Raw genomic sequence first — 72,089 nt, 5'->3', positions numbered from 1 at the left:
TATTTTGGCCACCTCATGCAAAGAGTTGACTCATTGGAAAAGACTCTGATGCTGGGAGGGATTGGGGGCAGGAGGAGAAGGGGACGACAGAGGATGAGATGGCTGGATGGCATCACGGACTTGATGGACGTGAGTCTGAGTGAACTCCGGGAGTTGGTGATGGACAAGAGAGGCCTGGCGTGCGGCGATTCACGGGGTCGCAAAGAGTCGGACACGACTGAGCAACTGAACTGAACTGACTGATTCCTTGGTTTATGCAGAAAGCCAATAAAGCCCCTGCACGGGGCTTGCTCTGTTCACAAAGGCCTCAGGCGCCTTCTCGATGGGGTGAAAGTGCAGAGCACCTTCTCGAGAGAGTTTTGGAAGCCCGGGCAGGAAAGTGAACACAGAGGACCTCTGTGCTCCAAAGAAATAGCCTGAGAGAGAGAGAGAAAGAAAGCAAGACACAGGGACCAAAGCTCTGATGGAGCAAAGGTGTTTTAATCAACATGGTGTGGGCATATATACTGTAGTTATTCTCTGCAAACATAAAGATTAAAATTGCAGACTTACAAAACATAGGCGATTCATATTAAAGAGAGAGCGTGTTGTAACTAATCACTTTTACCATATGGTTCATAAAAAGGAAGAGGATACTTATCACCGTATGAAAAAACTAATGAAGGAAATGCCTGGATTCCTCAGCCCCCAGGAGAGGCTTGCCTCTCCTCTTAATTCCTGAATATTCAGGAATTAATAAGGAACAGAGAATTCCTGACAGTTCCAAAACAGCACACAGGAAGCCTCCTGTTAAATGCTTCCTGACAGACATATATACACTACTATGTATAAAATAAAATAACTAACGAGAACCTACTGTATGGCACAGGGAACTCAGTGCCTGGTGGTAACCTAAATGGGATTTCCTAATCCAAAAAAGAGGGGATATATATATATATATATATATATATATATATATAGCTGATTGAACGTGATTCACTTTGCTGTACAGTAGAAACTAACACAACTTTGTAAAGCAACTATATGCCAATAACATTTTTTTAATGGCCTTGGGAATCAGTACGCTCAGTTCTGTTTTCAGCCAGAGCAAATCCCTTCTCTCCCTTCCTGGGCCTCATTTTTTTCCATGTAAAAGAAGAAGTTAGACCAGCCCCAAGATGAAAAGTAGGTTTTGGGTAGCTGCCAAGTCTGGTTGCTCTGCAGGAGCTGCTGGAGCAGAGCTATGAGCAGAATGCTGGAGCTACAACTGGGTGCTGGCCATGGGTCGGGTGAGTGGTAGGGTGAAGAGCCATTTTGGTTTGCCCAGTATTTTCCTGGTTTTAGCAGTTAAAGTCCTGAGACAGTTGGTCATCCTAGTGATGGCTTACATGGATTAGATAAAGTCCCAACTAGAGCTATTAAGAATATGATTTTCCCCTACCCCAGTACCTGTGTCTCTACATTCTGCTGGGTTTACTCTCCCTTTTTAGAATGTTTTTCACTTGTGATGGGCTAATTTCTAGCAATAGGATACTAATGCAAGTGTGACCTAAATTGAAAATGTGAACTACCCCCAGTAGTTCGTATGGCATCTAACAGATGACGCTAACTTTCCCTTGAAAATTTAAAATATCCCCAAGTGCCCTATAAGTGTGCAGTGCCTCCACGCATCTCAGTATATTTTGGGATCTGTGACTCTGAGACATGAAGCATTTCTAGAGACAAGAAGGGACGTTAAGTAATGTCAAAAGAGTACATCTCCTAGGAAAATTTATCAGTTCTAAATTTGTAAGTACCCACTCCAGTGTTCTTGCCTGGAGAATCCCAGGGACGGGGGAGCCTGGTGGGCTGCCATCTATGGGGTCGCACAGAGTCGGACACAACTGAAGCGACTTAGCAGCAGCAGCAGCAATATTAATACCATAGTGCCAAAATATATAAAACAAAAATTTGTGCTACAAATTAATACGTGATACAGAAGGTGTGGAGAAAAGGGAACCCTCCTACACTGTTGGTGGGAATGTAAATTGGTGCAGCCACTATGGAAAACAGCATAGAGGTTCCTTAAAAAACGAAAAATTCCATATGATCCAGCAATCCCACTGACAAAAATTAGAACTGATTCTTGCAGACAGCAGAATAAAAATAACATCAGTAATAATAGTAACATCAATAATAAAAAAAATGTTTCCTCCTCACTACATGCAGCCAGCAGAATAAAAATAACATCAGTAATAATAATAACATCAATAATAATAAAAATGTTTCCTCATCACTACATGCCAGGCATTATGTAGTGCTTTATAAACTCATCTCATTTAACCTTTATGACACCATCACCCATTTTACAGATTGGGAAATGGAGGCTTGAAGAGTTTATAATTTCTCTAAGGCCACACAGTAAATCAAGTAGTGGAGATAAGACTAAAATCCAAGTCTGTTACCTTCCAAAGCCCACATTCTTAACCACTATAATTACTGCCTGGCAGGAATTATGTCTAAAAGAAAATTATGCCACTTTTAAATCAATATGAACATGGAAGTATTTAGAGCCCACTATTAATGTTAATTGTGTTCCTTTATAATTGAATTCCATGAACTTCCCCCGTTTTAAACAATCTAAAAGAAAGAATCCATTTCCATGAGTATAGTCCTTGCAAATTGAAATTTTCTGCTCTGATTCTCCACTCTCATTTTAAGATTAGTGAAGTACTTTATGATTTTCAGAGAAGATGTGCAGCAATATTTGCTCATTTTTAGTGAGGAAAGTGTGATCTCCTCCTTAAAAAGATATCTGTGTGTTGGGTTTCAGGGCAAGTTACAGTTTCAGAATCCAGGTGGAATCTAACACTATGAAACAATGCCAAGAGAAAAGCAAGAAAAACGAAAAACTAAAGGACCACCCCTGCCCATTGTTTCCACTCTTCAAAAGTTTCTGAAAACATATGAGAAGCGTTGTGTACAGACTCGGACGTCTGTGTGTCCAGCCATCAAAAGGGACTTGAAAGCCAGCATCAACCATGAACGGATTCTCAGGAAGGTGAGTGTATCCTCTCAGGGAACCAAGCAACATGGGTCCTCAATCTCTTCAAGCCCAGAATTGGTGGGTTCGCCTGCTCTGCGTTCCTGCCTGCATGCCATCCAGAGCCTGACCCTGGCACCAAAGTCTGCTTGGCGCTCCTCCTACCTTCCCACCCCTCCCTCCCAGTCTGCCCCATTCCCGTCCTTCATCCTGAGCAGCTCTGCCTGTTCTCACCCCGCTTCATCTCTGGAACAGCCAGCCTGCCCCTCCTCCCACTTTATGTCTGGAGAGTCCAGCTCGAAAGCATCCCCTTTGTCATCATTGCAGAACCTCCCTCCCCGGCACTCCCGACCCTCCAAAAGAATGTCTCCTTGTCTTGACATCAGATGCGTCCAAGCCATCAGGCCAGACCTGCAAATACCCACAACCCCTCCCATCTCACTTGGAGTAAGAGAGCATATCATTTGGATTTCAGGGGGAAAAAACCTGATGTCACATCTTTTCTGAGATTAAATCTACTAGTTGAATGTCAGCGGGGAGGAAGAGAGGCCAGCATAACTGGTCAGCTCAGGAAGGGGCTCCTGAGAGACCAGAAGGGGGAGCCTGGCACCCAAAGACGGACGATCCAGCTTCGCAGTTTCTCTATCACCAGCCCAGAAAGACAGTCTGTGTTTTAATAACCACATACCTACTGATTTCATAAAATGCTGAGTGTTAAGCAAGACAACAAATTAAACAAAATAATTAGATAGAGATGGGTACTTTAAATATCATTACTTAAGACTTTGACACAAATCCATTCCACCCATATTTTTCCTGAATGTTGCTGGAGTTGGGAGGGTGATTACATTGCACCCTCCACAGAGAGACCCTCCCACAGTTGCTGTCTAAATCTCTCTCTTTCTGAACTCCCATTCTCAGGGCAGCTGCACGCCCCCACTATGTTCCTTCAGGCTTTCACTCTCCGCTTCTCTTCTTCCCGACCTGCGCTCATGCGCATGCTCAGTCGCTTTAGTCGTGTCCGACTCGGCAATTACATGGACTGTAGCCCACCAGGCTCCTCTGTCCATGGGATTCTCCAGGCAGGAATACTGGAATGGGTTACAGTGCCCTCCTCTGGGGGATCTTCCTGACCCAGGGATCAAACCCAAGTCTCCTGTGTCTCCTGCATTGGCCTAATTCATTTTTTCCTGTTGTAGTTTTATAATTAGGCTGCACTACTTAATCATAGGGTTAATCATAAATTTTATTCAAATGTATAATCATGTCAGCAGTATTTTCCAAATATTTTTAATTGCAATCACCATCAGAAATATAATTAACATTATGACCCAGTATATAAGTACTGGAATCAGTATGACCCTAAGAGCTGTTTATGTTGGGTTGCTTTGGTTGGGTCTCCATTTTGATTTTGAACGTCACTAAAATAAAAGTGTCATGAGACAGTTATTCCTTACTGCATACTCAGATCCTTATATACTCAGATAATTTCCCTTCTTTTCTGTTTCATTAAAGAAATAAGGAAAAAGCTGGTAACAACCCACTAAATTGATTTCCTGACCAGTTATGGACAGTAACCTGCTGGAAAAATCTCTGCCTTGAGGGACTTTTCATGAAGCTTAGGCAGGAACTCCCTAAGTTTGTGTTGAACTATCACCCCAATGCACACTTGATCCAAAGTTAATAAGTAATATCCTTCTAATGTTGTCTAATGATGATATTCTTCCTCTACATATTTGGATACATGAACCTCTAGTTCTGATACATCTGATTTGCCCTTGCCAGAAGTGAAGTCCTATATATAACTTATGACTCACTATAAAGGAAGTTCAATATAAAAAGTAATAATATTTAATCTATAAGTGTGTTTTCAGCAAACTATCATTCAAGAATGAAGGCTATGTGTTATACAATAGCAGTCAAAATTAATAAACATGGAGAAATCTTGACAACAAAATGTGAGTAAAAGAGGAAGTCAGATACATGATGCCCACCTCTAGTTTTTTTTAACATTCTAGTTTGTGCTGGTAAGACCTGATGACTCCCCGCCAGACATCCTACCAATTTCCTTGGAACCTTTGCTCATGACTGTTCAGGACGAGTGTTACATGCTGGGGAGAGAAATCTGCATCTGGGGCTTTCAACTGAGCAACCAAGAGATGGCCAGACTTGTGAGTCATGCATTTTAAAAATAGCTCTCCATTTAACCTTAAAATTGAATGTAAGCATATTATCATGTGTTCCAGCTATAGTTTATTTGGTTGTTGACTGATATGCTCCAAAGTATTCTTTTTTTAAAGTATTTTTAGTGAAATATTTCAGACATATAAAAGTGCAAAAAATAATAGAACTGACATCTATGTACTCATCGTTGCATAATATACTTTTTAAGGAATGGATATTGAAGATATTTACAAATACAAGAGCTAAAGTGCCATCTTTCTTCTTCTCCCCCATCTACTTCCCAGAGGTACCACTAGCCTAGAGTTGATGTGTATCAACCCCATGCATGTTTTTATGCTTTTATTACATATGCATGTATGTTTTTACTTACCTACGTGAATTGTACTTTGTGTGTGGTTTTATGACTTCCTCTTTTACTCACATTTTGTTGTCAAGATTTCTCCATGTTTATTAATTTTGACTGCTATTGTATAACACATAGCCTTCATTCTTGAATGATGGTTTGCTGAAAACACACTTATAGATTAAATATTATTACTTTTTATATTGAACTTCCTTTATAGTGAGTCATAAGTTGTATATAGGACTTCACTTCTGGCAAGGGCAAATCAGGTAATTCAGGTAAATCCTTTCACTGAGGACAAAAAGACAAGCTAAAATACACAATATGGGAGATAAAGAAGCTTGATTTCTACTTCACATCATACCCCAGAATCAATTCAGATGGATTATATATTATTTAAGGCAAAACAATAAGGTTTCTAGAAGATAGTATGGGACAACACCAGAATCATGATTCTGGAATGGAGAAAAACTCAAACAGAACATAAAAAACACTAATTTTTCCAGTTTCTAGCCTTTTTGAAAGTCCCTTATTTCTCTGAATGTTTAAACTTATAATCTGTGTCTAATAATTCCAATTATCTGAATTATTTTGGAGTCTGACATTTCTGACTCTTGCTTCTACTGGTTCGTACTTATGAGGACATTCCTTTATATGTTTTTGTGATTTCTTTTTTATTTTTTTTACTGTAAATTCATATTTTGTGGGGACAAAAATAGTTATGGCAATTCCTTGAGCTCTGATTTGCAGATAGCTCTCTCCAGAGAAGATTCACAGTTTTTTCTGCCACACACTCAGAGCTGTTAAATTCGTCTTTTTCTTCCCCTTTGGTATTTTTTTTTGGCTGTACCACATGGCATTCGGGATTAGTTTCCCAACCAAGGATTGAACTTGTGTCCCCTGCAGTGGAAATGCAGTCTTAACTACTGTACTGCCAGGGAAGTCCCGAAATTAAGTTCTTAATCTAAGGTTTCTTTGGGGCTTCCCTGGTGGCTCAGATGGAAAAGAATCTGCCTGCAATGCAGGAGACCTAGGTTCAGTCTCTGGGTTGGGAAGATCCCCTGGAGAAAAGAATGACGACCCACTCCAGTATTCTAACCTGGAGAATTCCATGGATAGAGAAGCCTGGCAGGCTACAGTCCATGGGATGGAAAGAATCAGACGTTACTAAGTGACTAACACTTTCACTTTCAAGGTTTCTTTGAACCGTTCTGGTGATGTTAATTCAAGTTTCAGACCTGTGCTTAGGCTAGTTTTGTGAGTTCTCAGGGGATGTATTTTTTTCCATATACTCAGTTTGAGATGGGCCATTTTCCCTGGGATCCTTTGGGGAAGGGAAGAGTTGGGTTTATTTCTAGTTCTTTGTTACTCTAGGGACATAGCACTACAATCCACTTTATGTTTTGAGCCACACCTCTATTCAGGATTTCCTGTTGGACTGCTCACCTTGTCCCCTGGACTGTATGATCCATTAATATCAAAGCTCAAATATACCACTTTAATGATGCTGTCAAAGGGAAAGCTGGCTTCAGTGCCCTGCATACCTCTCTGGGTCATTTTCTTCTCATTCATTGACCTTTGGGTATTCCTCCCTAACCTACCTGCCAATCAACACATTTTAAAAAGATATGTTTAAAACTCTTAGAAAAATGCATGGAAAAAGCTTCAAAATGTTAGATTTGGCAATGATTTCTTAGATATACACTGAAAGCACAAGCAACACACACACTCGTTAAGTGAATTGGACCTCATAAAAATGAAAAACTTCTGTGCTTCAAAGGACACAATTAACCGAGTGAAAAGGGAGAAAATAACTGCAAAGCATATATCTGATAAGGGGTTAATATCCAGAATGTATAAAGAACTCATATAACTCAACAACAAAAAATAAGCAAACTGATTTTAAAATGGTCAAAGGACTTGAATAGACATTCTCTGAAGAAGATATACAAATGACCAAGAAGAACCTGAAAAGATTTTCAACACCATCAATCATTGCTACTGCTGCTGCTAAGTCACTTCAGTCGTGTCCGACTGTGCAACCCCATAGACGGCAGCCCACCAGGCTCCCCTGTCCCTGGGATTCTCCAGGCAAGAACACTGGAGTGGGTTGCCATTTCCTTCTCCAATGCATGAGAGTAAGTGAAAGTGAAGTCGCTCAGTCGTGTCCGACTCTTAACGACCCAATGGACTGCAGCCCACCAGGCTCCTCCGTCCGTGGAATTTTCCAGACAAGAGTACTGGAGTGGGGTGTCATCGCCTTCTCCAATCAATCATTAGAGAAATGCAAATCAAAACCACCATGAGATACCACTCCATGTCAACTAGGATGGTTACTATTCAAAAAAGCAGAAAATAAAGTGTTGATGAGGATGCAGAGAAATTGAAACCCTTATGTACTATTGGTGGAAATGTAAAATGGTGCCACTATGGAAAATAGTATGGCGGCTCCTCCAAAAATTAAAAATAGAACTACTATGTCATCCAGCAATTCCACTTCTGAGTACGTACCCAAGGGAATTGAAAGAAGGGTCTCAGAGATATTGATACATTCATATTCATAGCAGCATTATTCACAATAGCCAAAGATGGAAGCAAACTGAGTATCTACCGACAGACCAATGGGTAAACAAAATATGGTATATACATACAGTGGGATATTATCCAGCCTTAAACAGGAAGGAAATTCTGACACATGCTACAACATGGATGGACCTTGAAGTGAGTGAAATAAGTCAGAAACAAAAGGATAGTGTTTCACTTATATGAGGTACCTAGAGTAGTCAAATTCATAGAGCAGACAGTAGAATTGGCAGTTGCCAGGGGCTGGGGGCTGGGGACAATGGGAGCTTTTGTTGAATGGGTACAGAGTTTCAGTTTTGACAGATGGATAACATTCAGGAGAGGAATGGTGATGGGGCTTGCACAACAGTGTGAATACACTTAAAGCCACGGAGTTGTACACTTAAAAGTTATTAAAATGGTAAATTTTATGTTTTTGACTATACTTTTAAAATGAACTTTTAAAAAGATATTTTAAATATATAAACAGAATTTTTAGTTTTTTTTATTCAGAGGCTCAGTCCATTCAAATTGGAAAGAGAATGCTATTCATGCATGTTAAAAGTGACCCTTAGCAGTTCCTTAAAATGTAGCCCTCTTGGTAATCTACAGGCTTCCCTGGTGGCTCAGACAGTAAAGAATTTGCCTACGATGCAGGAGATTCCTGAGTTTGATGCCTGAGTGGGGAAGATCCCCTGGAGAAGAGAATGGCTGCCCATTCCAGTATTCTTGCCTGGAGAATCCCATGGACAGAGGAGCCTGGTGGGCTATAGTCCATGGGATCACAAAGAATTGAACACAGCTGAGCAACTAACACTTTACTTTTTCACTTTCTTGGTCAGCTGAAGGCTGCTGAGAAATTCTATCAGACAGCCATGGTCTTGCCCACAGCAGGGTGGGTGACCCTGCAAACCACTGGTTGAGATCTGTAGGACCTCGTCCAGAGTTTATTTTGCACAGACCAACGTTGACATCAGCAGGGATGTGCCACATGGCCTCCTCTGTCAGAAATACAGCTTGAGAAATCTGATCCAGCGCTCAAACTAGACTTTCTCTCATTAAAGAAGCCTCAGGCACCAGCTCTGTAGTTAAGATCGCAAGGGCTCTTTTATTCTCAACCAAGCTGTAATTTGGAATCCTGTCTCTGACCCACGTGTCATTACCTCACAAAACCCTACATGCTCCAAACCTTACCAAAGTCACTTTCAGGCTTAAATTCTGAATTGAGGGAATCCTCAGGTCATGGTGATTCTAATTGCTAAAAAGGCAGCTTTCATGTTTTTTAGTTTTAAATACTTTTTCCTATCAGTTTGGAATTTCACTATCATTGGGATCCTTTGTTACAGCAAGAAATGACCTTGCCTTAGACTTGTGCTTATATTGTACTACCGTATATTTTCTCTCATCATAAAGCTTGATGTTTCCTGTGCAATTCTTCAATGAGTCTTCATTTTATCTTTCATTTTAAATATTTATTTATTTATTTATTTTGCCATGCCAAGCAGCTTGTGGGATCTTAGTCCCCCAACCAGGGATTGAAAGCTTGGCAGCGAAAGCATGGAGTCCTAACCACTGGACAGCCAGGGAATTCCTAGTGAGTCTTCATTTTAAACGGAAATTATTTTGTTTTCATGCCACTTTCTCTTTGGGTAACTAGAAAGTTATCTTAGAGGCCAAAATATTGAATAATTAACATAAGTGACTTTGAAGTAATTTATAAAAACACAGATCATATTCAACCATAGTAGTGTTTAAAAGTTAAATGAAGAATAAACTCGAATATAAAAGAACAAACACAGATCATGTTTGTTTTCATTGTGTCTGCACTTTTAACCTTGCATTCCCAGGCTTTGCTTCTAGAATCGAAGGGGCACACCCGCTGCCCGTTTACCACCCTGGAACTCGTTAACTGCAAGATGGATCCATGGTCTCCGGGGAGGCTTGGGCAGGCTTTGCGTCTCAGCAGTCTGCATGTTCTCGTCCTCGACTACTGCAAGTAAGGCTGGAATGCAGATCCTGCAAAGTTCCCCACGCCTTCCCCCGACCCCGCTGGCAGCTGGGGGAGGCAAAGGCAGGGGAGGGAAATGTCCTACTTCCTTGTGTCTAATCAAGTCATTGCTGCAAAGGACACCCTAAAACTTCCTTAGAGTTCATGTTCCTAGTAAATGTTAGGGTTCTCAAAAAGAGTCTCTAGTCATTTGTTTATTCTTTCAACAAATATTTGTCGAAGGCTAGTTTGTACAAGGCATGGTGCTTGTTGCTAAGGAAGATATAAGTGTACTTAAGGCACTGCCACTGTCCAAGGGAGTCCTCAGTGTATAGAGGAAGGGAACATGCTCTTGATTATGTAAAGCACAAGGCAGAAAGTCTGAATATCACAGAAGTTGTTGATATACCTTTTAGCAGTAGTTTGGATAAGGGAAACTGCAGTTGCATAGAGATGGTCAGTGCTCACTAGGAGAGAAGGTGGGAGGAAAGGTATGGTGCCAGACAAGAGCAGAGCAAGTCCTTCAGAGGGCTGGGCTCCGAGTGGTCAGGGGAGGTCAAGGTCAATAATACGAATAATAACAATACCTGCTAATGGTTATTACTGCATGCCAAGCACAGTACATGGATTTTCTCATTTTTTTCTCCCAACAGTAGATATGTATAAATATATACCATTACATAGAGACGTATGATGTATAATGATAGATATATACTGTTTCTAACCCTTGACTATAGGTAAGGAAAAACTCAGGGGGATTAACTGGCTTGTTCTAGGCCATTTGGTTCTTAGGGATGGAGACTAGATGTAAATTCAGGTGTCTGATTCAGAGTCCACCTTTGATCAATGATACTAGATTGCTGGGGTCTTAATTTACAATCCATAAAAGATTTCAAACTGCTTATGTGATCTGGGGTTGGTCGTGCCATCTCTCTGACCTATGAGCTGATCTCTTCCACTTCCCAAGTCTATGATTCTGTGACTCTTGCCATGGAGCCAGGTGGTTCCCTGTACTCAAAAGGCCAGTTGGGCTGCGAAGTCATGCCTGAGAAGTGGTACCTCAGTGATGCAAAGACCCCATTAAAGGACTGGGATCTTACTAGGGCCCTGGTGGTGACAGAGAACAAGTCCATCAGCACAAGCTGGGGAAAGTCAGTATTCTGTGGAGATTCTCCACATTTCTGAAATGCTGGGAGGGGCCTTGTGCTGTCAATTCAGTCACGTCTGACTCTGCAAACCTACAGACTGTAGCCTGCCAAGGCTTCTCTGCCCTTGGGATTCTCCAGGCAAGAATACTGGAGTGGGCTACCATCCCCTCCTCCAGGGGACCTTCCTGACCCAGGGATCGAACCTGTATCTCTTATGTCTCCTGCATTGTAGGCAGATTCTTTACCACTGAGCCACCAGGAGCCTTAGGGTCTCCTAATTCAGGGCAGCAGAAGGACAGGGTCCTCGGGACACCATGCAGTGATTCAGGAGCAGCCACAGAGTTCCCAAAATGGACCAAGGAGAACCAACCCCACTGCTAGGAGACCCTCTAGACTCCAGTTGCTGTGCTGGACCCAGAGACCTGCACTGCAGGGAAGGAAGAAGGAACTCCCATCTTTAAAAAACAGCTTGTTTTAATTGTCAGTGGAAATACTGCTGCTGCTAAGACACCTGGAGCGGTCAGGGCTGGATAGCTGGGAGTCTGCACCGAGACCTCAACATGGACAGATTGCAGGTCACTGCCCTCTGAGGACTGGAGCTCCGTCCTCAGCGTCTTCCCTGATAGACTATGAAGTCCAACAGGCAGGATGCCCCTCTTTCTCATACACAGCGCATCCCCTCAGCCACTGTGGTCCTCAATAATTATTTGTTGAATACGTTTATAAATTTTCAAGTTATTTCTGTCAGTACTGTTCACTTCATTTTTTTAAATTTTTATTTATTTTTATTTTTGGCTGTGCTAGGTCTTCATTTCTTTTGTGAGGGCTTTCTGTAGTTGGGGAGAGCAAGGGCTACTCTTCATTGATGGGCATGGGCTTCTCATCACGGTGGCCGCAGAGCATGGGCTCTGGGCGTGTGGGCTTCACTAGCTGTTCTGTGGCATGCGGGATCTTTTTGGACCAGGGATTGAACTCGTGTCCCCTGCATTGGCAGGTGGATTCTTATCCACTGTGCCACCAGGGAGTATGTATGAGTTTAGTCGTTCAGTCATGTCTGACTCTGTGACTACATGGACTGTAGCCTGCCAGGCTCCTCTGTCCATGGGATACTCCAGGCAAGAATACTGGAGTGGGTTGCCATACTCTCCACCAGGGCATCTTCCCAGCCCAGGGATCCACCCCAGGTCTCCCATGTTGCAGGCAGATTCTTAACCATCTGAGCCACCTGGCAAGCCCTGTGCCACCAGGCAAGTTCTCACTATATTTTAAAGTTCAAGCCTTGACTTTGCAAATTCCCCAAACGCATTGCTGGGCCTCAGTTTCTTGACCTAATCCCTACCTACCTGCAGAGGCTGTTGCTGGCATGAATGAGGTGATGGGTGTGATTTCACTTTGAAACTCTAGAGATTGTGCAGATTAAGGCAAGAGGACCTCAGGGCCAAGGAAGGCTGAGAGGTTGAACTTTCCTGAACCTGCTGTGGACATGGCTTAAGATGATTCTCCTTACAGAGTCCTGGTACCACTGAGTCTTCCCAGATTGCCAACTGGGCCACTTATCTCATCTTCAGGATTCACAACTTGCTCTCCATCTGCTCCCTTGAATGGGTACTTCAAACGGTCCTCTGCTCTCTTTGCCCAGGAGGCACACTCTGGGTCCCCTTTCCTCCACATGCAGGCTGCCCCCATCAATCATCCCAGCCCTCCCCCCCCCCCACAGCCAGCCCTAGCCCAGGAAGCCTAAACTGAGGACCAGCAAAAGTGCTGCTCACTGCCTTGGAAGTACTTAACATTAACATAAATTTTAAAGTTCCTATCATTTCTTTTTAGATTTACACATGAAGAAATTGAGAGTATTCTCTCAGGCCTGGAGAACAACCAAAGGCTTCAAAGCCTCAGTCTGCGCTACTGTGGTCTGGGGCCACAGAATGGACCGAGGCTGGGCTCCATCGTATGCCACAGTGCCATTCGGTGAGAGGGTCCCCTGCTCCCCGCCACCCCCGCCCAGTCACATCTTGCCACTGTTGCGTCTTGAGTTATATAAACACTTACTTACAGAGCCTGCTAACCCATGAGGTCTTAGATTTTTTATTATGTTTTTCATCATGTTTTTCTCCTCAGTTATTTTGTTTTTCTTTTCTTAATTATAATAGAAAGATCCTTTAGTTATGTTTGAGAATCAAGGGTGTAGTGCTAAATGCACGTTTTGGCCGGCTGATGCGGTTACTAGGTCTATTTTTTATGACATGGTCTATTATTAGTTATTATGATTATTTATGTATTATTTTGTAACTAGGTCTATTATTTTATGAGGTGAAAACCTCAAATCTAAATTTGACAGAGCGGAAAAAATATCTAATGAACGGTGTATTTTGCTCCTTCCCCAGTGAGCTGCACCTCGGTGGCAATTACCTGCAATGTTCTGGAGCTCTGGGTCTCCTCAGACCCCTGGCAGAGTATGCAGAGATGCAGGGGAAAGACCAACTGGCTACTTCCTCACCAGACACCAGGAACCCCCCTCAACTGTTCCAAGGTAAGCTGTGGGAAACTTGGTCCTAGGTTCATTTGGGGCTGGGAGGGATTGGGGGCAGGAGGAGAAGAGGATGACAGAGGATGAGATAGCTGGATGGCATCACTGACTCGATGGACGTGAGTCTGAGTAAACTCCGGGAGTTGGTGATGGACAGGGAGGCCTGGTGTGCTGCAATTCATGGGGTCGCAAAGAGTCAGACACGACTGAGCAACTGAACTGAACTGAAAAGATGGAACCTTTGTTTTGCAATTAAAGGTGACCTTCGCAGTGATCCATGGAGATTCTTCTTCCTTAGAATGTGTGGGGACAGAATAACAGATCCCCAAAGATGTCTTTGTCCTAATCTTCAGAGCCTGTGACTATGTTTGCTCACATGGCAAAAAGATCGTTGTAAGAGGGGCAGGCAGTTAGAGAGAAGGAAGTGTGACAATGGAAGGAAAGGTTGGCGTGACGTGAGGTAGGGTTCATAAGCCCTGGTGGCCTGTAGGAGCTAGAAGGGACAAGGAAATGAGTTCTTTTCAGAGCCTCCAAAAGGAATGCAGGTCCACTGACACCTTGACTTTGCCTATAGGAGCCATTTTGGACTCTGATCCCCAGAACTGTAAAATGATACACATGTACTATTTTAAGCCACTAAGTTTGTGGTCATCTGTTACAACTGCTTTGGTTCCAGATAAGAGCTCTCTTCCTGGCCAGCTGATGGCCCCCCTCTTGCTTTGTCCTCACAGGGCCTTTCCTAGGTGTGTGAAGGCAGACAGAGCAAGCTCTCTGGTTTCTGACAAGCACACTAATCGTGGGCTTCGCTGGTGGCCCAGTGGTTAAAAATCCACCTGCCAATGCAGGAGACATGGAAAGATTCCACATGCTGCAGGGCAACTGAGCCCATGAGCTGCAACTGATGAAGCCCGTGTGCTCTAGAGTCTATGCTCCACAACAAGAGAAGCCACCACGATGAGAAGCAAAAGCATTGCAACTAGAGAGTAGCCCCTCCCTGCTCTCTGCAACTAGAGAAAACCTGTGCACAGACCCCCTGGACTGTACAGTCCATGGAATTCTCCAGGCCAGAATACTGGACTGGGTAGCCTTTCCCTTCTCCAGGGGATCTTCCCAACCCAAGGATCGAATGCAGGTCTTCCACATTGCAGGCAGATTCTTTACCAGCTGAGCCATAAGGGACGCCCACTGAAGACCCAGCGCAGCCAAAAATAAAGAGAGAGACCCCAGAGTTCCCTTACTGTTTCACCTGGTGGGATTATGGCAAGAAGACAGCCATCTGTGAACCAGGACGCAGGCTCTCACCAGACACTGAATCTACTGGTATCTGGATCTTGGACTTCCCAGCCTCTTCCGAACTGTGAAAAATAATTATTGTTTATAAGCCACCCAGTCTATGGTATTCTGTTATAACAGGCCAAACACATTAAGACAAAGAGTATACACAAAGTTCCCAGTAGCAACGTTTGTGGGAATGTGGATGGTTTCTTAAAATGTCCAGATTCTCACCTTTCATAATGACCCAGTACCTGTGGTTGGTATCACTGGTCACAGTCATCATTCTACTTTGTGAAAGAAAGGCACACCTATCCCCCATCAAGTATCTGAGCAGAACATCTCCCCTAGGGTTCAGAAACAGAGATAGTTCAAAATATGAGTGTAAGTGTTTCTTTTTTTTAAATGAATGACTCTAATAACTCAGCAATAAATCATGTTTTACAAGTCACATGGCTTCCAATTTTTGCTTTTAACAAAATTGAAGGAAGACTTCAGTTTTAAAATTTTTTTTGGTCAATCACTATATAGTTTTTAGCCTATCAGGAGTTCAAGGGCTTCCCTGATGGCTCAGCAGGTAAAGAATCCCCCTGCAATGCAGGAGACACAGGGGACGTAGGTTCCATCCTTTGGTCAAGAACATCACCTGGAGGAGGAAATGGCAACCCACTCCAGTATTCTTGCCTGCAAAACCCTGTGGACAGAGGAGCCTGGTGGGCTACATTCCATGGGGCTGCAAAGAGTCAGAAGTGACTGAGCGATTGACACACACACAGGAGTTCAAAGAATTGAATAATACTGCTGTGATAAAACTCTTGGGATTTATTTCAATTTTAGATGGAAATAATTAACTATAAGTATGTTCCATGCAATGTTTGGGATACACTTAAAATGATTATTCTTTGTTTATCTAACATTTAAATTGAACTGGGTGTCCTGTATTTGGAGGACAAGAGAGAGTAAACCTGGCAATCCTATTATTCCATTCCCATCCATATGAATAAGATTTCTCAGCAGTTACAACTACAGCAATAAAAAGGAGAAAAAGCACTGATGCTGAAGTCTACTTCATTTTAGCAGTGATATTCTTTAACAAATACATGTGTTAATTATAAAAATAAATAAAACAGCACCATCCATCTCTTTGAGAGAAGTGGCCAGTAAAATTTTATTTTTAGGATTGATCAAAATAAATAAATACATTGTATTCATCAATTGCATACTGCGTGCATCACAATAAACTGTGGAAAATTCTGAAAGAGATGGGAATACCAGACCACCTGACCTGCCTCTTGAGAAACCTATATGCAGGTCAGGAAGCAACAGTTAGAACTGGACATGGAACAGACTGGTTCCAAATAGGAAAAGGAGTACGTCAAGGCTGTATATTGTCACCCTGCTTATTTAACTTAGATGCAGAGTACATCATGAGAAACGCTGGACTGGAAGAAGCACAAGCTGGAATCAAGATTGCCGGGAGAAATATCAATCACCTCAGATATGCAGATGACACCACCCTTATGGCAGAAAGTGAAGAGGAACTAAAAAGCCTCTTGATGAAAGTTAAAGAGGAGAGTGAAAAGGTTGGCTTAAAGCTCAACATTCAGAAAACGAAGATCATGGCATCTGGTCCCATCACTTCATGGGAAATAGATGGGGAAACAGTGGAAACAGTGTCAGACTTTATTTTGGGGGGCTCCAAAATCACTGTAGATGGTGACTGCAGTCATGAAATTAAAAGATGCTTACTCCTTGGAAGGAAAATTATGACCAACCTAGATAGCATATTGAAAAGCAGAGATATTAGTTTGCCAACAAAGGTCCGTCTAGTCAAGGCTATGGTTTTTCCAGTAGTCATGTATGGATGTGAGAGTTGGACTGTGAAGAAGGCTGAGCGCTGAAGAATTGATGCTTTTGAAGTGTGGTGTTGGAGAAGACACTTGAGAGTCCCTTGGACTGCAAGGAGATCCAACTAGTCCATCCTAAAGGAGATCAGCCCTGGGTGTTCTTTGGAAGGAATGATGCTGAAGCTGAAACTCCAGTACTTTGGCCACCTCACGCGAAGAGTTGACTCATTGGAAAAGACTCTGATGCTGGGAGGGTTTGGGGGCAGGAGGAGAAGGGGACAACAGAGGATGAGATGGCTGGATGGCATCACCGACTTGATGGACGTGAGTTTCAGTGAACTCCGGGAGTTGGTGATGGACAGGGAGGCCTGGCGTGCTGCGATTCACGGAGTCACAAAGATTCTGACACGACTGAGTGACTGAACTGAACTGAAACATTGAGTAATAACTACAGAAGACTTTTTAACACTTTAGAGGCTTATGATCACAACAAACTTTTAAAATTTAAATATTTGTAAATGAAGCTTTTTTTTTTTACAAAGAAGTATTATAGGATGACCAATAAATGACTTTCAAATATAAAATTCTATAGAATTATTAAAATGAAAATACCAGTAAAAACACAGGAAAAAATGGAATCCTGTAAAGTGATTCAGTTACATATACATATATAACTTTTTTCAGATTTTTTTCCTTTATAGGTTATTACAAAATATTTATTATAGTTTCCTATACTATACAGGAGGTTCTTGGTTATCTATTTTATATATAGTAGTATGTATATATTAATCCCAAACTCCTAATTTATCTCTCTCCTCACCCTAGATTTTATTTTTAAATGTCAATATTTTCTATATGTTAGAAATTCATCCTTTGAAATTTTAAAGCTTATGATGAACAAGTGTAGATACCAAACTAAAAAGTTACAAGATTGTTTATAACTTTTCCATTTCCGTCTAGGATGTTACTGAAGGCAAAAATGTCTTGAGGCCAATGCTTTGTAAGGCCCAAATGTTTGATTTCCTTTCCTGCTCTGTGAGCTACTCCCAGGCTCCTAGTAGCTTCTTGCCAGAGGTGGGCACAGAAGCTTTCTGCTGCCGACCACCAAGGAGGCATGACTGCCTCACTATCCAATGACAAGTTTGCTTTCTTAATCACTTGTTATAATGTATAAAATGTAATTTTAGGAATAACGCTCCTTCCTTCATCATATGTGTGTGTGTGTGTGTGTGTGTGTGTGTGTGTTCACCTGTGTCTTTTCTCACACACATTAGAGCATAAAACAAAGATCCCTGCCCCTGAGCAGAGGGCTGGGAACACAGTGTGCTTGTGTACATGTGTGTGTATGAGGGGTGGGGGGACTCAGACAACTCTTAAAAAGCATAACAAATGTATACCAGCTATAGTTTACTATAAGATGATAACTGCTGTGGAAAAAAGGGAAAAAACAATCAAGGTAAGTAAGTTTGGGAACCTGGGGAAGGAAAAAATGATTGGGGTGTGATTTTATTTTATTTTTATCCTCAAATGCAAATAGCTTTATAGTTTGCTAACACACACACACACACAGTTTCAGGTGCAAATATAGCAATATGGAAAATTCTTAGAAGTGGAATTATAGGGCCGAAAGGCATGTGAATTTAGTGACTTTATTTTTATCTTAGCATTTATTTATTTGGCTATGTTGGATCTTAGTTGCAGAACTCAGGATCTTTGTTGTGTGATCTTTCATTGTGTCACGTGAGCTTCAGAGTGTGTGGATTCAGTAGTTGTAACGCAGGAGCTTAGTTAACCCCTGGCATGTGGGATCTTAATCTCCCGACCAGGGATCGAACCTGCATCACCTGCATTGCAAGGCAGATTCTTAACCCCTGGACCACCGGGGAAGTCCCTAGAGTGACTTTAAACAGACGGTTGAGTACAGGCTTCCTTGAAGAGGTGCCATTTGTGAACAGACACAGGAGGGGAGGAAGCAAGCCTGCAGATAAATGAGGAGTGTTCCAGGAACACCCCAAGGCCTGCACACAAGGAGCAGCAGGTGCCTGGGAAGTCCCAGGGGCCAGGAGTCACGTGCCTTCCTTGTTAGCTAGGAAAGCACAGAGGAATCAGGACTGAGTCGGGACTTAGGTTGGAGAAGGACCACTCAGTCTGTGTGGCAAACAGACTTGGTGTGGGTGGGGGCACAGAGACCTTCTGGGAGGCTGTTGTCACTCAGATGAGCGGCGGGGGTGAGAGGCGAGAGGGTTCCACCCAGGTGAGACGAGGACGGCAGCAGACGATGCTCTATGCCTACACTGCTTCTGGTGGATGGGATGTGGGGTGAGAGAGAGAGGGAAAGAAGGGTCAGAATGACCCTAGGATGATAATACATCAGAATGTATACTTATTTATTTTATAATTGTATCCATTTATTTATTTTTATTTTTGACTGTGCCGGGTCTCTGTTGCTGTGTGTAGGCTTTCTCTAGCTGCAGCAGGCGGTGGTTACTCTCTAGTTGCAGTGTGAGGGCATCTCATTGCAGTGGCTTCCCTTGAGAAATTGTGGAGCTCTAGGGTGCTCAGGCTCACTAGTTGTAGTGAATGGGCTTAGTTTCTCCATGGCATGTGGAATCTTTCTGGACCAGGAATCGAACCTGTGTCCCTGGCTTTGGAAATTGGATTCTTAACCACTGGGCCACTAGGGTTGTCTCCAGTATATGTATTTAAATATGCCAAAAATGTGTTCTCTGCTACGTTCTTACTAATTCCTGAGAATGGAGCCACTGGTATAGAGGGCAACTGTGGAACTGAAAGAAGGATTTACACACGGCCCTCAGGTTGGTTCTTCAGGTGCTGCCTGGTTGCATGCTTTCTTCAAGCCTTTGAGGGGAGAAACATCAAAAAGATAGGACAGAAGTGAAGTCAGTGGGTAAGATAATTCTCTTTTATGACTGCCCAAAGTATACATAAAACGCAAGGCAATAAATGATATTAAAAAGGGTCAAAAATCCATGCATGCAACACTGAATTATTATTTTTTAATCTTTTAATTCTTTTCATACAGCCAGCCAGAGAGGAAGTTCACCTTTGAACCAGATTACAGAGTCATCCAGGGCTTTAACAGTGAAACCTACCTCAGGGAAGAAGAGAAAAAAAGGTATTTTTGGTTGTTTAAACTGTTCCTCTTACTTCCTTCAACTTGTAAATCACTTCCTCCTTTCATAGGCTGTGTGTAATTACTAAAGTAATTACCCCAGAGAGAAAAACTCAAGTAGAGAAAAAGTGTCTGATGGCTTCATATAAACCTAGTACTGAACAGCTTAGCCATACCCACCAGAACTATAACCACCAGAGGAATCTGACTCTGCCACATTCAACAAGTCAAAAAAAAAAACCACAAAACAATGGGAATACTCTGCAATAAACAGCAGGCCTGATAAATTCAGCTTGGAAACTCTTTTCCTATGCTCATTCCTTAGAGGTAGAAATGGAGCATATACCTTGAGAAAACCGCAATCCAAAATGACACATGCACCCCAATGTTTATTGCAGTGCTATTCGCAATAGCCAGGACATGGAAGCAGCCTAGATGTCCATCGACAGATGAATGGATAAAGAGGCTGTCGTACATATATATGATGGAATATTACTCGGCCATAAAAAGGAACAAATTTGAGTCAGTTGTAGTGAGGTGGATGAACCTAGAGCCTGTTATCCAGAGTGAAGTAAGTCAGAAAGAGAAAAACGAATATTGTATATTAATACACACGCACACACATATATATATGGAATCTAGAAAAACAATCTGCTGGACATAGCAGGGGAAGGCATGGACAGGGCAAATTGAGAGTAGCATTGACATATGTATACTATCATGTGAAGAATAGACAACTAGCAGGAAGCTGCTGATTAACACAGGGAGCCCAGCCTGGCACTCTGTGACAGCCTAGAGGGATGGGATATATAATTTAGTGATCTAAAAAAGCCAGATGAAAAGGTAAAGTGAGAACATTTATCAGGCCCTGGCTCTGTTGTCTGATGTGAATACAGTCTCTGCTGAACAGTGACTCAACTCAAGTCCTATCCCCTCAGATGTCATCCAGCCCAGTGTGAGGACTGTCCTCTGGACGGCAACCTGGCTTGGACACACTGACCCTCCTCATCCCCAGAGGAACCCCAGCCAACTCCTCTGAGAGCATTCTTGGTTGAAAATATTCCCAAATGGCAACTGTCTAAAGCAAATGATAACTGAGTATGGTGTTCCTCCTCCTCTTCCTCCTTCCTCTTTCCCCGTTTAATAGATTTTCCAAAATCCACTAGCACTATTTAAAAAATTTTAAACTAAAAAACAATGCAGGACTTCCCTGGCAACTCACAGGGGTAAAGAATCCACCTGCCGATGCAGGAGACATGGGTTCAATCCCTGATCCGGGAAGATCCCATATTCGGAGAAAGAACTAAACCTGTGCACCACAGCTACTGAGCCTGTGCTTTGGGGCCCGGGAACCACAGCTGAAGCCCTCGCGCTCCACGGCCGTGCTCTGCAGCAAGAGAAGCTAAGGCAGTGAGAAGCCCAGGCGCCGAAACTAGGGAGGAGCCCCCGCTCACCACAACTAGAGAAGAGCCCATACAGCGGTGATGAAGGCTCAGCACACACACAAATAAATAAATTTTAAAAGTGAAAAAAAAAAGCAATGCAAGCTACAAGCCTATAATCTTAGCTGGAACAAGAGTACATGGGAGGGTAGACATGGCAAGAGGGGTGGGTCACATTAGGAGGATTGCATGCCAGGCCAAGAGTTTGGACTTAATCCAATAGGCAATGGGAACCATTAAAGTCTTTTGTCTCCCAAGGAATTCTGTGCCTGGAATCAATAGAAACCACTTTGTATCTAATATTTACTTACTTTCTAGCCTCTTGTCAAAGTAGAGCATTTCCATGCTATCCAGACTTCACAAAGCAAATTAAAAAACAGCTTCCTATACTGGACAATTACTTTCACAGTCATAAGGTGTTTATTTGTCTGAGGATGAGTTTGGTCTTTGGTAGAAGAGTTCTACATGTTTCAAAATAAGAGTCAGATTGAGCTGATTTACATCAACCTCCTGGGTGAGGAGTCCAGATGGTTTCCATTTGGTCCCAATTGGAAACAGCCAAACTATTTTTATGCTCGGCCCTTTGTGGACAAGAGGCTTTTGGTCTGCTGCTTGGAAAGTTGAACTCTACTATACGAGTCAATACCCCATTCAGAAGCCTGACACCCTTTCTATTCCTTCCAAATGAATGATTACAGGAACTTGACAACACCAGCACTCACGTGGGTGAGGTCTAGCTTGGCCCACCCTAGTCACACACTTGTCAGGTCCATAAGGAGCCAGAGGATGGCTGAACACTGAAAATCACTGAGAGGTCATCAGAAACAGCCATCTGCAGATAAGACAGCTTCCCTGTGCCCCATTCAGCTTGACTTGTCATGTCACCTCAAGGCCCTCAAAGTTCAGAAGACCCAGCAAGGACTTAGGAGTGCTCTGTCCCCTGGGTCTGCTCTATTTCCCAGCCCAAGCCCCACACCATAGTTTCCAGGATTGTCTTAACTCTCAAGGATTTAGAACTGGGAGCTCCAGCATATGGCTTAGATGTGTTCAGGGAGCAAAATCTGACACATGCTCAGTCCCCAAGCTTGCATGTGCTTTCAGTTGTATCCGATTCTTTGCACCCCTGTGGACTGTAGCCCACCAGGCTCCTCTATCCATGAAATTTTCCAGGCAAGAATACTGGAGTAGGTTGCCATTTGCTATTCCAGACAGACCCTTACTACAGTACTAAAGTCACTCAGGTGGCAAATTCACTTCCCCAAATAAACTATTAGTGTTTATATCATTGCCACAGAGCATAGGAATGCTAGTGGCTTTAAGGAATGCAAGGGTCAAGTTCAAAAGTCAAGATGTAATCTTCTAAACAGCTTTATTAGTTCCAAGTCAGGAAATTACTGGTTATAATCCAGAAATTGTTTTACTCAAGATTTTATCCTGAGTGATAGCTAGACAATGGAATCTTTGTGGACAGGTTCCAAGGTCCAAGGTGTGAATCACCCAACACTAATTACACTTTGCTTCCTTAAGTCCTGCAATCAATAGGATTTATATTTTGGCTGATAAACCTCTGGTAATACACGGAAAATCACACATGCTCCTTGTTGATGGAAAGAAGCTGTTTTAATAAGTTAAAAAACAAAAGCCAACTTCAAGAAGGTCCTACCGGGACCTGGCATCCACAGATGAACATTGAGTAATGGTTTGCATTCTGATGCCCACCAAAATGTGTGATACCCACTTGCTGGTCTCAGAAGAGGCCAGATGGGAGTTTCTGGCTCCATGAAAATTTACACTTGATCTTTGGATATGGGCTCATATGGGAAACAGAGCTCTCTCTCGAAGGAATGAGGCTTCCCAGGTGGTGCTAGTGGTAAAGAACCTGCCTGCCAATGCAGGAGAAGAAAGAGACACAGGTTTGATCCCTGGGTGGGGAAGATGCCCTGGAGGAGGACATGGCAGCCCACTCTAGTATTCTTGCCTGGAGAAGTCCACGGACAGAGGAGCCTGGCAAGCTACAGTCCACAGGGTCACAAAGAGTCAGACACAGCTGAAGCGACTTAGCACAGCACAGCACAGCAGCTGGAAGGAATGAGAAGAGGTTCATCAACTATGAAAGAGAGAGCATTCTAGGCAAAGGGAACCAGGTGAGAAAAGGCTCAGGGGGTGAAAGTGCCTGGAGTGTCCAGCATCTGGAAAGTGTGACATTCACTGCAGAGTGATCATGGGGAGAGGGCTGGAGGCCAGTGGACACATATGGCCAAAAGCCACAAATGTTGTTAAGGAACAGGATTTTCTTCTGTGTGCAGAGGGGGAGCCATGATGCATTTGAAACAAGACAGTGACATAATAAGAGCTGGATTTTTAAAAAGAACCTCCAGCAGCTTTGCAGCACTTGTTTTAGAGATGGACATTGGGACAATGGGAGACTAGTTTAGAGGTTTTTATGGTAGATCAGGCAAAAGAAGATAGAAGGCAGAACAGACTGCAGTGATGGAAATATAGAGTCTAGATATATTTAGGAAGGAGAATTGACAGGGCCTAGTGAGGGTGGTTGGAGAAGGCGATGGCACCCCACTCCAGTACTCTTGCCTGGAAAATCCCATGGACGGAGGAGCCTGGTTGGCTGCAGTCCATGGGGTCGCTAAGGGTCAGACAGGACTGAGTGGTTTCACTTTCACTTTTCACTTTCATGCATTGGAGAAGGAAATGGCAACCCACTCCAGTGTTCTTGCCTGGAGAATCCCAGGGACGGGGGGAGCCTGGTGGGCTGTTGTCTATGGGGTCGCACAGAGTCGGACACGACTGAAGCGACTTAGCAGCAGCAGCAGTGAGAGCGTAAGAAAGGTTCTGACATCAGGAATAGCTGGGGAATCTCAGTAATTGAAGAGAAAATGGGAGGAAGCTCAAGGCAGGGCAAGTCTACATTGGATCTGTGGTATGGCTCCCTGGTGAGGCATGCAGTTGTCAGAAACATGTATCTGATCCTCGGGGAGGCACTGGCAGAAGTGAGGACATTTTATACCTGGAGGTTCTCCATCAGATTGGACCCATCCCAGGATTTCAATGATACACAATCCAGAAATGAAGCTGGAAAGTTAGGCAGTAATATTTGCTGTGCACTACATGACTCTGCAATCTTATTCCACCATGCTTCCCAGTCAGTCTTCACAATGCATTTAGAAGATGAGTACGTTTGTGTGTTCTAAGTCACTTCAGTTGTGTCTCTTTGCAACCCTATGGACTGTAGCCCGCCAGGCTCCTCTGTCCATGGGATTCTCCAGGAAGAATACTGGAGTGGGTTGCCATGTCCTCCTCTAAGGGATCTTCCTGACCCAGGGATTGAACCTACATCTCTATGTCTCCTGCATTGGCAGGCAGGTTCTTTACCACTAGTGCCAACTGGAAAGCCCAGGATATGAGAATAATGATCTATATGTCAGCAATCGGAACATTTAGGTTCAGAGAAGTTAAGTGACTTTCTGGGGAGTCACACAGCATTTTTCAGAGAGGTTTCAAACCTGGAGATTCTTCTCATTTCAGCACACCACTCTCGCAGGCACAGCAGGCATCGCTATTCCACTATTAAGGTCTCTGAGACAGAGGAGGGTCAATTAAAGTAGTCATGGTTGGTGAGCTTGTTTTTATTTAAAGAAGTGTAAGATTAGGTAAAACTAGGTTGGAGTGAATACAGCTGGGGTGGATCAAGTATTACCAGGAGCTGAGCATGGACTCACTCTTACTCCAAGAAATTTATTTCCCATTCAAAGAAGAGAATTTGATTCTGCTTGAAATTTAGTTAGGGTCTTGGAGCAGGAAGTCCCTGACCTAAGGCAGCATTAGCCTTCCTACCCTCTAACAGGGCATGTGGGACTCCCTAGAGGTCTAAATTCTGGAGAGTGGCTTGGACTAGCACTTTCTAAACTGGTTATTTTTCATGGGCCCAGATGACATTATGACCTCTCTTACCAGTTGGAGTGAGATTTGGATTGTTTTATCCATGGGGATGCAAGCTGGACCAGGACAATCACAAGCTTGGGAGCCTCCTTCCTCTCCAACTGCACACATTTATGCCATGCTGGCTCAGTGCAGGATGATGACTGGCTGAGACCATTTCATTTCTTTCCTTGCAAAGCAGAGCAGCTGCACAGGAATTTGGCCTTTGGCCTTGGCCCCTTTGGCCTCATGCTTCCTCACTGCTTTCTGGCATGCCAGGAGGGGGCAAACAGAAATGAGTGCCACCTGCAATCAGTATCCACATTGTTAATCATTCTGGGTAGTCAACTTCTCAAAGGCATTTATATTTGTGAAGAGATGTCAAAACCAGAAAAATCATACTTTGTTCATGTTCATGAGTTGTCTCAAGGCATTGTTAACTACATACACCAGGCTTGGAAATACAATGAATGGTGAGATAAAATTTTCTACAACATGATTACACTTATTCATTGATTCAGTCATTTATTCAAGAAACAGTTATTAAATACCTATGGTGTGCCAGATACTGTGCTAGGACATTGGCACTGTTATATTATTCATAATGCCTGTCATTAGCGATCATTCTCATACCCTGAATGTAAGGACAAATGAGGTGTGGACCAGTCAGGCTCATCTTCAGTAAAACTAAAGGATAGGCTAGTTGCCATCCCTCCAACTATGTTTTGAAGGAAAATAAATCCTATTTCCTTTAGTAACTCAGCAGATTACATTTATTTCCAAATAAACCAATTGGATCTTTTCTAAAAGCATGCTTTTATTTTTAAATTGGCAAGCTAGAATGATCCAATGTCCAAATTTGTCATGTTTCCCTAAAAAGTCAGTTATCTTTCATGACTTGAAAACGTACCCTGAGTTATCATCCACTCTCTTCTCTTCCTTGCTCTTCCCACACACTAGGTAATGTACTACCTCAGCTTCAAGAGGGCAGGAAGTTCTGTCTCTTTTGCTCCCAGTTAAATTCCCAGGGAAGGAATCTTCCCTGGTGGCTCAAAGGTTAAAGCGGCTGCCTCCAATGCGGGAGACCCGGGTTCAATCCTTGGGTCGGGAAGATCCCCTGGAGAAGGAAATGGTAACCCACTTCAGTATTCTTGCCTGGAGAATCCCATGGACGGAGAAGCCTGGTAGTCTACAGTCCACGGGGTCGCAAAGAGTCAGACTCGACTGAGTGACTTCGCTTACTTACTTACTTAAATTCCCAGCAGCTAGAACTGTGGCTGGCACATAATAGGAGGTCAAAAATATTTGTTGAAAGCTGAATGAATTCAAGAACAGAAGGGTCTCATCCAGCCCCGAGGTTAGATTCTAAAGTCAGTATGTCAGGCAAAATTAGTGTGTAGCTAAATGAGCTTTTTTTTTTTTTTTTTTGGATGCACAGCTTGTGGGATCTTAGTTCCTGACTAGGAATTGAACCCCAGGCCATGGCAATGAAAACACTGAGTCCTAACCACTAGAGTGCCAGGAAATTCCTTAAATAAGCCTTTAAAATCTCCCTTTTCGTTTATTCATTCATTCTTTTTTTTGGTCAGGTGGCATGTGGGAATCTTAGTTTCCCCACCAGGGATCCAACCCATACCCCCTGCATTGGAAGCACAGAGTCTTAACCACCAGACCACCAGGAAAGTCCCTAAATGAGCCTTTATAATCCTTTGAACTGCCAACACAGAACAATATATAGATATATGTTATCTCTAAGTTCCATGCATTTTCTTCCTGACTTTGGAACAGGTCACTGGTGTTCAGTCAAGCCTCTTGTGAAGTAGTTGGCTGTGATTCCCAGGGTCACAGTGCACACAAAGCTTACCTACAAACTCTTGGAGGCCCCGGGGGGAGCGATCAGCTTCCTAACTGGAGATTTAGCTTTCATCTCACACTTACGAGTGGATAAACCAGCATTATATCTGTAACTCTTTTCTCTTTCTCCATCTCCTGCCTGTTTTTTTTTCCTTTACCAAACTCCTAAACTTATAAATCAAATGTGAATATGATACTGTGAATCAACTGCACTCCAATAAAAATTAAATATCCCCCCAAAATGTGAATTTTGTGAAAGCTGTATAGAACGAGGGTGAACCAGGCTCCAGGACCACGGAACTCAGGCAGGATGGTTCTTCCTCCAAATTTGTCCTTCTAGAACTCAAAAAATGTGATAACTTTGCAGGCTCTTTTAGAGGGCTCAATCCTTGTATTAAGTTGGTGCAAAAGTAATTGCAGTTTTACATTGTTGAAATTTGCCATTTCATATTGGAATACATTCGTAAATAAATGTGGTTATGTTATACATCATTTTAATGTGTATTTCTTTCTTTTTGTTTATTTGCCAATGACTTATTACTAGCTGTTCATTTTATATTTATTTTAGACTATGGAAATTATGTTAGACAAAAAACAAATTTGAACGATTTTCTTATTCAAGTTCAAAATGAATCACAAAGTAGCAGAGACAAGTCACAACATCTGCAACACATTTGGCTCAGGAACCACTAACATACAGTATTCAAGAACTTTTGCGAAGGAGACGAGAGCCTTGAAGATGAAGAACATAGTAACTGGCCTTTGGAAATTGACAGCGACCAACTGAGAGGACCATCGAAGCTGATCCTCTTACAACTACATGAGAAATTGTCAAAGAACTCAGCGTCAACCATCCTACACAGTCATTCAGCATTTGAAGCAAATTTGAAAGGTGAAAAAGCTTGATAAGTTGGTGCCTCATGAGCTGACCACAAGTCAAAACGTCATCGTCTTGAAGAGTCATCTCTTATTCTACACAATAATGAACCGTTTCTCAATGGGATTGTGATGGGTGATGAAAAGTGGATCGTATATAATCAGCAATGACTACATCAGTGGTTGGACCAAGAAGAAGCTCCAAAGCACTTGCCAAAACCAAACCTGCACCCAAATAACGGTCGTGGTCACTGTTTGGTGGTCTGCTGCCTGTCTGATCCACTACAGCTCTCTGAATCCCAGCGGAGAAGTATGCTCAGCAGGTCGAAGAGATACACCAAAAGCTGCAACCCTTGCAAAATGGCACTGGTCAACAGAAAGGGCCCAGTTCTTCACGAAAATGCCCAACCAAATGTTTCACAACCAACATTTCAAACGTTGAACGAATTGGGCCACGAGGTTTTGCTTCATCCTCCATACTCACCTGACCTCTCGCCAACCGGCTACCACTTCTTCAAGCATCTAGACAACTTTTTGCAGGGAAAATGCTTCCACAACCAGCAGGAGATAGAAGATGCTTTCCAAGAAAGAGTTCATCGAATCCTGAGGCACAGATTTTTATGCTACAGGAATGAGCAAACTTATTTCTCGTTGGCAAAAATGTGTTGATTTTATCATGGTTCCTATTTTGTTAATAAAGATGTGTTTGAGCCTAGTTATAATGACTTAAAATTTATGGTCCAAAACTGCAGTTATGTTTTCACCAACCTGATAAAAGGGCTACCACTTCTCCAGAATCAACAGACAACACCTTCTACTGAAAATTTTCCAGAGACGTTGATTTTCTCTTTAGCCAAAGTAAAGGCAACAATTTAAATCTTAAATGAGATTTTTCGTTCATAGAGAGCTTGCTATTATAAAGAAAAAGGATATTATGATTATTTTTTAAAGGACTTCTTAAGTTATATGCATTTCCTTGACTATGTTGCTAAATGCATCTACTCACACAAGTTGCTGCTAAGTCGCTTCAGTAATGTGCAACTCTGTGCGACCCCATAGATGGCAGCCCACCAGGCTTCCCCGTCCCTGGGATTCTCCAGGCAAGAATATTGGAGTGGGTTGCCGTTGCCTTCTCCGACACAAGTTAGATCAGTATAATCTTAAAAATTAAAATCAATAAAGGTGGTGAAATGGGAGAACTATTGTCTAAAAATAATCAAATACTCTGATCTTTCTACAGGAATCAAGAAAAAAATTAAAGATTTGATTGAAACTGGTCCTTGGTTAGTGAAGTTGTATTTGGCAGATAATGGCATAGATGGAAAGGGAAAAGAAGGAGAAAATGACTTGTTGGAATTCACTCAAATACTAACATGGTGAGTAGAAAACTAAAATTCTTTATTTGTTCACCTTCCAAAACAAGGTGCTTGGGTTAAATCATGGGGACAGTCATTTAATTACAGCTTGTTAGTGGTGCCAGGTGAGATTTTCAGCTGAGAGGAAAGCAGTGATCCATCTTGTCATTGGTACCTGATCTGTGGAAAGGCCTGAAATCATAAAAATGGCATGGCAGATAGTTATATGTTAGCCCTCAATGGGTCTTGAAGACCTCATTAGAAGCCCCATTTTAAAAAGTTGACAACTAAGGAAAGGCAAGAGGTATGACTCCCAGATTTTTCTTCTCTATGGTCAGGATATAATGTAAATCTAAGCAATGTGACATGAGGAAGAAAGGCAGCCTACTCAAGAGTGAACATTCCTTTGTGTTTGATTACAAAGTTGTCCCAACCTACTTAAAAGGAGAGCTATTCTTGGAAGCTTCTAGAAAACAGAATATTTCCTTGCCCCTTTTACCTTCCCATCCTTGATTGTCTCCCTGTCCACTCTCCTGAAAATGCATACCCAGTAGGCCAAGCCATAAGTGAGCATGTATAGCCCTGTGAGAAAGCTTTCTGGATTGGCTCTAGGCTACACCACCTTAGGACATCAGTATTTGTAGCATCTTGGGGCAATCAAGGGCAATAGAGCCTAGCCAAGATTTGGGGCTTGAGGGCTTGATTGAAGGCTATTTTTAAAAAATAATTATTTGTATATTTATTTATTGTTGTCTGCAGTCACTCTTCGTTGCTGTGCACAAGCTTCAATAGTTGTGATTTACAGGCTCTAGAGCTCAGTCTCAGTAGTTGTGGTGCAGGGGTTTAGTTGCCCCATGGGATGTTGGTTCCCAGACGAACGAGCCAACCCACATCCGCTGTGTTGGCAGGCTAATTCTTAACCACTGAACCACCAGGGAAGTCCCTATTTATAAAGTAATAAATTCCTTCTCTAATGTATTTCCTTATTCAGGAAGGATGAGAAGATTTACAACTTGGATAACTTTGCTAGTATTGTTTATAGTAAATATATTAATAAACAGTTTTGTTAACCCATAATACAACACTAGATTTACTATATTGCTAATGTATTATCCTTTGAGTGTATTGCTAACATTTTGTTAAGCGTTTTTGCATTGGACTTCCCTGGCGCTCCAGTGGTTAAGAATCTGCCTGCCAATGCAGGAGACAACAGGTTCAATCCCCGGTCTGGGAAGATTCCATGTGCTATGGGGCAGCTAAGCCCATGTGCCATAACTACTGAGACCACACTCTAGGGCACGTGCTCCGCAAAAAGAGAGGCCACCATGATGAGAAGCCCTTATGCTGCGGCAAAGACCAGCCCCTGCTCACCGCAACCAGAGAAAAGCCCATGCACAGCAATGAAAATATGTTTTTAATTAAAAAAAGAAAATAACTTTTGTATCTGTGTTCGTGAAGGATGTTAGTCTATACTTGTAATGTCTTCAGCTGGGATTGGGGATCAGGGTAATTCTGGCCTCACAGAATGAGTAGGAAGTGTTTCTTCCTCTTCTACTTAATGAAATAAGTTGTGTAGAATCGGCATTATTTCATCTCTAAATATTTGCTAGAATTCAATGATGAAGATATCTGGACTAAGAGTTTTCTTTATGGAAAGATATTTAAACTACAACTTCAATTGTTTAATCAACAGACTGCTATTCTGGTTTGTTTTTGTTTTTGTTTTTTTGAGTAAAACTTTTTGTCTTTTCAGGAAATTTGTTCATGTCATTTAAGTTTTCAAATTTATTGGTATCAAGTTATTCATATATTTTCTTATAATCTTTTTCATGTGGGATCTGTAGTGATATCTCTTCTTCCATGTTTGAAATTCTTGATTTGTTTTCTCCTTTCCAATTAATCGGATTGGAAATTTGTCAGTTTTATTGATCTTTATGAAAAACAACTTCTGGCTTTTTCTAATGTTAATCTTTATTCAATTTCCTTGAGTTATTCTTTTTTATTATTTCTTTTATCCTGCTTACCTTGGGTATAATATGCTCTCCTCTCTTTCTAGTTTATTAAGGTACAAGTTTAAGTTATTGACTTTAAACCTTTTTAATTCAAATATAAATATTTATATTAATGCTAAGTATACTCAATATGCCAGCAAATTTGGAATATTCAGCAGAGGCCACAGGACTGGAAAAGGTCAGTTTTCATTCCAATCCCAAAGAAAGGCAAGCCAAAGAATGCTCAAACTACTGCACAATTGCACTCATCTCACACACTAGCAAAGTAATGCTCAAAATTCTGCAAGCAAGCCTTCAGCAATACGTGAACTGTGAACTTCCATATGTTCAAGCTGGATTTAGAAAAGGCAGAGGAACCAGAGATCAAATTGCCAACATCTGCTGGATCATTGAAAAAGCAGGAGAGTCCCAGAAAAACACCTATTTCTGCTTTATTGACTATGCCAAAGCCTTTGACTGTGGGGATCACAATAAACTGTGGAAAATTCTGAGAGAGATGGGAATACCAGACCACCTGACCTGCCTCTTGAGAGATCTGTATGCAGGTCAGGGAGCAACAGTTAGAACTGGACATGGAACAACAGACTGGTTCCAAATAGGAAAAGGACTACATCAGGGCTGTATATTGTCACCCTGCTTATTTAATCTATATTCAGAGTACATCATGAGAAATGCTGGGCTGGATGAAGCACAAGCTGGAATCAAGATTGCCAGGAGAAATATCAATCACCTCAGATACACAGATGACACCACCCTTATGGCAGAAAGTGAAGAAGAACTAAAGAGCCTCTTGATGAAAGTGAAAGAGGAGAGTGAAAAAGTTGGCTTAAAGCTCAACATTCAGAAAACGAAGATCATGGCATCCGGTCCCATCACTTCAGGGGAAATAGATGGGGAAACAGTGGAAACAGTGGCTGGCTTTATTTTTTGGGGCTCCAAAATCACTGCAGATAATGACTGCAGCCATGAAATTAAAAGATGCTTACTCCTTGGAAGGAAAGTTATGACCAACCTAGATAGCATATTAAAAAGCAGAGACATTATTTTGCCAACAAAGGTCTGTCTAGTCAAGGCTATGGTTTTTCTTGTGGTCATGTATGGATGTGAGAGTTGGACTATAAAGAAAGCCGAGTGCCAAAGAATTGATGCTTTTGAACTGAGGTATGGGAGAATACTCTTGAGAGTCCTTTGGGCTGCAAGAAGATCCAACCAGTTCATCCTAAAGGAGACCAATCTTGGGTGTTCATTGGAAGGACTGATGTTGAGGCTGAAACTCCAATACTTTGGCCACCTGATGAGAAGAGCTGACTCATTTGAAAAGACCTTGATGCTGGGAAAGATTGAGGGTAGGAGGAGAAGGGGACGATGGAGGATGAGATGGTTGAATGGCATCACTGACTCAATGGACAAGTTTGGGTAAATTCCGGGAGTTGGTGATGGACAGGGAGGCCTGGTGTGCTGCAATTCATGGGGTCTCAATGAGTCGGACACAACTGAGGGACTGAACTGAACTGAAGTATTCTTTTGTTGCATCCTACAAATTTTGATATATTGTATCTTTATTGTCATTCAACTCAAGCTACTTTCTAATTGCCCTCTTGATTTCTTCTTTGATCTATGGATTATTTAGAAGAGTGCTGTTTAGTTTTCACATATTTGTTAAATTTTCATATATTTTTCTTTGGTTGATTTCTAAGTAAATTCTGCTGTGGGTGGAAAACATACCAGTTTTATGGCCCAATTGATCAAAATTTATGATCAATTTTAGTAAATTTTTCATGTGCACTTGAAAATAATGTGTACTCTGCTATTACTGGAGGAAAATATTCCATAAATATCAGTTAGGTCAAGCTGGTCAGCAGTGTTGCTCAAGTGTTGTAACGTCTGCTATATCTTTACAAATATTCTGTTAACTTGCTCTCTCAATTACTGAGATAGAGATAATTGTGACTTTTAAAATATCAATATATCAGCAAATTTGGAAAGCTCGGCAGTGGCCACAGGACTGAAAATGGTCAATTTTCATTCCAATCCCAAAGAAGGACAATGTCAAAGAATGTTCATACTACCATACAATTGTGCTCATTTCATATGCTAGCAAGGTTATGCTCAAAATCCTTCAAGCTAGGGTGGAGCAATGTGTGAACCAAGAACTTCCAGATGTACAAGCTGGGTTTCAAAGTGGCAGAGGAATCAGAGATCAAATTGCCAACATTCCTTGGATCATTAAGAAAGCAAGGAAGTTCCAGAAAAAACGTCTACTTCTGCCTCATTGAGTGTGATAAGCCTTTGACTGTGTGGATCACAACAAACTGGAGAGTTCTTTAAGACATGGGAGTACCAGACCACCTTATCTGTCTTGTGAGAAACCTATATGTGGGTCAAGAAGGAACAGTTAGAACTGGACATGAAACAACTGACTGGTTTAAAATGGGAAAGGAGTACGATAAGGTTGTATATTGTCACCTTGTTCATTTAACTTATTTGCAGAGAACATCATGCAAAATGCCAGGCTGGATGAATCACAAGGTGGAATCAAGATTGCTGGAAGAAATATCAACAATCTTAGATATGCAGATGATACACTTTAATGGTAGAAAGTGAAGAGGAACTAAAGAGCCTCTTGATGAGGCTGAAAGAGGACAGTGAAAAAGATGGCTTGAAACTCAACATTAATAAAAGCTAAGATCTGGGCATCTGGTCCCATCACTTTATGGCAAACAGAAGGGAGAAAAGTGGAAACAGTGACAGATTTTTTTCTCTTGGGCTCCAAAATCACTGCAGATAGTGTCTGCAGCCACAAGATTAAAAGACACTTGTTCCTTGGAAGGAAAGCTGTGACAAACCTAGACAGTGTATTAAAAAGCAGAGACATCACTTTGCCAACAAGGGTCTATATAGTTAAAGCTATGGTTTTTCCAGTAGTTATGTATGGATGTATGAGCTGGATCATAAAGGCTGAGCGCCAAAGAATTGATGCTTTTGAATTGTGGTACTGGAGGACTCTTAAGAGTCCCTTGGACTTCAAGGAGGTCAGACCAGTCAATTCTCTAGGAAATTACCCTGGATATTCATTGGAAAGACTGATGCTGAAGCTCCAGTACTTTGGCCACCCGATACACAGAGCTGACTCATTGGAAAAGCCCCTGATGCTGGGAAACATTGGAGGCAAAAGGAGAATAGAAGAGCAGAGGATAAGATGGTTAGATGGCATCACCGACTCAATGATCATGAATTTGAGCAAACTCCAGGAGACAGTGGAGGACAGAGGAGCCTAGCATGCTGCAGTCTATGAGATTGCAAAGAGTCGGACGTGACTTAGAGACTGAACAACAACAAATATCTCCTTGCGGTTTAATCAATTTCACTTTATGAATTTTGAAGCACTGTTATTAGGTGCCTGAACTTTCAGGGTTCTTAAGTCTCTTGCAGAATTGACCCTCATTACCATTATGAAATCCCTAGTAATATTTTTCTCTTATCTCTGGTCTTATTCCCGTCTCTGAAATCTAACTTGACTAATATTAATATATCCACTCCAATCTTCTTTCGATTGATATTAGCATGATATATTGGAGAAGGCAATGGCACCCCACTCCAGTACTCTTGCCTGGAGAATCCCATGGGCAGAGAAGCCTGGTGGGCTGCAGTCCATGGGGTTGCTAAGAATCGGACACGACTGAGCAACTTCACTTTCACTTTTCACTTTCATGCATTGGAGAAGGAAATGGCAACCCACTCCAGTGTTCTTGCCTGGAGAATCCCAGGGACGGGGGAGCCTGGTGGGCTGCCGTCTATGGGGTCGCACAGAGTCGGACACGACTGAAGTGACTTAGCAGCAGCAGCAGCGTGATATATCTGTCTCTGTCCTTTTACTTTTTGCCTATCTATATTTTTTTATCTAAATTCTTATAAACAACATGGGACTCTTAAAGTCCTCCAGCACCACAATTCAAAAGCATCAGTTCTTTGGTGCTCAGCCTTCTTTATGATCCAGCTCTTACATCCGTACATAACTACTGGAAAAACCATAGTTTTAACTATATGGATGTTTGTTGGCAAAGTGATGTCTCTGCTTTTTAATACACTGTCTAGGTTTGTCACAGCTTTCCTTCCAAGGAACATTTTTAAAAAACCTATTTGGACAATCTCTGTCTTTTAACTGTTTTTTATCTAGACAACTATATTTAATATGATTATCAATATGACTAGATTTTAACATACAATCATGTTATTTGTTTTCTTTTTCTCATTTTTTTTTTCTTCAATTTAAACTATGTTTCTGCCTGTTTTTGGATTGAGTAATATTTATAATTCTATTTTTATCTCTTTTATTGTTTCATTAGCTATACTTTCTTTTTTAGTGGTTGCTCAAATGTTAACACTATTCATTTTAGTTTATCACAATTTACCTTCAAATAATATATTATTTCACTCATAGTTTAAGAATCTTACAACAGTACATTTCCATTCCCTCTCATTCTTTGTTTTACTGTTATCATATATTTTACTACTATAAATGTTATAAATCCCCAAACATATTATGATTATATTTGTTTTAAGCAGTTAATATTTTCTTAAAAAGAAAGGAAAGGCTTTTATACCTATTCACACATTTACCATTTCTAGTCTTCTTCATTCCTTTGGGTGTATCCAAATTTCTCTCTAGTATCATTTTCCCTGTTTTTTAAACATTTTATGTATTTGTGCCTCATCTTTGTGCAGGGGCCATGCTAACCTCCATTGTTCCAATTTTAGTATATGTGTTGCCAAAGACAACACTAGTATCATTTTCCTTTTATCTGAAGGACTTTCTTTATAGATTTCTTATAGTCCTGACCTACTTGTGGTGACTTCTCTGAGTTTTAGTATGTGTGGTATGTTTGCCTTCATTTTTCAAGATTTTTTTTCCTGGATATAGAATACTTGGCTGACAGTTAATACTTTCAAGATGTTGCTCCACTGTCTTCTGTTTGCATTGTTTCTGAAAAGAAGTCTGCAGTTACTTTTATCTTTTTTCTCTTGAGCATAATTTGTCTTTTTCTTTAGCTGCTTTTAAGACTTTCTCTTTACTCTTCTAGTGACCTACAACATCAACTCATAAAGACAGCTTAGCCCAAACTTAATATCCATGGCCTTTGTATCATTCATCTTCTCTGGGGCTTTTTAGTCTCACTCTATCTCATGGGTTATTTTCTGGTGTGACTTCTGAAGTGAGCTGCATAGTCACCTCAAGGATAGCTCCCCTGCATATTTCTACAGCTGCACGTCTAACACTCATTCTCCTTCTTCACCTCTGCGGATTCTGACAGGCTGGTGCCCTGGAAGTAGAAGCACCATCTTCACAACCCTCCACCCGCACTCTGGCAAGTCCAGTTCTGGGCCAGCTGTAGAGCAAGTTGGAGGATGAGCAAACAGGCTCCAGGAGCACTTTGGAGAACAGACTTATGGCTCCTCACCTTTTATCATTGAATGTCCTGGGGATTTACAAAGGAGGAGCTCAGTGGATGAATGAGGAGGCAAGGGACTTGCCAGGGGGCCTGCTAGCAAAATCAGCTCCGTGGGTCTGCTTAATTAAATGTTTACTTGGAGTGGCTTATGCATATGCATTTATGTTGGGGTAAGATTTGGTGATGGAGATTATGGGGCACTAACCAACTGCCTACTGGCACTATGCACCCTTGGTAGCACCTGGGTCTAGCCTCACCTTCAGATTAACTGATCCAGGGTCAAGAGATATCATGCCTTTTATGTGTAATAAGTCTTTACCGAGCTCTGCTGCTTAAGCCTTCCCCAACAGGCAGTATCAGAGGATTTGACTTCAAGGCAGAAACTCAAACGCTGCTTTGCCTGCAGGAACCCTGCTCATTCCCCACCTCATGAACCACACCTCCCTCTGACCAGGATTCCTCTAACAAGGGTCTATAGGGCTGACCGAACAATACGATTACTTAAAGTTGACTGTCAGATTTTACTTTCTGCTCTGACCATGCTAAACATGACAACAGGAACTGACTACAGAATTTGCAGGGACCCCATGCAAATGGAAACTCATGGGCCCTTGTTCAAATATTATTAAGAATTTCAAGAGGATGACAGAGCACTAAACCAAGTGAGGAGCCCTTCTGAGCACAGGGCCCTGTGCAGCTGCTGGCCGTGTGTGACAGGGTTATTAATACAACTTAACAATGTGCACCAGGACCAGGAATTCCTTTTGCATGTTTTTTTTTTTAAGTTCGGACACTAAATACTTAGATCTCTTTGTTCTCTCTTTTAAATGGTAAATATTAAGAACTACTGAAAATTAAAACATTTTCTTGGTCTATTTGAATCATACTTCATGGTTATTTTCAAGCAAACTGCCTACGTTCACATCCCTATGTCACAATTTAATCTCAGGCAAGTTAAATAACTTCTCTGTATTTCAGTCCTTCATTTGTAAAATCGGGGATGATAACAATGTCTAACTAAAGAGATTGTTGTAGGGTAAATGAGATCATATAGGAGGTGCTAAATATAGTGCCTAAGGCTCCAACTAGCACCTCTATATGAGTTAGAAAAAGAGCCCCTTTGGGTAGAGGAATTAAAAGGCACTTCCTCTCACCAATGAGTCAGAGGAAGTTATCCCTTCCAGGTCTATGCTTCATGCCCAGGACTTGGCAAACAGACCTTGGCTGGCTTTCAGCCCTACTCATACCCTTGGAACGCCCCTTTGTGCCAAGCACAGTACTTAAACATGTGGGTGGCCATGATCACATCTGATGCATAGTGAATGCTCCGTAAATCCAAAGCTCTTGTGAGGCCTGTGTAGCATAGTGGTTAAATCCACGGCATCCGGAATCAGACCTAGATATAGAATGGTTGAGTTGTAAAATTTGTCTTCGACACCCTCCATTCTCCTTTGGTGCTTCTCTTTCTCCATTTCCTCCTTGAGGCATCCCAGCTCTCCCTCATCTTCTCTGAAGGAGCTGGACACAGTCAGGCAGTTCAGGAAGCCAAAGCTTGTCAAGTCCTGATTAGGCGGACTGTCTCCTTGGGAGTGAGATCTTCGAGAGGCAGAGTTTGGCAGGGCCATTCAGCCTTGGCTTTGAATTCTGGCTCCTCAATCAACAGAAAATGTGTACAGGAAGCAAGAGAATGGCTTTGTATTCACTAATGACCCTAAATGAAATTTCATATTCCCAGCACATGGTAAAGGCTTAAAATTGTTTTATTGATAGTTATGATAATTTCTTTCAGAGCACAGGCCATGGGTTGTTTTTATTTTATTTATTTACTTATTTATTTATTTTTGGCTGAGCTGGGTCTTCCTTCCTGCTTTCTCTAGCTACAGCAAGTGGGAACTACTCTCTGGTTGCAGCATGTGGGCTTCTCACCATGGTGGCTTCTATCATTGCAGAGCACATGCTCAGTAGTTGTGGCACACGGGCTTAGTTGCTCCATGGCGTGTGGAATCTTCCTGGATCAGGGGTCAAACCTGTGTTCCCTGCATTGGCAGCTGAAGGGGATTCCTATTCACCAGAATCCCAGGGAAGTCCCAAGACCATGTGTTAAATTGCTTTTAGCCCCTGCAACGTCAGGCACTTAATGTGCACTTAGTAACTATGCTCCCAGAATTAATAGCATCATTGGTATTGCATTTTGCAAGATGCTTTCATAAAAACGTCTTCATTCTATTTTTCACAACCTTGTGAAATAGGCAAACTCACCCTTTTGAGGCCAAATTTACAGATGAGGAAGATAAGACCCAATGTGGCATGTGGCCTGCCCATGATCACAGAGTTGACAAAACATAAAAGCTGATCCAGAGCCTAGGACTTCAGAACCTAGGACCTCACCCAGATTCCACGTTCACTTACAATGCCAGAGATTCCCGAAGTCCACGTGGGAGGCCAAGGCCAGGAAATGAATGAAGTTTCAATGATCCTCAAAGAGACTAGAAACATAAAGATAGGTAGAGTGTTCATTTTTCACAAAGCTAACCTTACTTCATTTAAAAAGCTAACCTTGGGGGCTTCCCTGGTGGTCCAGTGGTTAGGAATCCACCTTGCAATGCTGGGGATACAGGTTCAGTCCCTGGCGGGAGAGCTAAGATCCCACAGGCTACACAGCAGCTAAACCCATGCGCTGCAGCTACTGAGCCTATGTGCTCTGGAGCCCATGTTCCACAACTAGAGAGCCCACGCACTGCAAGTACTGAACCCATGCACCACAGCTAGAGGCTCTGTGTGCCTCAACAGAAGACCCTGCACGCCGCAACCAAGACCCAACGCAACCAAATAAATAAACGTTTTTAAAAACTCAATTTAAAAATAAATTTTCCTTTATTGTGAGACTGTACTCCTAATTTTATATTAAAATATATGTTCTTCTATAGTGTTACTAGGTGAAAGTTATTAGACATACCAAAAGTTGCCAAAGAGACGCTTGTCTGTCCCCCCCACCCCAGTTATCTGACCTTTTACTGGTGTGTAAAACCTAAAAGACTGAGAAGCACTGTGCAATAACATGCCATATCTTTTGAATAAATAAATGCATGGAATATTGAAGGCAACTAAGATCCTTATCGTACCAGCTTACTTAGGAAAGGCACCCAAACTAGAGAGATAAAATTGAGGGGGAAACTGTATTCAGGATGTCTTCAGTTTCAAACTGGGTCAGTGCCGCATCTTTGGGAGGGAGAGGAGGGGGCGGTGGAGAGGACCTTAAAAAAAAAGAAAAAAGAGCACACTCCAAAATAACTGGATTGCGTTTCTTTGCGTAACCATGCTTGGTACCACACCATTTTGTTTTGTCACTTTCTCTGGTCAGCCTGATCAAATACTCTGCCCACTTAGAGGAGATTGACCTTGGAAACAATGCCCTGGGAGAAAAGGCTGCTGTTGACCTACTTGAAGCACTGAGAGCCAGAAAGACAGGTAGGTGTTTGCAGTCTGTGTTCCCCTTCACCTGTCCACATCCACTCCTTCCCAAATGCTGCACCACTCACAACTTGCTCCACTTTTTCCACTGAATAACTGGCTGTCACAGGCTGGCCACCATCGTGTGGCCTGTGATTTGCATTAAGTTCAAGTGCTCTTAGCATGTGATATGTAGTCTTTGATCTAGGTGATAAATGTTGTTGAAACGAAATTTTCGCTATTGCCCTTTCTTTTCTCCTGTGCTCTTGAAAAGTGAAAGTGTTAGTCACTCAGTCGTGTCTGACTCTTTGCGACCCCATGTACTGTAGCCCACCAGGCTCCTCTGTCCATGAATTCTCCAAACAAGAATACCAGAGTGGGTTGCCATTCCCTTCTCCAGGGGATCTTCCCCAGGGATCGAACCTGGGTCTCCCACATTGCAGACAGATTCTTTACCATCTGAGTCACCAGGGAAGCCCTGTATTCTTATCCTCACCTGTTCTCTGAGGACTTGTCTCCTGTTCTCTATTCTTTCTCCCAACCTGACCTGCAAAGATTTCTCCAGGTATCAACCGGAAAACTAAAGTAACAGCCCTCATAAGATTCTGATGTGCTTCCTGGATCATCAAAGAATGGCTCGAGTGTGATAGGTACAGAGAGAGCATTAGGGTAATTTTTTTATCATGTAATCCTTTTGTAATCCAGAGCCAGACATTGTGGAGTGAAGTCAAGTGGGCCTTAGGAAGCACTGCTGTTGATAAAGCTAGTGGATGTGATGAACTTCCAGTAGAGCTCTTCAAAACCCTAATGGATGATGTCATCAAGGTGTTGCATTCATTATGTTAGCAAATCTGGAAGACCCAGCAGTGGCCACAGGCCTGGAAAAGGTCAAGCCTCATCCCAGTTCCCAAGAAGGGTAGTACTAAAGAATGTTCTAACCATCAGACAATTGCACTCATCTCCCATGCTAGTAAGGTTATGTTTAAAATCTTGCATGCTAGGCTTCAGCATTATGCAAACTAAGAATTTCCAGATGTGCAAGCAAGGTTTAGAAAAGGCAGAGGAACCAGAGATCAAATTGCCAACATTCGCTGGATCATAGAGAAAGCTAGGGAATTCCAGAAAAACATCTACATCTCTTTCATCGACTATGCCAAAGCCTTTAACTGTGTGGATCATAATAAACTGTGGAAAGCTCTAAAAGAGATGGGAATACCAGACTGCCTTACCCGTCTCCTAAGAAACCTGTATGGGGTCAAGAAGCAACAGTTAGAACCCTGTTGGAACAACTGACTGGTTCAAGATTGAGAAACGAGTATGACAGAGCTGTCTGCTGTCACCCTGTTTATTTAACCTATATGCTGAGCACATCATGAGAAATGCCAGGCTGGATGAGTTACAAGCTGGTATCAAGATAGACAGGAGAAACATCAATAACTTCAGATATGCAGATGATACCACTCTAATGGCAGAAAGCGAGGAGGGACTAAAGAGCCCTTGATGAGGGTGAAGTAGGAAAGTGAAAGAGTCAGCTTAAAACTAAATATTAAAAAAACTAAGATCATGGCATCCAGCCCCATCACTTCATGGCAAATAGAGGGGGAAAAGGTGGAAGTAGTGATAGACTTCCTCTTCTTGGACTCTAAAACCACTGCAGATGGTGACTGCAGCCATGAAATCAGAAGTCATTTGCTTCTTGGCAGGATAGCTATGAAAAACCTAGACAGTATATTGAAAAGAAGAGACATTACTCTGCCAACAAAGGTCTATACAGTCAAGGCTATGGTCTTCCCAGTGGTCATGTACAGTTGTGAGAACTGGACCATAAAGAAGACAGCATGCCAAAGAATTGATGCCTTTGAACTATGGTGCTGGAGAAGACTCCTGAGGGCTCCTTGGATGGCAAGATCAAACCAGTCAGTCTTAAGGGAAATCAACCCTGAATACTCATTGGAAGAACTGATGCTAAAGCTGCTGCTCCAATATTTTGGTCATCTGCAGTAAACAGCTGATTCGTTGGAAAAGTCCCTGATGCTGGGAAAGATTGAGGGCAAACGGAGAAGAGGGCATCAGAGAATGAGATGGCTGGCTGGATGGCATCACCAATGCAATGGACATGAACTTAGGCAAACTTCAGGAGATGATGAGGGACAGGGAGGCCTGGTGGGCTGCAGTCCATAGAGTCGCAAAGAGTTGGACACGACTGGGCCACTGAGCAACAACAAAAATCCTTTGAAAGTGAGAGGCTCACATATAGAACCAGCTGTTTAGTTCTGGCCACACCTGTCCTCTCCTTCACTATACACATGTCCAGAATTAATGATAGCCACTCTTACTGCTGGTGGAAAAATGAGGAAAGGTCATTTTATTTTTAAATTGTATTTATCTATTTTTTTGTAACACCAAAACATTTTGCACTGGGGTACAGCTTATTAGCAATGTTGTGATAATTTCAGATGAACAGTGAAGGGACTCAGCCATACATGTATGTCCATTCTCCCCCAAATCCCCCTCCCATCCAGGCTGTCACATAACATTGAGCAGAGTTCCATGTGCTATACAGTAGGTTTTTTATTGGTTATCCATTTTAAAAATAGCAGTGTGTACAAAGAAAGGTCATTTTCAATAAAGCTCAATGAAAGATAGCATAGACACATTTGAAAATCCAAACTCAGTGTTAATAAAACATGGGACACATCTTGGTACACTATCTGGTAGATTATGTGGAGAGAATGAAATGATATAAGCATCCAGTCTTCTATCATTTTTGCAATAAAAGTCTTATTAGAAACATGACATAATTTCACACGGCAGGTTTTTTGTTTTTTTTTTTTAACGCTGGCAGCTTTAGAGAGAATTATGATATTACTGTTTACTTCACTGTCACTTTTTTTCCCACTGTCATTTTTAAACTGAAATTACTGCATTGCCATTTAACAGTCAATCAAGTGATTCCAGGATTTTAAGATCACCCCTTTATTTTTAGAGAAACAGAACATCTACTTCCTAGTCCATTTAAGTTGAATTTAAACTAAACAGATTTATTCTGTTAAAATTAACTTAAATTTAACTTTAATTTAGGCTTAATAAACAGAAGGCAGGTTAATGATTTCATTTGCTTTTTCTTGGCACTGTAGCAACTTTCTCATTACACACTGCACCAGAAGACATTATAAGGCTGCAGTGGGTGCTAATGATGGGTGGTCTCAGACGGTTGATGGAAAATAATTATCACTGAGTATGTATTTGGAGCTGCAAAACATAGTGCTTGCTTGGTAAATGGTTCAATTTGCATAAGTAGGAAGATGATCATGAAATACCTGCTTGAAAATATTCATTTAAAAAGCATTAAAATGTCCCTTCTAATTCAAGAAATCAGCTTTTCCCAAATGTAGTGTACATATGAATAGTTTGAATGCATTCATCTTCTGAACCAAATAATTATGAGATATTTCTGCTGGAGCAGTTCAATCAGATTTGTTAGTTTCAATACCAGAAAAGACTCTTCAAACCAAGGTTACTTGGTTGGATTCTACAGGGAAAATATCTTGACATTTAGCCCTAATATGACATCATTTTAAACATTAAAAGCAATTAGTAATATTACTGGTTAGAGAACTAATGTTCTTCTGATTGCTTCTGTGTTCTTATAATTAATAAGTTATTAAGCTAATTTTTAATTCTAATTCTCCTTCTCTCATGAAATCCAAATTAATAGCCTAAGGCTATTTATTTGCCAGCCAAGGAGTTCTTAATGACCTATTTTAATGATAGAATATACACAATAACAATGTTTCCTCAGAAACATCAACTTCATGTGTTTAAAAAAAATTTAACAGAAAGACAAGTCTCTATCCACATCTCACAGCACTGTTTTTTGACTAATTTTTTCTTTAAAAAAGAACCAGAATACTTCAGGATCACTTTGTTTATTTATTCATACTTATTTCTTTCGCATACATTTATTAAATGCCTTTTGTGTGCCAGGCCCTATTCTCAATGCTGGTAATTAAGCAGTGAATTCCTGCCTTCATGGGGCTTACTTCCTAGTGGAGAATGACAGACATTAAATCAGCTACTTCAAAAAGAAGGAAAATATATATGATTGTGTATCATATGGAGATTATACTTCAAAGAAAAATAAAACAAGAAAAGGAGATAGTGTGTATATGTCAGGGGCTGGAGGCTGCCAGGGAAAAAAGACATTTGAATAAAGACCCAAAGGAGGAAGGGAGCAAGCCATGTAAATATCTGTGAGATGCACATTCCAGGTAAATGAATAGCAAGCACAGTGGCCATAAAGCAGGCGCCTACCTGGTGTGTTCCAGTGCCAGAAAGGCAGCCAGCAGGGCTGGAATGGGGTGAGAGAGAACCGGAAGGCAATAAGGTAACAATTTCAAGAAGTAAGTGTGGAGGGTGGGGGGCCTTCTAGACAATTACGAGAACTTTAGTTTTTAACTCTATTGAGATGGAAAAGCACCTGAGAATTTTAAGCTGAGTTGTGACCTGATCTGACCCACATTTTAACAGGATCATTCCAGCTCTAAATTGAAACAGATTTGGGGTGGGGGTGGGGGTGGGGCAAGAGTAGAAGCGGAGAGAACACTTAGGGAGTTTTCTCTGGAAAAATGAAACAGCCTTTCAGCTTTCCCAGGACACCCAGCAATGAGCTTGAGGTGAGAAGCTAGAAATAGGAGGAGTAAGGAAAATTCTATACATTGAACATCTGGGATTCAGCCTTCCTCTTCACCCAAGCTATGTTTGTCTGCCTTGCTTCCAGAAGGCTGATAGGCATGTAGAAGACTGGGGTATTCTTTGAAAAACTGAACAGCCCCAAAGAAAGGAACTCCAGTTGCTGAGAGCTGGCCACTCCCTCACCATTCAAAGAAGCCCTGTACATACACAGGAGTTTCCCGTCAGCCTTTGGATGCCTCTTTCTTCACTGTGAACAGAAATCTCAGAATCTCCAACACAGGAAACCATGCCTGAAACAAAGAGAATAAAAGAGCCCTGAAGATATAGAGACTATGTGAAAAACTTTAAGATGAAATAAGTTATAACACTCTCAGTGAAACAGAAAATCATGCATCTATAAAACAAGAACAGGATGCTATGAAAAAAGATTAGAAAAAAAAAAAGGTTCTTAGAAAGTGAAAATAAAAACTCCAAACAAATGTTGAAAAACGAAGTCAAGAAAGTCTTCAAAAGTAGACCAAAAAATAGGGAGATGAAAAATTGCTGAGAAAATATGAGCAAGAGGATCAGTCTAAGAGCACCAGTAGCTAACTCATAATTTCAGAAAGAAAAGAAAGAAGTGAGGGAAGGGAATTATCAAAGGAATAAACCAAGAACTTTCCCAGAACCAAGGGACATAAATCTGCATATTGAAAGAGCGCACTGAGTGCTCAGCACAGTGCATGACAATCATGGCTTGCAGAATGCTAGGAATAAAAGGTAGATCCTAACAACATACGGGGCTTCCCTGCTAGCTCAGCTGGTAAAGAATCTGCCTGCAGTGCAGGAGACCCAGGTTCGATCCCTGGGTCAGGAAGATTCCCTGGAGAAGGGAATGGCTACCCACTTCAGTATCCTTGCCTAGAGAACTCCATGGACAGACCATGGGGCCGCAAAGAGTTGGACACGACTGAGTGACTAGCACACGCAACAGTATATAAGAAGAGAAAGAAAGATTGCCTACAAAGGACTGGAAGCCAGGAAAATCACAGACTTCGTAACTTAAAACTAGAGGCAAAGGAGCTCTGCCATGACACCTCCGTGAGAACTCTACACATTCCTAACTCCTAACCAAGTGTGAGTGGAAACTAGAGATGTTTGTAGCTTGAAAGGACTCAAACTCTGTACCTCCTCTGTATCCATTCTCAGAAAGCTTCCAGAGGATATACTTGAGCAAAGTGAGGGAATAAGTCACATAGAGAAAGAATACAGAATGCAGAAATCAGAAGAATTGCAGAAAAGGGAGTCCCAGATGATGGTTGAGGTCAGAAAAATGGAGGACTTTAAAAAGGGGGAATATTGCATTAAAAACTGAATTAATAGGGGATTTGAAATGCTTAAGTATTTTGAAAGAAATAATGATAGCTATGTGAGAAATAAAAGAAATTAAGGGGACTATTTCAAATAGGTACTTAATTGTTTAGTTATATGTATGCATTATTTTGACTGAAATATTTTTAGAGAATTGGACAGGGCATAGCTTTCTCATCATGCCAGTCACCATTATATAATTCCATCTCAGTATCTAATACTATTTTAAGTCATCTCAGCTTCTGCTAAGGACTTGGAGCATCAAAGAATGGGTAGAACTTTATAAGGAGAAGAAATTGATGACCAAAAGTATGTTCAGGGAACATGACAGTCTTTTGTGGGTTTGGGTGCTATACCAACACTCTGAGGCTTCAGGCTGGCCCCCAAACCATACTGCTGGCCCCATTTTGAATGGTCTCCAACCCCCAAAACTCCTTTCAGCCAGAGCCATGAATCCCACACTCTTCCTGCCTTTCTCAGTGATCATGACTTTGGACCTTCTTTTCCTATTGAAGACCTTGTTTTCCTCTACTTTGGATCTATCCTGTTTCTTTCTTTTAAACTCTGAGTTTTGTTTCTCTCCATGACTATGATTCACACCTATTGAGATGATGCTTGGCTGTGTGGAAAAGAACCAGCTACAGTGGTTTAATAAAGTAGAGGAAGATGGGGGAGGTAAGAGACACTCCACCATGTCATTCACATCCCAGGTTCCCTCTCTTTCTTCACCATTAACCCCAGCAAGGTTATCCTCAAGGTTTATCCTCGTGGTTGCAAAGTGGCTGCTTCACCTGTAGCCTCCCATTTCTATTCCACACCAGAAGAAGGAAGGGACAAGGAGAAATTGTGGACACCTATATGAGGAAAATCTCTGAAACTCCCAGGAATAGTTCTGCTTACGTCTAGTTGGTGAGAAGTATGTCACATGCCCACACTTAATGCCCAGGAGGACTGGAAAGTAGATTTTTTTAATAGCTGGGCACATTGTTACACTTAAAAAAGAAAAAAAGAGTTCTTTTAGAAGAGGCGAAAAGAGATCAAGCAGGGAGGTGGCTGTCTTTGCCTCAAACTCTTAGATTGCTATAGATCAGTCAGCCAGTCCTTTGTCAAAGGCCCTTGAAGCCAGCGACCCCTTCAGAGTGGCCCAAGTGAGAAACCAGGCTCTTTATTAGACGTTCAGCATTGCCCCTTGAGTCACCTAGCAGACTCGCATCTGTATAACCTGCCGCTCTAACAGGGAACGTAGAAGACACACTCTTGGGCCAAAAGTGGACCCAAGAAGGGACTTCCCTGGTGGTCCCATGGTTAAGAATCTACCTTCCAACACAGGGGACTCAGGTTGGATCCCTGGTTGGGGAACTATGATCCCACGTGCCACAGTGCAACCAAGACCCCACGCCACAACTAGCGGGTCTGTGCACTGCAACGAAAGATCCCACTTGGCACAAGGAAGACCCCGCAAGCCACAACTAAGACTCAACACAGCAAAACTAATTAATCTTTCAATAATTAAATTTTAAATTGACTTTTAATTTTTAAGTTACTCAGTTTAAAATTTTAATTAATTAAATCAATTAACTAAAAAATAGACCTAGGAAATACAAGGGGCTACTGCATGCTCTTCCAGTATAGGCATGCCCCTGGAAGATGATTACCTTAGATTTTGTCCTGGACAAACCCCACTGTGGAGCATCAGAGCAGACCCCCACCACAGTAACACACACCCTGATTTTCCCTATGAGCCATAGGATGAAAGGACCCAAGTACCGATAACCATCGATCACCAGGGAAAATCATCCAGCTAGGATACTGACTCCTTTCTCTCCCAGGCACATTTTCACCACCCAGACCCTCAGTGACCCAGGTTCTGGCCCTTTCCAAGTCCTGAAATTATAAACCATACTGCCTTACAGTTCCAAGCCCCTTGCCCTGCACCACCCTTTACTGTGCCCAGCCTGACCTCATCCCACTCTTCTAAAGACATCTTCAAGTTTCAACCTCAGTTCAAATCCAGATGGTTACCTGTGTGCCGTGCTGCTGTGCTGAGTCACTTCAGTTGTGTCCAACTCTTTGTGACCCTGTGGACTGTAGGCTGCCAGGCTCGCCACGGGGATTCTCCAGGCAAGAATACTGGGGTGGGTTGCCGCGTCCTCCTCCAGGGGATTGTCCCGACCGAAGGATAGAACCCGTGTCTCTTACGTCTCCTGCATTGCAGGCGGGTTCTTGACCACTAGTGCCACCTGGGAAGCCCTTTGTTACTTGTACTTCTGACCAACTGACTATAAATCAGAGTCTCTCACAAGCCCCTCCTTAGGTTCAACTAGGATACAGGAAACCAGTTTACTCACTAATTGTCAGTTTATTGCAAAGGACATTAAAGGCTATATACATCAACAGCCAGCTGAAGATGTACACAGGGTGAAGTCCCAAAGGAGCTTCTGTCCTCCTGGAGTCTGGGACCCAGCACAGTGACACATGGAAGCATTCTGTTTCCCCAACTTAGACACTCTCTGAACCTCATCCTTTTGGTTCTTACGAAGGCTTCATCACATAGGCTGCGGCTGCTGCTAAGTCGATTCAGTCGTGTCCGACTCTTCGCGACCCCATGGACTGCAGCCTACCAGGCTTCTCCGCCCATGGGATTTTCCAAGCAAGAGTACTGGGGTGGGTTGCCATTGCCTTCTCCACATCACATAGGCATGGTTGGTTAAATTGTTGGCCATTGGTGGCCATTAACTACCAGCCTCCCCTCCCTGGAAATCAGAGACTGAAAGTTCCAAAGCTCCATTCCAGGTTGGTTCCCTTGGCAAGCAGTCCCACTCTTTAGGGAATTTCTGAAAGTCACTTTATTAACATAGCCCCAGCCCATGGTAAGAAGGGGCTTGTTATGAATAAAAAGACACTAATTTCACCTTGATGCCTTTGAAGGGTTTTCAGGACTTGAGACCAAATATAATACAAGCTATTCCCATTACTCTTATCTCTCAGGAAATTCCAAGGGTTGTGGGAGCTGTGAGCCAGGAACCATGGACAAATACCACAAGAAATGTATATTTCTCATATATATTTGGTCACCTGAATGACCAAATATATTTCTTATAAATCATAATGTGTGCATGCTAAGTTACTTCAGTCATGTCAGACTCTCTGCAACCCTATGGATTGCAGCCTGCCAGGGTCCTCTGTCCATGGGATTCTCCAGGCAAAAATACTTGAGTGGGTTGCCATGCCCTCCTCCAGGGGATCTTTCTGACGCAGGGACTGAACCCACATCTCTTAAGTCTACCTGCATTGGCAGGCAGGTTCTTTACCAGTGCCACCAATATCACAGGTCTATATAGGAAAATCAGTGAGAAATCTTGGTTTTAAGTTATATGAAATCAATTCAAACTGATTTCATTACAAAAAAAGTTTATTGGCTCATATAATGGAAAGTCCAGAGTTGGTTCTAGCTTACAGTTTCCCTTAGAGTCAGGGATTCAAATGATGCCATCTACTCCCACCTCCTGGAAGTCCTGCTTCTAGGTTGACTTTATTCTTAGGCAGATTCTTTCCGCCCAGTGGCAAGTAGGGAAGCACTAGCCAGGAGTTTACATTCTGCCTGTTTAATCTTAAGAAAGATCCTTTTTCTTCACATTCATTGGACCACCACAAGTTACATGTACACCCATTGACCAGTCACTGCCAGGGAGAAGAAATGCATGAATCGGCCAGGTCTGAGTTATATAACCAACCCTGGAGGGCAGGGGAGTGGAACCCCAAAGGAAACTCAATGTTCTATTCCACCAAGAAGCCACAGTGGAGGCTTGGCAAGCACAAATAAGAGATATCTGCTAAAGATGGAGAGTCAATAATGTTATCAGAGCTGATGAACTAAAAGATCAGAATTTTGCTTTTGGATGATTAATCTGGAAACTGGGTCCAGGATGGACTTGGGATTGTGGAAGTCTGAGGTTAGGACTAGTTAGAAGGCAACTAGAATGATCCAGGTAAAGGATATGACAGTGGAATAGAAAAAGAAAGGACTAGTACAAGAAATTATTACAGAAATTATTATGATCACTCACATCAAGGAGATATAAGGAAAAGGTATTAGGTAAAAGGAAAGTTGCCAGTTAATAAAATGTGGGAGAATGCCCTGCTCAGAATGCTAAGACCCAGTCCATCATGGAATTGTGAGATAGCCTACCCATCACTATTATGTTCTTCCTCCTCTCAGGTAAACTGCCAGTTTTAAAAATTACAGTCACTCCCCAGATCTCTTCAGACACCTTCAGATCTATTTGGAAAAACAGCAAGAAATCTAGTATTACCCATAAAAAGAAGAAAAAGGTATGCTCTTGGCTATCTATGCGAGTAGCAGCCACCAGGGGGCACTGTATGGAGCCTGGGTACTCCGTTGGGGTAGATGGTGCCGTGAGCAGCGGCGTGGGCTTCCTGAGAGCATGAGTACTTGAGTTCGAAGCCACACTCCCCTAAGCCATCGTTGCACCCTCATGGATGATAACTGCAGGACAAGCAGGAGGAGAACAGCACAGTTCTCTCACAGATTAGTGCAAACTCTGCCGCCTCTCTTTGAACTTTCCCCACCAACCCCAACACACACACACACACACACACACACAATTCTGGTTCCCGTCAGCCTACTGTGGGTCTGAAGCGGTGAATTTATCTAAATTCTTTATGAAGCTGTGCTGTGTTGCCTCTTTTTGTTGTTCAGTCAGTAAGTTGTGTCTGACTCTGTGACCCCATGGGCTACAGCACGCCAGGCTTCCCTGTCCTTCACCATCTCCCAGAGTTTGCTCAGACTCATGCCCATTGAGACGATGACGTCATCCAACTATTTCATCCTTTGACACCCCCTCTCCCTCTGCCTTCAATCTTTCCCAACATCAGGGTCTTTTCCAGTGAGTTGGCTCTTCACCTCAGATGGCCAAAATAAATATTGGGGCTTCAGCTTCAACATCAGTCCTTCCAACAAATATTCAGGGTTATTTCCTTTAGGATTGATTGGTTTGATCACCTTGCTGTCCAAGGGACTCTCAAGAGTCTTCTCTAGCACCACAGTTCAAAAGCACCAATTCTTCAGTCTTCAGCGTTCTGCCTCTTAGGGCAGGTAATGATTTACATATGCTTCCTTTCTACTGTATGAAGTTGAACTTCCTTTTTCTTTTTTTCTAATTATGATTTCCTGTTCATTTCTTCACAGGCTAAAAACTGAATACGAATGCCATGTATCCATATGGATTCTATCTATTTCCATGGACAACTAGATGTGCCTGGAAAAATATTGCTTGTAACCAAGTATCACTGTAACCAAGCCCTTTTCAAGTTCTAAAATTTGATAAGACTCTTTTATGAAAGTTCAGAATAGCGTTAGTCTTATCATGCTTATCATTTTCTAAAATGTGGGTTTCACAAACAGGTCTTAGTAAAAATAAGTGGAATTCTTCTCTGGGGCTCTTGTGCATGTGAAGTTTATAATTTGAAGGAAGTCATGATCTTTATCCAGAAAAGAAAAAAATCTTCTTTCATAAATATATCTATGGTTGGGAACAACAGGAATTTGGGAAATAATAACCACTTTCTGAAAGACAACATCTCTAACAATAGGGATCTTACCCCAAATGAGGAAACCTCCGCTTACTGAAACCTGTACCTGCATTAAAGTTTCAGACAGCTCCATGGGAAATGGAAGAGGTGTCATGGATCAATATATTGATGATAAATTGGGTTTGTTAAATTGTACATGTTGCAGGGATAAAAAGCATAGATTGGGCAATTAAAATGAAACCAAAATTCTCTGTGGAAACCTGCTGCTTTTCAGGTGACCTTGGGCAGGTCAGTTACCTTCACTGTGCCTCAGTTTCTCCTTACATAAAACACAGATAAGAAGAGCACATATTCATTTGGTGAGCACTGAATGAGGGTGACACATGTCAAGTATTTTAAGATAATACCTGTTTCATTGTATGTTTTCAAAAATTAATATTAATGACTGGTATTATTGCTGATGTTAGAATTGAGTGATTCCAGTTATTTCACTTACAACAGCTACACAAAGAAATAGGAAAAAAAAAAGGCTTAAGATCTCTTCATTTAGCACTTAGAAACTGCCATTGATTCTATGTATAATGTAACAAGTTCTGGTATGTTCCAGGCAAAAATCTAATTGTGGAGGTGAGGATGGTTATGGTAAATTATGTCCTCTCTTGAGGATCTTAGCACCTAGGAAGGAAGTCAAGATCCTCATACATTAAAAGTAAACATTAGGGCATGAGTTGAAATAGTCAGGGTAAGCAAGCCTATGGAATAGTGACAGCAACTTAACAAATCTCCAGAACTTATATATCCAATGTGTAAGATGTGTGAGGCTTCCTGATAAATTGTTTCTGCTAAAAAAAAAGAAAAATAGAACTTTTTAAAGATTTGCCACTGACATCCACTGGATGGGAGTGTAAAATCTGTGTGTTCATTTAGGTGTATTTTGACAAAAGAGTCGGACACGACTGAGCGACTGAACTGAACTGGCCGTGTCTATCAAAATGAAAAACAAACAAACAAACAAATCATAGCCTTGACTCAGGCACGCATACATTTAGGGGTCTTTTGACAATGTTTATCAAAGTGAAAAAAAACATAGCCTTGACTTAGGCATGCATACATATTTCCTTGCACGTGTCTGGGAGTATATCTATCTATAGAAATATGTATATATATATATATATATATGTATAGAAATATGCATATAGAAATATCTAAGGAAATATGTATTAAGATGTTCACAGCAGCACTATTAATTATACATTGGAAACAACTAAATGTCTCTCAACTGGTTCTCAGAGACATAAAGCACAGGAAATGTATATAGTGGAATACTGTGCAGTCATTAGGAAGAACAACGTGGATATGGAAGTGCTTATATGGAGAGATGCGTTAGTCATCCTATTAAACAAAAAGAGCAGCCTGGAGAATAGTGAATGTGAAAACTTCACATTAAAATGAACTGGAATATTATGAGTTGGCAATTTCATCTCTGGGTTTATATATCCAAAAAAATGGAAAGCAAGATCACGAAGAGATAATTGTACACCTATGTTCATAAAGTGTTAGTCATCATAATTAAATGATAGAAGCAACCCATGTATCCACTGATGGATGACTAGATAAGCAAAATGTGGTAAACACATACAATGGAATAGTATTCAGTTTTAAAAAGGAAGGAAATTCTGACACACGCTACAGCATGGATGAACCTGGAGGACTTTATGCTGTGTACCCCAGTTACAAAAAGACAAACACTGTATAATTCCAATTATGTGAAGTATGTAGATTACTCAAACTCCGAAACAGAAAGGAAAATGGTGGGTGCCAGAGGGACAAGGGCGAAATGCAGAGTTGTTTAATGGGCATGGAATACAGTTTCAGTTTGGGAAGATGAAAAAGTTCTAGAGATTGGTTGATAACGGTGTGAATGTACTTAATGCTTCTGAACTATCCACACTTAAAAATGGTTAGGATGGGGGTTTCCCTGGTGGTTCAGGGGGAAAAGAATCCACCCGCCAATGAAAGAGCCGATGGTTCGATCCCTGATCCAGGAATATCCCACATGCCGTGGAGCCACTAAGCCCATGCACCCCAACCACTGAACCTATGTTCTAGAGTCCAGGAGTCACGACTACTGAAGCCCTTGCGCCCGAGAGTCTGTGCTACATAGCAAGAGAAGCCCCTGCAATGAGAAGCCCATGCACTGCAACCAGAATAGCCCCTGCCTGCAATGAAGACCCAGCAGAGCCAAAAATAAATAAATAAATTTTAAACCTTTAGGATGGTAAACTCTATGTTATATATATTTTTAAGTTTTTAAATGAGTTGATGTGTTACATGTCTGCTAGTATATATGTAGCAATTTCTGAAGAGTCTCTTAACAGTACTTGCTTTTTTTCCCATTGGATACTCAATTTACTATTTTAAGGTTTTTATCATTTATGAGCTGTCAATTAAAAAAAAAAAAAACCTTACAATTGTTTGATGAACATCAGTAACAGCACTTTGTGGTTGTTATATGACCTGGTGCCAAAAGAGAGGAAGAAACACAATAAGTGCGACGTGTCATGATTTTTCTGGGCGGAATGAATAGTGGCGAAGAATGGTCACTAAGGACAACAAGATGAGTGAGTTTTTCCTCAGTGCAGAAGCAATGTAGGTGGAACAGGTAGAGAGATGTTCTGACCAATTTCAGAAATGTTAAAATGTGAGGGTGGAAAAAAAGACAGTCCTCGGTGTGTTTGGATGCCTGAGCTAACTAATCTGATGAGGGTCTCAGTGAGGAGTGCTTAGGAAATGACACTGGAAAAGTGGATTGGTGCTATATTGTGACAGGATTTAAGGGACCAACTGGCACATTTAGATTTTGCTGTAATGATAACGCAGAGCCGTGGAACATTTTGAGCAGGAGAGTGCTAGGGGGAAAAGGAGTATAGGAAAATTAAACAGGCACTTTAGATTGAATGCTAGAGTGGGGAGAAGAGATAGGAAGGAAGTCAGGACACAATAATCCAGGGACAGGGAGGTGAGGTTCAGACTCAACACCAACAGGTACCACTCCTTCTTAATCATCCTCTGGCCTTTCATCCAAGGTCCCTCTTTTTCTCTTTCAAACTGCCCAGTTCCCACCAACTGGGGCATTTTTATCCTCTTCTGGTTCCAGTCTTTTTTTTTTTTTTTTTAAATTATCTAGCATTTATAGTCATTATGATCAAGATTGCCGGGAGAAATATCAATAACCTCAGATATGCAGATGACACCACCCTTATGGCAGAAAGTGAAGAGGAACTAAAAAGCCTCTTGATGAAAGTGAAAGAGGAGAGTGAAAAGGTTGGCTTAAAGCTCAACATTCAGAAAACGAAGATCATGGCATCTGGTCCCATCACTTCATGGGAAATAGATGGGGAAACACAGGAAACAGTGTCAGACTCTTTGTTTTCTTGGGCTCCAAAATCACTGCAGATGGTGACTGCAGCCATGAAATTAAAAGATGCTTACTCCTTGGAAGAAAAGTTATGAGCAACCTAGATAGCATATTCAAAAGCAGAGACATTACTTTGCCGACTAAGGTCCGTCTAGAGAAGGCAATGGCACCCCACTCCAGTACTCTTGCCTGGAAAATCCCATGGATGGAGAAGCCTGGTGGGTTGCAGTCCATGGGGTTGCTAAGAGTCGGACACAACTGAGCGACTTCACTGTCACTTTTCACTTTCATGCATTGGAGAAGGAAATGGCAACCCAGGAGAACCCCAGGGACGGGGGGCCTGGTGGGCTGCCGTCTATGGGGTCGCACAGAGTCAGACACAACTGAAGCGACTTAGCAGCAGCAGTCAAGGCTATGGTTTTTCCAGTGGTCATGTATGGATGTGAGAGTTGGACTGTGAAGAAGGCTGAGCGCCGAAGAATTGATGCTTTGGAACTGTGGTGTTGGAGAAGACTCTTGAGAGTTCCTTGGACTGCAAGGAGATCCAAACAGTCCATCCTAAAGGAGATCAGCCCTGGGATTTCTTTGGAAGGAATGATGCTAAAGCTGAAACTCCAGTACTTTGGCCACCTCATGAGAAGAGTTGACTCATTGGAAAAGACTTTGATGCTGGGAGGGATTGGGGGCAGGAGGAGAAGGGCACGACAGAGGATGAGATGGCTGGATGGCATCACTGACTCAATGGATGTGAATCTGAGTGAACTCCGGGAGTTGGTGATGGACAGGGAGGCCTGGCAGTGCTGCGATTCATGGGGTCGCAAAGATTCGGACACGACTGAGCGACTGAACTGATAGTCAGATATGTGATAGCTTAATGTGAATGAAACATGTTCTGGATGGTTCATCTGGGTTTGTTTACAGACATTTTTGTCTGGTTCATGAAGTTACTGTGGTCAGATTTATATCTGCTACCACCACTACTGCTCTGTCCCTTTGCTTTCTCCATTTGCTTCCTGGCCTCCAAGGCCTCCCATCTCCCGCTGAGTTCAAACTTCACCTCTTCTATGAGGCTTTCCCTTACTCCCTCACTCCATCTGTCTTGAGGAAGGTTTCTGTCTCTGACAGCACTTAATGCACCACCCAACTAACAGCACATATGGCCAAATGTGACCCCGTGTCCATATTTGTATCGTTACACATTTAATGCCTCATTGACTCCTCTGCCAGATTTCTGAAGTTTGGTTAGCCTAGACCCAGGGGCACCAGGTCTGACACCAGGAGATGAGGGAATGATGAAACCCTCATCATTAAAATAAAAAGGGGTGCGAAGCTCTGAGTCCTAATCCTGACACAGCAGGTGGCCACCACTAGGTGGTAGTGTGGCCAAGCATCTTCCGGTCTCCGTGCCTCAGCTTCGGTATCTTTTAGATGTTATCTGCTTTGCTTGGGAAAACATAACACGACCCTGGGCTAGTAACAGAAGAACTTTAGTTTCCACTGTCACCTTCTCAGAATAGCAGAATTACTTTTCTGAATTACTATAAATTACTTTTATAAATATAGCAGAATTACTATAAATTACTTTTGGGGACTTCAGTATTCCTACACATAAAAAGTTAAACTAGATTTAAGTTTCTTAGAGCGTGGTCTCCAGGGTTCCTGGAATTCTTTCCGGGGACCAACAAGGTCAAAACTATTTACATATTTACATAACAGTATTCATAGCTCTGAGCTTCCCAGGGAGCTCAGCTGGTAAACAATCCGCCTGTAATGCAGCAGATCCCGGTTGAATCCCTGGGTGGGGAAGATCCCCTGGGGAAGGGAATGGCTACCCACTCCAGTATTCTTGCCTGGAAAATCCTATGGACAGAGAAGCCTGGCGGGCTACATACAGTCCATGGGATCTGCACAGTCGGACACGACTGAGCGACTAAGCAAGCACAGCACAGCACTCATAGCTATTTCTCTTCTTTCTCTCTTGTGAGCGTACAATATTGGTATTCTAAGGATGACTTGTAATGGATTTCTTACTGTTTTGAAGTGAATTAATATAGTCACATTTCCCCCGTTTTCTTAAAAAGGAAATACATATGTATAAGCGTGTATATGTACACATCCATCCTACACAAACAAAAGTTCTTAAATGTCCTTAAGTAATTTTTAAGTGTAAAGGGGTCCCGAGACCAAAATATTTGAGAACTGTTGAACCAGATTCCTAGCTCGTCATTCATTCACTCAACATATAACTGTCCCTCCCGAGACAGCATTTCTTAACGAAGGAGATGATCAAGAAATAGTCCCCAAAAAGAAAAAAGAAATAGTCCCCGCTCCCCCCAGGGCGTTTACATTTGAGAAGGACGAATATATCAACAAGGCAACTTCTAAAAGCGGTGACATGAAGACATAAAGCGGGACACGTGTCTCCCCCGCGCAAGGGTCGGCCCGGGGTCCCTCAGCCCGCTGAGCTGGCCGGGCGTTGGGGACGGGAGTACCGGGAACTAGGACACCGGGAGGCCGCTGGTGCCGGCGTACGGTGACGTCACTGGGCCGCGCCAGCCAATCACGGGCGCCCCCCGGTCCTAGACCCCCGCGGCGGCCCGTGGCCTGCGGGCGGCGCTGTGGCCCGTCGGACGGCCCCACGGAGCCGCCATAGCCGCCCTCCTCCCACGACCTAACGTCTCCGTCGCCGGCTCCGCGCCGCCGCTATGGCCGACGTGGAAGACGGTGAGGAACCCTGCGCCCTGTCCTCTCACTCGGGGAGCGCAGGATCCAAGTCGGGCGGCGACAAAATGTTCTCTCTCAAGAAGTGGAACGCGGTGGCCATGTGGAGCTGGGACGTGGAGTGCGATACGTGCGCCATCTGCAGGGTCCAGGTGATGGGTAAGCGCAGCAGGCGAGGCCCCGGCTGTGCTGTGGCCTTCGCAGGCCCGGCTTCGGGCGTGGGGGGAAGGACCAAGCCTTGGAGAGACCGTTCCGGGAGGAGTAGGGGCGGGATTGCCCTGCCCCGGCCCCGGGAGACCGCGGGCCACGCCCGAGCTGCCGCTGATCCGAGGGCTGAGGCCGCTGCCAGGGGCCGAGGGGTCGTTCAGCAGGCGACCTGTGCCGGGGACGGGTATTCTGGGGGAAAAGGGGGTAGCAGGCAGGACAGTTAAACAAGGTCATTTCCAGTAGTGATCGGTGTGATCACGACAATAAAAGTAGGTGATTTGACGGGAGCTGGGAGGAACCACTTCGGTTTGTGTGGCCCAGCGACTGCACCCTTTTCCGAAAGCAAACCACACAGAGGTCAAGGTCAAGGCCCTGAGTCAGCGGGTCAGTCTGATGGTTCTGGTCACACACCAAAGTGATGCTCTGGAGTCATCTTCCCCCCCCCCCAAATGGCCGCTAGTCGTGCTCTGGAGAGGCGCAGGGAAGAAGAGTGTTCCTAGCCGTCCCCTTTCTGGATTGGCTACTGTTCTGCTGGCTTTTAAACCTGTATGATTCAAGATTGGTCAGATCGCACTCGGTTGGCTTGAACTAGAAGAATGTAAACCCTTTTATTCAGAGACATGAAGCTTCATCTCTTTACTGGCCACTCCCCATCCTAGCATGCAGTTTCTTGGAGAAGGGTAGTGCCCTCAAGTCTGGCCTTTCTGGAAAGCCCTCTTTTGCAAACTTGGTACTTCTTTCTATGATATTTTTAATGAAAATATTGGACCAAGTGAAGCCTTTCAGAACAGCTTCATCTCGTTGTGTTTTATATGGTCTCGGTTTTAAGATCTTAGACGACCTTAAAAAAGAGTTGCTGTTTAAATGCACGTTATATTTTTAAATAGGGCATTTAAAACTACAGCATTTAAGAGTCTCTTAAATGTCATTTCTTGAAGGTAATTGGAGAAAACTGAGGCTTCTGTAGTTTGAAAACTTTGTGTCTTGCACTGAAAAATGAGACAGTTGGAGAAAATAACTTAAAAGTTGCTTTCCCTTCTTGAGCATTGAAAATTTAGACCTACCAGAAACAAGAGATTTCTCAATTTACTCTCTCTGTAGTATGCACTTATGTTTTTTATTCGTAGGAATTTGTTTTAAAGAGAATTTGCAACTATGGGATTCAAATATTTTTTTACTTTTTAAAAGAACTAGATTTCAGATGTGATCCACTTATTTTGTGTATCGGGTTTTTAGGTACTTAGTTTATGGGCCTGCAATACAGCCCCCTTGCCCTAACCCTTTCTTGAAAGCTAGAATCATAACTTCCAGTTTGTGGGATTTTTTTTCTTTTTTAGTTTAAAATAATTTTCCTAAAAGAGCATCTTATTTTTCTCCCCAAAGAAAAATTTTAAATTAGTAGGTAGAAATGCAAAATATAAAATAATGGTTGAAAGTTTGCAAGAAATAAACTTTACTGGGATATTTAAGGTAAGTCAAAGTATGGGCTATAAATGACTCACTTCTCACATTAACTTTCTAATTATAACAAGTATTTGCTACTGTGGATTGATGTTTCATATTTACAACAGCTGTACTTTGGGTTCAGAAAAGTATTCTGGGCTAGACCTCTGTATTGTGTTTATGAGGTGTTAAAATCCATTTGGTGGTCAGGTGACAGCAGAAGGAAGTTTGTTTTCTGGCATCATTCTAAAAGGTGTTACTGTACTCCTTAGAAATGCGCTGTTTTAGATATTAAGAACATCATCAAAAGAAAATGTTTTATCTGAAACTTTAGTAATTTTTATCTGTTCAGGTCAGTTGTTGATAGTGAATCTAAATCAAAGCCGTAGGCATAATTCAGAGACTTCTAGATTCTATAAAAAGCCCACTTAATCCCGTGTCCTTGATATTTGAATTCATCTCATACACCTAAATGATTTGTTATAACTTCTTGATCTAAGAATTGCCCGTCAGCCCATTCTAATGTGGTTAACACACTCTTCCTTGGTTTCCACTCTGCTGACTTTATTGGGAAAGGAGCCGCTAGCAAGCACCCGTGAGGAAGAGGGGACGAGGTTTGCTTGTACTGTCAAGGGATAAAGAGCCAGAGTAACCTTCCACAGCTATCTGTTAACTTGGACGTTTGACATAACCTTCTGGAGCCTTGTTTTCCTAACTTGTAAAAGAGACAGTTGGGATCGTGAACTCCAATTCTGTGACTACACAGAACCAGAAGCATGTCTTCCCCCTTATATCATGATCCTTGCGATATTTAACTGTTTACCTATCCACTTTCCCATTTACTGGTGAGACCAGGGACCCAGACTTGGTCATTTTGGCGGCCCCCAGGCATTACTCTTTGCACAGGGTAGGTACTCAGTAACTGAAATTGAAGAAAGCCTCAGGAGGCAGTGGTTGTTTTTAATCCACACTGAAGAGGCCAGGGTGGTGTGTTTTTTTTAAGGGTAAGAGCATGCAGAGAGGAGCAAACAAATGCCTGAGCATAATCCGGTGTAAGAAAAGAAGTAGGCTTTAACTCTATCCTGTTTCTATTTTTATAGAATTTTTCTCTAATTTATATTAAAATCTATTTTTTTTTTCTGTTAGTTTGAACTTCCTTTCACCCAAATTTGACTGCTTTCAGCTAGTGAATGAGTCCATTTCTTTGGTTCCTAAAATATTCTATATTACGTTCTTCAAGCAAATGGTAGTACAGACTGAATTTTGAAAAGTTCTAGTATATCCTTTTGGTTCCCATTCCTCATGTTTACTCCTAGGTAATTTATTAAAATACTTTACCGTTGTTGGGTAAATGCTTTGGGCTCAGATTATTTGTAAAGGGAGCATTTCCTTAAAAAGAAAAAATAAGAGAGAGAACCTAATATTTAGGGTTTTTTTTAATTTAATTTTTATGTAGGTTATACAGTCACAACTTAAAAACTTGAGAAAGTGTGCAGTGAAAACCCCTTCCCATTCCATCTCCTCCCAGGTGAACTTTATTATTAGTTTCTTGACTATTCTTCTAGAGTTTCTATATATATGTAAGCAAATACCAATATATATTTGTGGCTTATTTTAAAGGATGTCTTGAAAATAAACTGTGCATAAAATTGATCTCTGTGCATGTGCCCAGGGAGTAATATAGTGGAATATAGCATATTTTTCTCTAGTGGTTACATCCACTGTCAGGACATCTTTTAATCAGCGCTTGTGAAAATAGAGGGTCAGTAGCCCTTGTGAAATTGCTCCTGGTCATAAGTAAATTAGTAGAGTGCCTTGTACTTTATTCGTCTTTAAGCAGTTATGTTCAGATGAGAAATTAATAGTGTGAGTCTTGTAATCTACACCTCTAACCCTTTGGGCCTTTTATTTGACTTTGAAGTGTATGGGGTTTTAAAAATTGCATTCTGAGCATCAGAATGAGAATTGCTATTTGTTTACTTTTAGATGCCTGTCTTAGATGTCAAGCTGAAAACAAACAAGAGGATTGTGTTGGTATGTTGTAATTTTGTTCTCCTGCTTTTTCAACTGAAGGTTTTCTCTCAGTGGGGATGTTTGAATTTGCAGTTAAGATTGGCTTTATCAATACACAAAAATAAACTGTAAAGCAGCGATTCATTATTAATATAAAATGTGTTGGTTCTCAAAGGGTCTTAATGGAATTATCTGTAAGTCCTTTAATTGCTTGTAATTCTAAAGAATTGATTATATATTGTAGACATGGGCATGGTAAATGTTTTAATAATCAAAAAAGAAATATATTCTATTAAGAAAAAAATAAAATAAGGAATTTGCCAAAACATCCTTTAAATTTTGAGTATGTTACAGGTTAGTTTTGGTCAATCAGGATTTTATTCTAACAAAGCATTTCAGTTTTCAGTAGTCTTTTATGATCCAGTATTTAACTTTTCTACTAAAGGTGAAAGCAATTCTAAATCTCCAGATTCCTTTGTATGTAGTTTATAGATAGAAATCTGTTAAATTTTATTTACATGTGGTACTACAATAGTTGTCTTGGAAAAAAAAAGTTGTCAGGTTAAATATTGTAAGCAACTCAGATTTTTATGCCCTAGCTCTTGAGGTCATCACTTCTAAGATTGCTATATAAAACTATATAAAGATTTTCCTGGAATGAAAGGTTAACTTTGTACTTTTGTGTATGTGGTTTACATACAGCTTCTGAATGATTCATGTAGTTTTAATCAAATCCTGTTTCTTTCTTCTGAAAGACTTAAAATGAGCCCCGCTAGCTTCCAACCCCTACAACCAATTTTCATTGAAAGGTTTTTTTTTTTTTTTCATTGTTATATAGCTAAGTTGGTCAAGGAAGGGACAAATGAAGTCTATGTCTGAGGTTGTATTCCGTATTATGGGTGATTTCCCTTGATTTAAATTTTTTCTTTGATGCTGTTTTAAAAATATTAATTTAATTGAGAATTGTGAGGGGTAGGCCAGCTTTCTTTGATCATAGAGAGGCCCTTCTTTTCTTGAAATAGCCCTGTCTTTCAAAGCCAACCACTTTGAAAATTCCATTCTGTTTGTCACATGAGGAACTGCACTGCCTATGAATGACTTAACACAGATCATCACCACTTCCAGAAAACAGTTCAGAGGTACCACTAATAATGTTTTTTAGAAGCATGCCACCTATTTATGATAGCCTTCTATGAGCTGAAAACATTTAAAACTCATTGTCTTGGTAGATAAAACTCAGGAGGGTCTTCCCTGGTGGCTCAGTGGTAAGAAATCCCCCTGCCAGTGCAGAAGACGGTGTTTGATCCCTGGTCCGGCAGGATCCCACATGCCCTGGAGCAACTGAGCCCACGTGCCACAACTACTGAGCCCGTGCTCTGGAGCCTGGGAACCGCAGATACTGAAGCCCGAACACCCAGAGCCCGTGCTCTGTAACAAGAGAAGCCATGCCAATGAGAAGCCCATGCATTGCGACGAGAGAGTAGCCTTTGCTCGACACAATTAGAGAAAAAGCCCAAGCAGCAACAAAGACCCAGCACAACCAAAAATAAAGAAAGAAAATTTAAAAATCAGGAGGACATCTTTCAATAAACTAACTTAAAGGCCCCAAAGGTTTCCAAGGTCAATGCACGAGTGGAGTGGTTTGGGATCTGAGGAAGACTCGTCTTCTGGGCTTCCCTGGTGGTGCTAGTAAAGAACCTGCCTGCCAGTGCAGGAGGCACAAGAGATGTGGGTTCCATCCCTGAGTCTGAAAGATCCCTTGGGATAAGGGCCTGGAAATACACTCCACTATTCTTGCCTGGAGAATCCCATGGACAGAGGAACCTGGCAGGCTACAGTCCATAGCAAGGAGTCAAATACAAGTGAGCCGACTTAGTACACACACACAGGTCTTTTAACCTCCCAACGTGAGAAAGACTGACAGCATGTGGAGCCACGTAGGAGTGGGAAGCCACCACAGCATCCTCGGATTCCAACAGTCATGTCAGGTTTCCAAGCATGGTGCCCTACCTCATTTTTTTCTTTTTTCATTTGGCTATACCGGGTCTTAGTTGTGGCATGCGGAAGCTAGTTCGCTGACCAGGGATTGAACCCCAGGCCCCCTACATTGAGAGCGCAGAGTCTTAGCCCCTGGACCACCAGGGAAGTCCCCTTACCTCATTTTTAAAGTATAATTTCTATATGTAAGGTTCTTTTTCTTTATGACTAAAAAAATTTATTTTGGCCAGTTAACCATCCTTAAGATTATGAACCATAATTATTATATAACAAAATAGAACTGTGCGTTCAGTAAGTTAAATTGAAATATGTAATGTCAGATATTCTTTTTTTTTTCCCAGTGGTCTGGGGAGAATGTAATCATTCCTTCCACAACTGCTGCATGTCCTTGTGGGTGAAACAGAACAATCGCTGCCCTCTCTGCCAGCAGGACTGGGTGGTCCAGAGAATCGGGAAGTGAGAGCAACCGAAGGTGCCCTTCATGCAGTCAGTTGTTCAGAGTCCTGGTGGATCTTGTTATCAAGTGCCCTACAGTGGCTAGAACTCTCCAGGGGACTAATTCTTCGAATAGGAGATGGATCTGTGGTCTTTTGGGACTCATCAAAGGCATGGTTTAGCCTTTTTCAGTTTTATTTTCAGAAATTCTCTACAATTAAGATAATTTATTAAGGATGGTCTTTCCTACCTCTGTAGTATGTGTCTGACACACTGCTTAGAAGTGCTGTAAAGGAGAGGACTATAAATTGAACAACCTTCATAATTGACTTACCGATATCCAAGGAGTTATTGAAGTGGTTCCGTTCAGAAGAGAATTTTTTGCATGCTTATGGTTGATCAGTTTTTTAAAAAGACAATGTTATAGTAACAAATAAAGTACAGTTTAAAACCCAGTTCTTATCCTTAATGTGTTCCTAATATTTATTTTTGGCAGGGGGGAGGATAATTAATGAAATTTTTATTTGATATAATTTTAAGTTTGGACCAGGGAACAGGGTAAATAAAATTTAACTTTTGGGTATATGGGATTTCGAGTGTCTTTATAATCCTCTCTCTCGACACATCAAGAAAACCTAGATCTGCACTCACCTAGTGAGTGGTAAAGGACAGAAGTCTTTTCAGCTTCTGGTTGTATTGTGTTATAATTTAACTGTGTTTTAGGTGGAATGTTAACAAGGGGAAAATGTTTACCATTGTCACATTGGGTCAAGAAGTTAACTTTACCACATGATGTTTTAATAAATGGTTTATTCTGTTTACCTCATTTGAATTGTCATTATTGCAAGTTTATGCTCAACTTTCAACTTAAACTAATTTGGCAAGTGAATGCTTTTGGTTAATTTGAAAAAATATTCATTTGCTCTTTCTTTGGTAATAATAAAATTATTAATAACTTTATTACCTGCAAACATAAGTGTAAGAAAATACTTAAATTTTGTCAAGTCAGTTCACATTCAATGGAAATATCTTAGGACAATTTAGGAACCACAAGTTCATTTTGAATTTTTTTATAACATAGGCTATTGCTATGCATTTAGCAACTAAAATCTTGAAATCTTAACCATTCACTTCTGTAGTTGTGGAGTTGCCAGTCTGATTCTGTATCTAAGGAATATGGATACATAAAAGAATATTAAAAGTATAATAATTAAAAATTAGAATTCTGTATGCTTTCAACTTACCTACTATGTATTAATTAGATTTCTTGTAAATTTTGCTTTATTATTTTTTTCACAATTAGCTACTGAAAGAATTACAGTATACAACTATGTTTGGACTTTTTAAATGTTTGGACCAATTGAATGTGTTTCTTGTTGTGCAATAAGCTATTTTAGCCTCTCTTTGACCTTCTTAAAAGGTGGTGTCTATAAAATGTGAACCAAATATTTGGCTCTGCAGTGAAGAGAGAAATAGTAAGAATGTTATTTCAGTCCGTATGAAATGTATGTATGTGAATGTATGTAAATGAAATCTGGAGAATGGTGGTAATAAGTTGATTTTCCACACAGCAAAACCTCAGGCCCACCTCCTAACAAAGCTCTGTTTCTATTACACATCACCATCTGAGGGTAGAAGAGGAGGAGGGACTGGGACAATACAGCCCTGATCCTACCCATCTGGGGTGATATCAGCTCATCTGCATAGCCTTCTGAAAGTTGAATATACATTGTTTCATCAGAAAGGACACACTGTGACATGAGTTCCAGTGCAAAAGTTAAGCATTGAACAGGTTTTTCTTTCCATTTGGTTAAACAATGTTGAATTTTACCTCACAAGTGTATTGGAAACACATCTGTGATCTTGGGCTATTTAATTTTCTCTCTCTGCAAGTTGTATTCTTGTATTACAGCTGACATCTAAGTAGATATCCTCCTACCAAGCCCATTACTTGCTTTTTAATAAAATATGTCCTCTTAACTCTCCTGCAGTAAACTAACGTAAATATCTCCACACATAATTAAAATGTATATAATAATAATTGAATTGTAATATAAAATAGAAATGAAAAGATAATTCATTTCTTTTTCAGTATGTAAATTCTTAGACACAATTACACCAGAAGATATAATGAAGTAGGCTGATGAAAGTGTGTGTGTGTGTGTGTGTAATCACTGCAGGAAGACAGCAACAATATAGACTGCTGTGACCCAGAAAGGTGAGGAGCTTTTCCATTGATAAGACGTTTTCCTCCCAAAATGATGGATTGTGCTAGTAAAGTTTTGAACAAAACAAATGTACAATCTTGATTTACATTTTAATTGCATATTTGGTAACTTCAATGGATTCTAAAGCTAGGCAGAACTGTGCTTTGTGTTTACATGTAGAAAGAAATCAGGTTCTAGCCACAGATAATCATAGATTTTTCAACTACATGAGTGGACATTTGAAAGTCATGTAGGATGTTGAACTATGTTTCTTCCTGTGAGACTATACATTACAAGATATCACACTTCCCTAGCCTCCACTCACCAAACACCAGTGGTGCTATCCAAAGAAAACATTTCCAAAACATCCCCTTTAGAGGTAGCATTGGCTGTTTGGGGGGACACTGGTTTCAGTGCTTGTACCGGCAATTGCAATGTATACTTTGCTGCCACTATTTTGGAGAAACATGCGAATAGGACACAGAAAATATATTGTTTTAAATATATAGGGTTCAGAATCTTGAATAGCTGCTATTCTAAATAGTCCATAGAGCCAGATCTTACTGATCCGTGCCCTCTTCTCTAAAGGTGTGAACCAGTATTAAGTTAGTGTGCGATACCTTGGATATATGTGATGGTGAATATTCACGTTAGGCTTAAAGAATAAGCCTTAATTTATTTTATTTAAATGAAGCTAATATAGAAAGCTTTTAGGATCAGAAAAAAGTGTTTTAAGTGTTCCTTTAGAAGTTTAGTAGACATCTGATAAGAAAGGAAATATTAAAACAATGCTTTGTTGCTTTTTTAGAATATTGCCAAGGGCTATCTTTGAGTGATGCTCTGAAAAGAAAGAAAAATTCCATGTTTACTCTAGTGAGTCCTTATTTAAAAAATTTTTTCTGATTTGGATGTAAGGAAAATTAGAATTAAATACAAATAAATGTAAGTTATTTCTATATTGGATGTTTGAATGGTGTAACAAAAAACATGAGAAATGCTTACATAATGGTTCCTTTTTAGCCATCTTTACGTCATTCCATTTCTACCATGGTCAGGTTTTGTTCAACAAAATACGTCTTGCAGAAAAAGTAGTTTCTCTACGTTTTGATATTGAGTTTAAAGCCTGAGAGCTGAAACTCTAGTGCCAGAATACCTGGATTTGCATCCCATTGCCAACATTTTCTTGTGTGACCTTGAACAAGTTACTTCTCTCTTTACCTAAGTTTCCTCATGTATAATGTAGATGACAATAACAATACCTCCCTTACCAGATCGTTTGGAGGACTGAAGACCAAATGTATTAATACAAACGTAAAACCAAAAACAGCTTCTAGTGCATGGTAAGTGCTACTGTTACTTCATTTTGGTGATTTCTGGAAGATGCTTTAACAGAAGTGGAACTTTAAAATATAATGTGCTTTTAGTTATGGGGTAAAACATTCCTAACTGTTCTGAATAAAAGTATTGTGAGGAAAACTTGTTATAAACAGATTTCTTGTAGCTCTGTGAGCTTTTGTGGAGGATGATAATGAGACCTTCATGACTCGCCTGTTACATTTTTTTCTAATCATTCACATCAACAAGATTTCTAGATTTTATATTAAGAAAAAGTTTTGTAAATGTTGAGCTCTCTTTAATTTTAGGTTTCCCATCTTAGTAGAAATATTTCATCAGACCTTGCAGATATGAATACAGCAGTACATTTAAAATTTTTTATTGAAGTACAGTTGAATTACAATGTTGTGTTAATTTCTGCTGTACAGCAAAGTGATTCAGTTTTGTGTATGAAAGTAGTAGTCACTCAGTTATGTCAGACTCTTTGCAACCCCATGGATTGTAGCCCACCAGGCACCACTGTCCTTGGAATTCTCCAGGCAAAAATAATGGAGTGGGTTGCCATTCCCTTCTCCAGGGGTTATTCCCAACCTAAGGCAATGGCAACCCACTCCAGTACTCTTGCCTGGAAAATCCCATAGACGGAGGAGCCTGGTAGGCTGCCGTCCATGGGGTTGCTAAGAGTCTGGACACGACTGAGCGACTTCACTTTCACTTTTCACTTTCATGCATTGGAGAAGGAAATGGCAGCCTACTCCAGTGTTCTTGCCTGGAGAATCCCAGGGATGGCGGAATCTGGTGGGCTGCCGTCTATCAGGCCGCACAGAGTCGGACACGACTGAAGTGACTTAGTAGTAGTAGTAGTAGGGATCAAACTCAGGTTTCCTGCGTTGCAGGCAGATTCTTTACCTCTGAGCCACCAGGGAAGCCCATATAAAGTTCCCTGTGATACATAGGACCTTGTTGTTTATCTATTCTATGTTTAATAGTTTGCATCTGCTAATCCCAAACTCCCAGTTCATCCCTCCCTCCCCACACCTCCCCCTTGGCAACCACAAATGTGTTCTCTGTCATCAAGCAGTACATTTTTCAACCACTTGATTTGGGGCGTATCCACACATTTAGAAAAATCTATCTTTTTTGATTGCTCTCAGTTTTTATCTTCCTAGATTTTCTAGAAATAAGCTTTATGATCAATCTGATACATTCTCTTGCCCATGCATTTGATAAACCTGAGTCAGCAGTTGGAACTCAAGCTGCTTTTCCTAGGTTGGCTGAAAACAAGCTTTCCTCAGTGGCTGTAGCTGCCATGCAGCATAGTAGTAAGACTGCCTGTTTTGAAACCACTCAGCCACTCAGCCTGGCTTGGAATCACAGCTGCATCTGTGTGATATTGCACAAAGTCCTTAACTTCTTTGTGCCTATTTCCTCACCTAAAATGGAATAACAATATTATCTACCTCGTAGAGCTGCTATGAAGATTAAATGAATTTGTGCATGTTATCACCAACCTAGATAGCATATTGAAAAGCAGAGTCATTACTTTGCCAACAAAGGCCCGTCTAGTCAAGGCTATGGTTTTTCCAGTGGTCATGTATGGATGTGAGAGTTGGACTATAAAGAGAGCTGAGTGCTGAAGAACTGATGCTTTTGAACTGTGGTGTTGGAGAAGACTCTTGAGAGTCCCTTGGACTGCAAGGAGATCCAACCAGTCCATTCTGAAGGAGATCAGCCCTGGGATTTCTTTGGAAGGAATGATGCTAAAGCTGAAGCTCCAGTACTTTGGCCACCTCATGCAAAGAGTTGACTCATTGGAAAAGACTGATGCTGGGAGGGATTGGGGGCAGGAGGAGACGGGGACGACAGGATGAGATGGCTGGGTGGCATCACCGACTTGATGAACGTGAGTTTGAGTGAACTCCAGGAGATGGTGATGGTCAGAGAGGCCTGGCGTGCTGCAATTCATGAGGTCGCAAGAGTCGGACACGACTGAGCAACTGAACTGAACAGAACTGAATTGCCTAGAACAATGCCTGAAACAGAGTACGCACTCAATAAATGGTAGCCATCATTGTATTGGATTGGCCAAAAGGTTCCTTCTGATTTTTCTGCAAGATGTTATGAAAAACCTGAAGGAAATTTTAGCCAACCCAGTAGATCACTACTGCCATTGCCGATCTCTGCTTTAATTAGAGAATGGCCTTTCAGAAAGGTTTATTGTTTGCTTCTTATAAGAATCCTGATGTTTGTGTGTCCCTAAAGGCTATGGTTTTTCCTGTGGTCATGTATGGATGTGAGAGTTGGACTGTGAAGAGGACTGAGCGCCGAAGAATTGATGCTTTTGAACTGTGGTGTTGGAGAAGACTCTTGAGAGTGAGTCCCTTGGACTGCAGGGAGATCCAACCAGTCCATTCTGAAGAAGATCAACCCTGGGATTTCTTTGGAAGGAATGATGCTAAAGCTGAAGCTCCAGTACTTTGGCCACCTCATGCGAAGAGTTGACTCATTGGAAAAGACTCTGATGCTGGGAGGGATTGGGGGCAGGAGGAGAAGGGGACGACAGAGGATGAGATGGCAGGATGGCATCATGGACTCGATGGACGTGAGTCTGAGTGAACTCCGGGAGTTGGTGATGGACAGGGAGGCCTGGCGTGCTGCGATTCATGGGGTTGCAAAGAGTCGGACACGACTGAGCAACTGAACTGATACTGACAATGTGTAAAGAACTGTCAACGTGGGTTTTTAGAAGGATGGTTTTCAACCTTTATTTTTTAACTGCCTCTACACATCTGAAAAGCACATTTCATCAGTAACAATGGGATCTCCCAGAAAGATTCTCAAAATAGGATGTGTGTAGCAGAGGGGCAGGGAGGCGAATTAGGAAAAACTACCCAGATGACAATCTTAGGTAAAAGTTTTAGAACTGGGACTTCCCTGGTTGTCCAGTGTTAAGACTCTGAGCTTCCAATCTGAGGGGCCTGAGTGTCATCCCTGGTTGAGAAACTAAGATCCCACATGCTACTTACTCACCTCGGCCAAGAAAAAAAAAAAGGAACTATTTTAGCACAGATGAAATGTTTTATGCCAGTTGAATTTTATCCTAGCCTGTAAGAAGATGCCTACTGTCTTAACTTATTGGGACTTACAAAGAAAATATAACTAAATTCTTTATACCAAAATTTTAGTGTAATAGAATAATCATAATTCTTGCCAGACCACCAGGGATGTGACTTTATAAATCCAAATAATACATAGCATAAAACAAGCTTTGTGTGGTTGTTATAATAGCAATTCTTAGACATTTATTGTACATTAAACCCTACAATACTAACCCCTACTCTGCAATTTCTCTACTTTTATAAAGAGTTATATATAACATTGTAAATGTGTGTGCATACTCAGTCATGTCCAACTGTTTTCGACCCCATGGACTGTAGCCCGCCAGGCTCCTCTGTCCATGGAATTTTCCAGGCAAGAATACTGGAATGGGTTGCCATTTCCTCCTCCAGGGGATCTTCCCGACCCAGCCTCTTGCATCTCCTGCATTGGCAGGCAGATTCTTTACCACTGTGCCACTTGGGAATAACATTACATATTTATAATAAAATTTTATTATTTATTGCTTGCCATACCAATAGAAGGAATTTAAATACAAATAAGTTTTCTCTCTTCAGAGGTGGCACGTCTGTTGGGGAATGTTAGATTTACAACAGCATTGTGGAGTAGAATGTAATGTACCTTCTAAGAGACACTCAGTGCTCTAGGAATTAGAAGGGACAGGACACAGTCTCTCGCAACATATACAGTACAGTCAGCTATGCATATCTGCGGCTCCTACATCCAGGATTCAACGAACCAGGTCAAAAGTATTCTCAAAAAAAACAAAAAGTTACAGAAAGCTCCAAAAAATGATACAGAGAAGATTAGTATGGCCCCTGAGCAAGAATGACATGCCAATACATGAAGCAGTCTATAGTTTTCAGTCACCAAAAAAAAAAAAAAATCTCCCAAAAGACATCGCCTTTGGTTCTATCAACACTCCACACACCTTCATATTTGCCTGGTAGTATCCTTCTATGTAAGGTAAGGGGAGAAGGAGGGCCTTCCCATGGACAAATCAGACTCCCTTAAGGAAGAAAACATGTGAAATCATTTCTTTCTTGAAGGGTATAGATCTGTGTGGTTTAGTAGTGTCGTTACTACAGTCATCAAGACAGTATGATACTAGCACAAAAATAGAAATATGGAACAAGATAGAAATTCCAGAGATAAATCCACGCACCTATGGTCACCTTATTTTTGACAAGGAGGCAAAAATATAGAATGCAGAGAAGACAG

At 41.6% G+C, this 72,089-nt stretch overlaps 1 protein-coding gene, 1 non-coding gene and 1 pseudogene across 2 annotated transcripts; 2 read left to right on the top strand and 1 right to left on the bottom strand.

The window, feature by feature from the left end:
* Positions 1-36,156: 36,156 nt before the first annotated feature.
* Positions 36,157-36,258, bottom strand: LOC128058231 (U6 spliceosomal RNA). The gene has a single exon (XR_008200417.1). It is a non-coding gene; the product is annotated as a U6 spliceosomal RNA (small nuclear RNA).
* Positions 36,259-58,029: 21,771 nt separating this feature from the next.
* On the top strand, positions 58,030-64,664 carry RNF7 (ring finger protein 7). Its single transcript, XM_052641073.1, has 3 exons — positions 58,030-58,272; positions 61,750-61,797; positions 64,116-64,664. The coding sequence occupies exons 1-3, from the start codon at positions 58,098-58,100 to the stop codon at positions 64,232-64,234; spliced, it is 342 nt and encodes a 113-aa protein (XP_052497033.1). The 5' UTR covers positions 58,030-58,097; the 3' UTR covers positions 64,235-64,664.
* Positions 64,665-71,655: 6,991 nt separating this feature from the next.
* On the top strand, positions 71,656-71,731 carry LOC128058201 (uncharacterized; annotated as a pseudogene).
* Positions 71,732-72,089: the final 358 nt, after the last annotated feature.

This window comes from Budorcas taxicolor, chromosome 1 (genome assembly GCF_023091745.1).
Source record: "Budorcas taxicolor isolate Tak-1 chromosome 1, Takin1.1, whole genome shotgun sequence".
Classification (NCBI taxonomy): domain Eukaryota; kingdom Metazoa; phylum Chordata; class Mammalia; order Artiodactyla; family Bovidae; genus Budorcas; species Budorcas taxicolor.
Note: the sequence above shows the minus strand (reverse complement) of the source record. Positions and strands in the feature narration are given on the sequence as shown.

Coding starts and splice junctions, on each gene's coding strand:
- RNF7 (XM_052641073.1), top strand. CDS start 58,098: ATGGCCGACGTGGAAGACGGTGAGGAACCCTGCGCCCTGTCCTCTCAC. Junction 58,273..61,749: donor CTGCAGGGTCCAGGTGATGG/GTAAGCGCAGCA, acceptor GTTTACTTTTAG/ATGCCTGTCTTAGATGTCAA. Junction 61,798..64,115: donor CAAACAAGAGGATTGTGTTG/GTATGTTGTAAT, acceptor TTTTTTTCCCAG/TGGTCTGGGGAGAATGTAAT.